The 72,089-nt window shown below is 31.3% G+C and overlaps 5 protein-coding genes and 1 pseudogene across 8 annotated transcripts in view; 2 read left to right on the top strand and 4 right to left on the bottom strand.

Moving 5' to 3' along the window:
* The window catches only part of LOC114419374, a 2,901-nt gene extending 1,513 nt beyond the window's left edge, over positions 1–1,388 (bottom strand). Inside the window, exons 1-4 of the mRNA XM_028385026.1 lie at positions 1,104–1,388; positions 793–1,005; positions 435–701; positions 1–336 (exon numbers count right to left, since the gene is read on the bottom strand). The exon at positions 1–336 is cut by the window's left edge and continues 360 nt beyond it. Coding sequence (XP_028240827.1) covers positions 1–336; positions 435–701; positions 793–1,005; positions 1,104–1,388 — 1,101 coding nt within the window. The remainder of the gene's footprint in view (positions 337–434; positions 702–792; positions 1,006–1,103) is intronic.
* A 141-nt stretch (positions 1,389–1,529) lies between these two features.
* On the bottom strand, positions 1,530–4,151 carry LOC114419373. The gene is made up of 2 exons (XM_028385025.1): positions 3,146–4,151; positions 1,530–3,070 (listed from the first exon to the last, which is right to left on the bottom strand). The coding sequence occupies exons 1-2, from the start codon at positions 4,149–4,151 to the stop codon at positions 1,530–1,532; spliced, it is 2,547 nt and encodes an 848-aa protein (XP_028240826.1).
* Positions 4,152–17,905: 13,754 nt separating this feature from the next.
* LOC114418334 (formin-like protein 1) lies at positions 17,906–22,864 on the top strand. Its single transcript, XM_028383629.1, has 4 exons — positions 17,906–19,954; positions 20,131–20,330; positions 21,147–21,391; positions 21,589–22,864. Exons 1-4 carry the CDS (start codon positions 17,970–17,972, stop codon positions 22,396–22,398), a joined length of 3,240 nt encoding a protein of 1,079 aa, XP_028239430.1. The 5' UTR covers positions 17,906–17,969; the 3' UTR covers positions 22,399–22,864.
* A 5,732-nt stretch (positions 22,865–28,596) lies between these two features.
* LOC114419367 lies at positions 28,597–31,645 on the top strand (annotated as a pseudogene).
* A 4,405-nt stretch (positions 31,646–36,050) lies between these two features.
* On the bottom strand, positions 36,051–43,267 carry LOC114418333 (protein SUPPRESSOR OF PHYA-105 1-like). Of its 3 annotated transcripts, none has more exons than XM_028383625.1 (8): positions 43,164–43,267; positions 41,282–42,728; positions 40,703–40,860; positions 38,867–39,710; positions 38,213–38,359; positions 37,665–37,982; positions 37,507–37,566; positions 36,051–36,839 (listed from the first exon to the last, which is right to left on the bottom strand). In XM_028383625.1, exons 2-8 carry the CDS (start codon positions 42,665–42,667, stop codon positions 36,645–36,647), a joined length of 3,108 nt encoding a protein of 1,035 aa, XP_028239426.1. In that variant the 5' UTR covers positions 42,668–42,728; positions 43,164–43,267; the 3' UTR covers positions 36,051–36,644. The 3 variants fall into 3 exon arrangements, with proteins under 3 accessions (XP_028239426.1, XP_028239428.1, XP_028239429.1); XM_028383627.1 differs by lacking the exon at positions 43,164–43,267 and adding an exon at positions 43,071–43,150; XM_028383628.1 differs by lacking the exons at positions 36,051–36,839; positions 37,507–37,566 and having other exon boundaries at positions 37,754–37,982; positions 38,218–38,359.
* Positions 43,268–48,239: 4,972 nt separating this feature from the next.
* LOC114418332 (mitochondrial adenine nucleotide transporter ADNT1-like) lies at positions 48,240–53,998 on the bottom strand. Of its 2 annotated transcripts, XR_003668005.1 has the most exons (9): positions 53,618–53,998; positions 52,994–53,042; positions 52,402–52,565; positions 52,089–52,126; positions 51,679–51,791; positions 51,191–51,304; positions 50,080–50,424; positions 49,235–49,399; positions 48,240–48,579 (listed from the first exon to the last, which is right to left on the bottom strand). XR_003668005.1 is itself a non-coding variant. In XM_028383624.1 (8 exons), the coding sequence occupies exons 1-8, from the start codon at positions 53,776–53,778 to the stop codon at positions 49,316–49,318; spliced, it is 1,068 nt and encodes a 355-aa protein (XP_028239425.1). In that variant the 5' UTR covers positions 53,779–53,998; the 3' UTR covers positions 49,016–49,315. The 2 variants fall into 2 exon arrangements, 1 of the variants encoding a protein (XP_028239425.1); XM_028383624.1 differs by lacking the exon at positions 48,240–48,579 and having other exon boundaries at positions 49,016–49,399.
* Positions 53,999–72,089: the final 18,091 nt, after the last annotated feature.

Raw genomic sequence — 72,089 nt, 5'->3', positions numbered from 1 at the left:
AGAGTATTGTGATCCCATCTGACTCAATTGAATGAAGATCTGACTGGACAACTCCTTCTTAAATTCCTCCAGACTCCTCTTGTGTTGTTCTTCATATTCATTCCTTACTTGTTCCTTTATGTTTCCAATAATGTCAGCCCACTGTTGTTGCATTAGTGTTGCTGAGGAACTACTCGACGTACGTGTTGCCCTACCATAAAATTGAGTAAGGGTCATACCAGATCCCGCTGCACGAACTCGACCTGGATGTTCCGGTTTGCCAATGGCCGTATTCAAGATGTCATCCCGACCATGGGGAACAAAACTACCCTGTGTCGTCTGCTCTTCTAACGAGTCCTAAAACAAGCACAACATATTGAAAGAGTTAATGAGGTAGTAATTATAAAGCAAACAAAAATTAGTTCCAAATTGATTATAATCATGCTGCAACTCACAATTCTATCCGAAATTTCTTTTGCTGCCTTTGATGTCATCTGGCCATATCGTTTGGTTCTAGCCATTTTCCACTTCACGTGCCTTTTAATGGGAGATGGCGGCTCCTCCAGATCAGACAATGGATTCTCAGTCAAAAGTGCCTGCTGTTGTCTTTGCTTTGTTTTCTCATCTAACATTTTTTTCTCAAGCAAGTCATAACCCCCACGAGACAGTACGTGGGGGCAGTCATTGTATTTTTGACTCTCCTTTGCCTTTTTCCGAATTTCCTGTCATTGACAATATATTATTTGCATTTATTTAATTGTTAAAAATGTACATTTCTAAAGAAATTTAAACTAAATTGAACAAACATGTTACCTGCCAATCCGGGGTCTTGCGACTTGCAACAAATTCGTCCCAAGTTTGTTTATCCATACCATATTTTGCTGAAGGATTTTCTTCCTGTCCGGCTTGTGTGTCAGCATAGACAAATTTAGTGGTTAGCGAAGACTTAAATTGCCTCCATCTAGTGCCCACCGTGGACATTACTTTTTTCTTGGCCTTTTCAGCTTCTGGGATATCAAATTTAGCCTGCATTACATATTCATCATGTCAATTTTAGTGCATGTAAACATTTTTTTGAAAATAAACTCAATGTTTGAATACATCAAATTGTTAATGTGACTTACCAAAATGTCCCCCCATACCATGTCCTTAAGAGTTTCTGGCACATTTTTCCAATTGCTGTGGACAATGGGGATCTTTTCTCGAGCTACAACCCCTAAAAAACTGTGGAACTTTTGCTTCTCTGGGCCTGATGCTCTTCCAGTTGCAGGATCCACATTAACTATTGGTCTAGGCTGATCTAAACTTCTTAAAGTCAACCTTCTAAGACGTGTGCTTTGTCGTGTCTTCTTAGGTTGTGGCTCCGAATTACCATCTGACTGCGGAGGGGACCTTGGCGGTGTCACCATGACGCTGTCCAAATGAAACAAATTTAGATTAATTTGGTAGGATTAAAAATAGCATGTATGCGGCACAAAATAAATATGAACGTTACATATAAGTCAATAACAAATAAAATAATATTGTAACATTACATTGATACAAGGCGGTTAAGGAGCAATGTTCTCCCATAAACCTTCAGCATGATCATTACGAATCGCATGTACGTCATCCACCTCTGCTTGTTCACATATTGAAGGCATTTTTGTGCAAAAATGAGGAGTCTCACAAATGTCAAGGGATGCATCATGAATTTGTTCCCTAACACCAATTGGCCTTCCTTGTAGAACCACTGATAATGTACGATTATTTGGATCTTGGATGTAAAACACTTGTCTAGCTTGTTCTGCCATTATGAATGGTTCCTCCTTGTAACCTACCTTGTTAAGGTCTACTAAAGTGAATCCCATTTCATCTCTATGAACACCGGTATTTCCATTAACCCAGTTACATTTAAATACTGGCACTCTAAATTGATTATAATCAAGCTCCCAGATTTGTTCAATAACTCCGAAATAAGGCATTGAGGCTTCAATTGGGTTGTTATCAGATGCTCTAGAAAAGTGCTCAGAATGAGCCTCCACAAGCACCCCACTATTCTGCACACTACTTTTATCATCTTGTGACTTTGTATAGAACGAATAATTGTTTATGTCATACCCCTGCCAAGTAGGGACATTTAGATTCGGACCAATAGCCAACAATCTTAATGTTTTGGAAGCATTGTCATCAGTCATTATTGTTTCTTTAAACCAGTTCATGAAAGTTCTATTATGCTCTTGTAACAATTTCATCATGTTCAATTTTGGGTTAATAGATGTCAGATATTGTTTGTGAGTTTGTATGTATGGAACGACCTCCTGTGTGTTATTCAAGATATACAAATGCGCCTGTGACACATCTTGTCGACTCATGGTAACAACATTGAAGCCTCGTGTCCCTTGACCTCCTCGTGTCCGGTCATGACGAATTTTCGGTACCCCCACAGCTTCAACTGTTTCCATGTATTGTGAACAAAACTCAATAGCTTCTTCAGCAACATACCTTTCTACAATGGAAGCTTCTGGTCGGTATTGATTTTTGGTATATCCCTTCAACACTTTCATGTAGCGTTCAATTGGATACATCCACCGCAAAAAAACCGGACCACACAACCGAATTTCCCTCACAAGATGAACAATGAGGTGAACCATGATGTCAAAAAATGATGGTGGGAAATACATCTCTAACTGACAAATGACAATGGCAGCCTCATTCTCCAAGTCATCCAATTGATGAGGATTAATGACTTTACTACATATGGCATTAAAAAGAAAGCACAAACGGGTTATGGCAACTCTAACTTTGTCAGGCAAGATGCCGCGAATCGCAACAGGCAATAATTGTTGCATTAAGACATGGCAATCATGAGACTTCAAGCCAACCAACTTAAGATCATTGAGGGCGACAAGGCTCTTGATATTTGAAGAGTATCCTTGTGGAACTTTGACATTCCGCAGACATTGACAAAAGCTTTTCTTCTCTGCTGTTGACAGTGTGTGGCATGCTGGGGGTAAATATGTTCGTCGACCTTGTGATATGGGATGCAACTGCTCTCGTATTCCCATGTCAACCAAGTCTTGACGACATTTCAAACCATCCTTTGTCTTCCCTTTAATGTTAAGAAGAGTACCAATTAAACTATCACATACATTTTTCTCCACATGCATAACATCTAGACAATGACGCACATATAGATCAGACCAGTATGGAAGATCAAAGAATATTGAGCGTTTCTTCCACATGTTGTTGGGAGATGATGTCTTCTTCTGGGACTTGCCAAACACGGTTACAATGTCCTTTACACGATCATGAACTTGGTTTCCAGTTAATGCTTCTGGGGGGCCTTCATTCTCCTGACTTCCATTAAAAGCTTTTTTCAATCGTCGATAAGGGTGAAAAGCTTTTAGAAATCTTCGGTGTCTGGTATATACTGTCTTCTTTCCATGCTTGAGTTGGATGAAGCTTGTGTTTTTCTCACAGATAGGACATGCATGATGCCCTTTCACACTGTATCCACTTAAATTTCCATATGCTGGAAAATCATTAATAGTACAAAACACCATTGTGCGTAACCTGAACGTCTGCTGCACATTTGCATCCCACACATCTACCCCTTCTTCCCACAATTGTTTCAAGTCTTCGATTAATGGTGTAAGATACACATCAATATCATTCCCTGGCTGCCTTGGACCCGCGATCATCATACACAGGATAATGTATTTACGCAAAATGCACAACCATGGGGGAAGGTTGTAAATCATCAGTAAAACAGGCCAGGAACTGTGGTTGCTACTTAAGCTACCATAAGGATTCATTCCATCAGAAGCAAGAGCAAGCCTTAGGTTCCTTGGCTCATCCCCAAACTCTGGATACAAACGATCAATTGTCTTCCACTGTGGCGAATCGGCAGGATGTCGCAGTAATCCATCAGATTTTCGGTCATCCGAATGCCATGAAAGGTTTTTTGCATCATGTGCATTAGCAAACAATCGCTTAAACCTTGGTATTATTGGAAGATACCAGCACACCTTGGCAGGACGACAATTTTTGGTTCCTGCATCATCAGTTAATTCATCGTGTTGCACTTTGTATCGTGATACCCCACACGTGGGGCATTGCCGTAGTTCAGCATACTCATTTCTATACAATATGCAATCATTAGGGCATGCATGGATCTTCTTGTACTCCATTCCCACTGGACACAAAATCTTTTTGGCCTCGTAGTGATTTTTCGGCAAAGTGTTTTGTTCAGGAAGCATGTTCTTCAATAAGACCAGCAATTCAGTGAAGCTTTTATCACTCCACCCAAATCTTGCCTTCAAGTTTACCAAAGCTAACACAGCTGACAACCGCGTGAAAGATGTGCACCCCTGATACAATGGCGTGTTGGAATCACGTTCTATTGTATCATACAGAGGTGCATGCGCTTGCTCAAAAGTATGAAAGAGAAGAAAATTAACCTTTTTGGGTATGTGGGAAATGGGTTGTCCCTATCTCCCTTCATGAATGAGTTTTCTTCAAAGTAATTCCAGCTTGGTAATGGGGGACCAATTGCTGAACAGTAATAGGTGGATGTAAGATTTCTAATTCAGGAGAAAAGAATAATTGTATTGACAATAAGAAAAGAACCAAAGGACTTCAAAGCAGAAAAAGATTTGAGATATATACTTTTCAGATTATTATTCTGTGAACATATTCTGTTTGTATTGACTTCCGAATTCATGAAATCAATTTGCATATCTAGTAAAGCAAGATACACCTAATGCCCAACATCATTTTAGTATATTCTTTTAGACTCTATGTTTTGATTGCACTAGCAGGTTCCACTCTATTATGTTCAACCCCATATATATCATTTACAGCTTCGGAATCTAGTACTTTTGGTCTAGCCAACAAGAAAATAAGAAAAAAGAAAAAGTTGAGGCCACCCTTTGGGCCAATGGGGCATGATCAGGTTTGCTAAGAGCCCTGCACGTGTTTTTTAGTTTTATCTATTTGTATGAACTTAAGAAGAAAAAAGAAAAATCACTCAGATACCTAAGTTCCACTATCTCACAACACAAGCATGATTGTGGAAGTGCATAAGGGATAGATAGTGTAACTGAATGTGAATGGATACGTATATCCAACCTTTCTTCCTTTAGAAAAAACTCAGCTCAGTGTATCCACCAGAATATGGCAGAAGTTCCTCCACCTCAATTCTGGAACGAGAACAACTCATAGTTTTCTTCAATCTGCCATGAGTTGACTCAACCTCAGCACAAAATATGCCATAAACAGGTCTGTGGTCTGAAAACTTTGATTCTCCACGGACATATGATAACTGATGGAGACCTTCTCCGTACCACAAAATTCGGTCACACCTATGAAAGAAAAAATTCATATCAGCATAAGTAGCACAACTTGACAAAAATAAATCATAAACTATGAATGGTGCTTTATGCTTCGTTTTAGATCATCTAATTTTTTATCTTCATATCATTTTACTTCCTCTTTTAGCATTTATACTGAGTTTCTTCTAAATTCCTAGTAGGTGATGTGATAAATGATAATTTTAACCGGACTTCTAGTCGTGGTGGAGCAGTGCACACTACAGGACGCAAGTATCACCTTGACATTGCAGTAGGCCTAGTAAGTATCATTCATGAGTTATGTAAATTCTCCCATATATTATGCCATTATCAAATGGAAAGTATTTAGGGGTGTCCAAAAAATTATTTTGATCTGTGAACTACTTTAATACCAAAATGAATTAAACTATTAAAAACTGAATTATTTTATAAAAAACTAAACCTAAACTGTTTTAAGTTTTATTAATCAAACTGCTATTAAACATAGTTCAGTGCACTAGAACTAAACTGTTAATAATAGAAGCTTAGCTTTCAATTAAGCAGTGCCTGTTACCAACAACACTATATAATTTATGGTGGCTCTTAATAAGATCTGTGAATCTTTCATAAATTTCATCATAGAAGCTCTTGGCAATTTATTACTTAGACTTAAACATTAAATAACCGAAATTGATACTTGAATAATAATTTATGGTGGGGTTTGATGCAAATAATTTAAAGCCAAGATGGGAGATGACAAAATAACAGAAAATAGTTGCAGAACCCAAATTGGAATGTGTTGCAGGAACCTTCAGCAATGCCGTCAACAGAAAATTTGCAGCAGAGATCAGTTTAGCAAAAAAAATAAAAAATTCTTAAACATGTATCAGTTTTTTTAATAAAGAACCAATTCACTGAACTTGCAATAGTTCAGTTCTGTTCAGAATGAAAAATAAATGGTTCACTTTGGTTCTTAATAACCATGTTTTAATTCAGTTGAGTTCAGTTCAGTTTTAACTCTTGAACCAAACTATTAACCATCCTCTCTATTCTGTTTCCTTCTCTCTTCCCCTCTTTCTTTCTGTCTTTCTCTTTCCCACCTAAATTCTATATCATAATGCTTATAACTGTATAATTTTTGTAAGGAGCGTAAATATGGCAAACCTGTGGATCCAGACGTGTTGTTTCCTACTAACACCTCCTCCCACTTTGAGTAAAGTGTGCTTTCAGGTACTATGAATTGGACCTAATACACCTTGCTACCAGTGGTCACCCCTGAAACAGTGTAGAAGAAGAGAGAAAAGAAGAATGAGGGGAAAGAAGGTCACCAACATGAGACTTTTTATGAAAATCTTCTCTTCTCTCACGGTTTGACAAGAGTCATCACTGCTATGGGAGCAATATTCAGAAAAAGCAAAAGAATAAATGTTTGTTTGTGATTTTCCTAACGAAAAGTATTTTTTTTCTGAAATCATTTGATTTTCTCAAATGAGCAATATCAAAATGGGAAAGCGGGTGTTAACATGGATTGATTATTGTAAAAACTCAGCAAATATACATCCAATTAGTTTCGCTCAATTAATTTCATACCAACAAAAATCTAGCAACATAGCTATGATGTAGACCTCACCCAATATTTTTAACCCAATCGCAATCAACATCAACAAAGGAAGAGGTAAAAAAATGTGAGTAAAGGTAAAAAAAAAAAACTTAGCCAAAGCACAGGCTTCAAATTCCTGAAATGAGAAATTTAGAGTACTTACCTCGTAAGTTATGGTGGGTAGCGACGAAAGCCCTCCAACGACGTCCAAAGTTGCGGGTTTTGATTCGTAAGAGTAAGGAAAACCAAAAAAGGGGTAGAGAAGAGATGAAGAGAGAGGGAGAAGGTGAGAAATGGAAAGGAGAAAAGGAAGTGAGAAATCTGAGGGAAAGGGAGGGAGAGGGGCTAGGGTTCAGTAACGAAGAGGGGAAGGCCTTAGAATGCCACCGCGTCATTACCTAGGTTTTAACGGGCTTTGTTTTTTTTTTTAACCCAACTACGACGGTTTTACACTAAAACCCGGCGTAAATTTTATATAATATAACATTCTAAGGCGGTTTTTAATAACCGCCTTAGAATGTATGTCGTAAAATGTAATTTTTTTCAAAATAATTGCAAAAATGCCACCGCGTCACTATTTAAATCGGTTATCTAAATAACCGTCGTAGCACAGGTGATGTAAAAGGCAATATTTGTAGTAGTGTTTCTTATTACGTAGCAGTAACATAATTTGTAAATTATTTTAAAACGTTTTTATTATTAATAAAATTCACTAAGAATTTATTTAATGGGAAGTGAGAGTTATATATTTTTGAATTAATATATTTTACTGATAATAAAAAATATATTTAAAAGCTTGTTAGAAAAAAAAATGTGACTAACATTCTTCTTATAACTTGTATGCATTAATGACATAAAATCAACATAAAAAATAAAACAAATAAACCATATCATTTCGATAATAACATAAAGAAAAAATAGGATGAATTACATTCTCATTTCTCGAGAGACTAAAATCACACTTCCCTCTCCTCTTATTTAAAACTATACATTTTACTCCCTTTAAAAATCAATGTGCTATATTTAAATTAATTTTAATGTACATGAACATTTTAAAGATTTTTTTTCTTGCATCCTGATTCTCAACATGATTATTAGCTAATTTTGAATATTTATTGTCAGTTCTATGAGTTTAGAAGACAAAATAAAATTTTTAGATAAAAACTCAAAACTAATAATAAAAATATTTAAAACTTCATTTTACATTCTAAAATATTAAAATCACTAACAATAATAATACAAAATTATTTATATGAAACACTAAAAATTATAGAAAAAGCTAAAATATCATTAAGAGACATTTTCCTAATTATTCATTATCCTTAAGAATTTTGTTTATGTATAAAGTATTGAAATATAAAATATATATTTATTTCTTAAAAGAGAGGAGTACGTATTATAAAATAAATAAAATAAAATTTAAATAATTCTCAAAGGAAGAGAATAGAATTAACTAAAAAAATAATATGCACCTTAAAATAAAAGAGGTGTGCGTTAAGAAGTCACTATATTGATATATAAATAAATAAAACGATAAAATCATTAGGGCACAGAAGAGCACGCCTGCAAAAGCAACTTTTCTACCACTGGTTTTGTATATTAATTTTAGTACTAATGATTTCACGTAACATTGATATGATGTTCCATTGTCACAATGAAATCTCAAATTACAGCTTAATTTATTCAGCATAGAATCATAATTACCAAGGAAGATCGTTGTCCTTGTAATCATTATAATTTCAATAATTAGGCTGTATTGTGTACACAATTTCTCAATAATGGATGTTATCATTTTTCTTCGTGGATACTCTCGTACTAATAATTATTTTGCCTTTCGTTGCTTATATAATGATAATACCATTATATATAGTCCATACTATTATTATTAAGGATAGAAGATGAGAAACAGAGACATTGTCTTAAAAGTACTTGATAATAAATTCTATATATTTGAATCTTGAATTTTTTAGTAATATACATAATTAATTATATATTTAATAAGCTAATAAAAATTAATTTAAATTATTATATATATATATATATATATATATATATATATATTGTGTTTTATTTGGATTAGTCTGTGAAAAATGTCCATGAAGTACAAAATAATAAATACTTTAATTGAAATGTTTAAAAATAACTCTACAAATTTTTTGAATGAAACATCAAATTAGCCTGTAGAATTTCAAATCTTAAATCTGTAAAGAATGTCGCAAAGAAAAATTGTAAAGAAGAATTTTGGTTATTGAAATTGCCAATCGTTGGCGATTTTAATTCTTAATATTAGGATCATTAATTTGCATCCTAACTTCATTAATTATTAATTATTTGAGTCTTTGACTTAGATACGTATCAATCAATTTAAATTAGAAACCAAACTGATTACTAATTAGCGATAATGAGCCAACTGAAGAACAGAATTAATATAATTCATTTGATGATGTTAGAAATAAAACTAACGGTAATAATAATTTTAGGAACTAAATTTATTATCAATTATTGGAGACCAAGTTTACCCTTTTTTTTCAATAGGACCGAATTAATTGATAATATTGACAATTTTAAGAACTAAATATTTTTGTATACAATTTGTTTTTTTTATCAGCGTTTTTATACAATTAGTGCATGCTATTTTATTTCAATCATTACATATTATATTTTGTTATTTTATGGTAGAAATGACAACCTACTTTTTTCGTTTTAGTTTACAGTGATTGAAAATTGCTTTATTAACTTGTTATATAAAAGTTAATTTGTTTTGATAATTTTTAATTTTTTAATATTTTAAAAAAGATAGTGACCTATGTGCCAACTTCTTTGACTCGAGATCTACAAAGGGTTCAGCTATAACAAACTTTAAGCTTACAATTAATAGTGTGTTTGGATCTATGTCCAGCATCCATGTTTTCCTGCACATTAACCATGTTCAAATCTTCAAATATAATTGACAAAGGAATTGAATAAGCATTTTTAGCGATAGTTTAATGCACCAACCAAACATGTAATAAATCAACTTAACTTGAGTTAATCCGAAATAATTTGACATGTTATAAGTTAACCCAAACGAATCGTGCTAACTTGAAATGACACTTCTAAAATTGCATATAAGAATGGGCGAAAGAAGAAATATAAAAAAGATTATAAATGTAATACGTGATGTGCCTAGCAACCAATAATCTCTAATAGATTACACTAACCACTCCTAAGAGTTAATACAGGAGAAAAAAATTAAATAATTTTAGAAAATTTCATGATAGTTAATATAGTTTATCCTAATATTTATTGGTAAATACTAATTAATGTTCTAAGGACATTAATTAAGAAATTTAAAATAAAAATATTTTTATTGAAAGATAAAAAAATTATATTGTTTATGATCTATTTTACCCTCATAATTTACACAATAAATATTTTATTTTTTAACTTCTTAATCAATATCCTAATTAATTAATAACATTTCGTAACAAGATCCATAATTTTAAGCATGAAGCATCAAGCCAATGTGCATCATTCAGCTTAGCCTTTTAGTTGAAGTAGCTACGAAGCTGACTTGGAGATGATGCTAAAGTGTACTTGACAACTTTTGGAATATGTCAAGTGACCAATGTTAACCTTTCTCGTGGGCTAAGTGGGGGAGCATTCAATATTCAATTATTCATGATCCGTGTGTACGTATGATCGTGTGTTTTCAGTTTCAACTTTTGGTCAAATTTGTGGAGCCCAATTTCGCACTCATATAAACGAGTTTTCTATAGAAAATTAAATCTCTTTGTTTTATAATCTCTTACACAAACACTAGGATAACTTAAATTCAATTTTGATGTCTATTTTATTTGGTTAAACGTATTCCACTCCCGCCGATACGTTATTGGTATATTGGATAATTTTTTTAATAGAAAAACTGACTTAGTATGATTCTAACAAAACTAAATGTGACTTTAGGCATAAATAAGTACGTCTTTTTTTTCACTTTTCCTCAAAATTGACCTAAATTTTATCATGCTTATTCGAGAAACATTTTATCAAGCTCAATATATGTATATGGCCCGTTCAGTTTATTCTAAAATATTAATAAATTTTTGTATTACTTTTGAGAAAATAAAAAATGTAGGCAATTATTCACGTAGTACAAATAAATTTTATTAAACACAGGTTGGGGTTAATTTATGAATGCCGACCACCCTCTTGTTCACAAATTTGTTAGTGTGCATGCCAAACTCGTACCTCTCTCTGCACATTTCTGAATCCGGGGCTCTAGGCAATGAAATTACATACATTGCCTTCACGTGTTTTATTTTTTGGGTTTTGAAATGAAATGTATGTTTCATTATATAGAAAAAACAAAAGATGGGGTTAGAAAGCAGAATAATAATTTCTGTCAGGGTAAATGACCATACACATTACACGTAGACGAGAAACTTTGTGTGTTGATGGATTCTAAGATTGTATTTTACTGCCATTATTACGCAAGCACCATGCAGTAGGTAATTGTAGTGTACTCGTTATACCCCGTTTCAGGCACCTACGTAATGCACACATTTATTGCATGCCACCTTTTTAGTTTACGTCATAAAATATCTATTCTACAGTGACTTTATTTGATTCAGAAGTTTTTTTTTATTTTTGTAAATAAAGGTTAATTATTTTTGTATGATTGAAATACTATTATTACATACTGTCAGATATTGTTGTGATTTTCAATATATATTTTTACTACTAACTTTTAATAATATTCTTGACAAGTCATATATATAATATCATAAAGTTGTGTTTGAACAAATTTTTCAATAAGTTATTATTGAAGAAGAAAATAAAAAATAGTGTAGTATGTGCCATTTTTTTAGTGTAGTACTGTATATGAGTCTTTTTTTTTCCTCTTCGTCCTCTCTCGTTTACTTTTTTTCTCTCTCCCTCTCTTGCATTTTTTCTCTACCGTGCAATGCACGAGTTACTCTTCAAGAATGTCTTTTTTTTAATGTATAGGATGTCTTAAAATTGACATAAATGAAAATAATTTTTTTATATAAAGATAAATTTGTTCTTATTTTTGTTCATATTTATTTATCTTTTTATAGATATTTAATTATTTTTTCATACATATTTTCTTATTGTTTTTACAAAATTAAATTAGAGAGAGAAAAACTTTCTTTATTTTTGTTCTTTCTTTTCTTTCAATTTTTGCTTTTATTTTTTCACTAAAGTAAATATACCCTAATAACTTTTCCACAAAAGTATATTTTTCTTGTTACCCAAAACTCGGAATCTCAGATCGTGTTTAACTGAAACCAGACACATACGAAAGTATATATCCACTAGCCATTGATGAATTGCATTGCATGTCACCTAGATCTGCTCTTTTTTTTCGATCTTTCTTTTTTTTCCCTTTGTAGACAGATGCAATGAATTAAAACGGTAATTTTAACCGTTACCTTAACGTACGTTGATAAAGTTCAGAGTTATTCTAGTTGTTATAATTTCTTCGTACCAAATAAAAAGTAGTTTTCTTAATCTAATCTCAAGCTATTAACTACAATTTTTTTTTATAAGTAAAAGAATTTCATTAATAACTTGACTTAACTACAGAAATTAATTATACTTTAATCAAGCCACGCGCTTGAGAGGAAAAATATTCTTGGATGAGGAAAGATCATCCGAAAATGTAATTTGATGTAGAACAAAAGGAACACATTGACGTCAAGAATTTTGTAAGGTTGTAATGATCTAAGGAATCATTTATTCACACTCCTAATTTGTTTTATAGTTAAGCTTTTTTATTGTCACTTACATATATATTAAATTTTAATTAACAATTCCAATAATTGATTTTAATTATAAAAAGTTCAAGTCCTAATTGTGGTGCTAGCTTCTTTTTTTATTTATTTGGATTCCATATTTATCTAAGTCTAGAAAAAAGCACTATGATGGTAACAAAAAATTCAAACTAAAGCTGTGCGACCTAATCGAAAAATTAATCACAAAAACTGTCCTTACCATCACAGTATATATGCAATAATAGTATATAATGACATTTTAAATATTTGATTTTTTTCTTTATTTGAGGGTTAATTTTCAATTTTAATAGAGACTTGTAAAAAAAAGTACTCAATGGCACAACAAATTTCCAAAGAATGCATAGGAGCTACGATACCATTTAAAAAATCAACAATAAAAAGTTGATTGTATTTTACAACATACCGCAACAGAGTAGTTGTAATTTTATTTACTATCATAAGCTAGCCAACTAACAGATAACTAAGTCTAAAGAGATCCTTCTTATGTCAATCAAATTATAATATTTTTATGGAATTAAAGTAAGGAATGCTGATTATCTAAGCTAATGCATATGAGAATATGTATTATACCATGAAACAATTATTTCCTATAAAGTCTAATATCTACGGAAAATGTATAAATTAAGCTATACCTACCTTCTAAATTTACATATAAAATGATTTTTCCAAATATTTTTAATTAAAATTAGGTTTTCTTAACATTAACCTCTCATGTTAAAGAGATGAAAAATGGTTTTTTTATTAAGAAAAAAAAGGAAAGAAATATGATTTATATTTATGATGTAATAAAACTTTTTTTTTATATGTATCCTTTTTTAACATAAGTCATTAAAATTGATGTTAACAAAACTCTTTTATATTTTTGTGATGATGATTAGTTAAAATTTTAAATTATGCTTTACCTTCATACAACTTATAAAAATATTCAAAATAAATGGTACTATGATAAATATTAATTAATATAAGAGTTTTAAAAGTAATTTTTTATTATCAAAATATCGACTAAAACTATTAAACTAGTTTATTACAGTAGAAGTATTTAATGAAATTAACTGCAAAACTATTCAATACATATAAAATAAAATTAAAATATGTAAATTTTATAGAAATTTTATTTTTCTTTTTTGGATAAAAGTATATTTTCAATTTTATAATTATTTAAAAATTGTTGTCTTTTTTAAAATACATTTTTTATTAATTAAATATAGTAAATTAAAAAGGAAAATTTTAAAATATTATAGGCAAACGAAAAAATATAACAAGTTGATGTAATAAAATAATTTATGAAATACTTCTATTTTAATTTAGTAATTTCCTAGATTAATCAAATAAATTATAATATAATTGAACTGACTAACTTAATACTTTGAATGACTGCGAGTCATAATGGGGGAAATGAAATTTATGCCAAAGGAGAAATGAGGTTTGAGTGTAAAAATATTAGGTTATTTAACGTTATTCTTTTATGGAAATGGAGATGGAGGTTATATTGGTCATAATTGCCTTTGGCAACAAGTGTTATGTTCTAAATAAAGCCAAGGTAATTCGTTGCTTGTTAAGAGGAAATCTAGGAATGATTCTTTGTGGTGGAGGGACTTTGTAGGGGCATGCGAGGAAGAGAAACATGACCAATGGTTTGACAAAAATGTATGTTGGAGGGTGAGAGATGGAAGGTTAATCCAATTTTAGGAGCAACCATGGATGGGAAATTACAAGCTTGAGGATAGGTATGGGAGATGTTTATGAACTCGAATCAAAAGGATGAGATGATAGGGGGTGAAATTTTTATTGGAGGAGACAATGGTTCTAATGAAAATTACCCATGTTTACTAGTTTCATGAACGAATTGGAAGGGGCGAGTTTGGTGGCGGATGGGCAAGATTCATTGGTGTCAAAGTTGATCTTAACAGGGTGTTACTCCGTTACAAACACATATTTGTTTCTAATTGAAAATACAAATTTATTGATGTCCTTTTCTACAGGTCATTTTGGAAGCTTGCCATCCCCCACAATGTTGCTATCTTCGTGTGGAAACTATAAAAAACGAGTTACTCACTGGGAAAAATCTGTAATGTAGGAACATCTTGGAAGAACAACACCAACTTTGTCTGTTCTGCTCAGGGGAAAAGGAGGATAGCAACCATTTAATATTCACATCACATGTCCGTTTTTATATTGAATCTGGCAAAACTGTTATAAATGGATTGAGGTTCAGATTGCTAACCAGGGGGATCCCAAAAAATATTTCTTTATGCATGACTGTTTTTGGTTTGGAAGGAATAAAACTATTGTGTGGAGTGTTGTTTGGTGTGCAGTGGCTTGATCCATTTAGTGTCACATAAATAAAATTGTCTTTGAAGGGGAACAAATGGATTTTGATGCAATAGTGAAATTAATACGGTTCAGAGAATGGTCATGGCTTTATGGGAAAGTAAAGAACTTTTCCTACTCTTTTTATGATTGGTACGTGAATCCTAGTTATTGTATCCAAACTCTGGTTTTTTGATGTTGGCTTGGCAATTGCTACAGCATGCAGGATAAACATCATGTATGTTGTATAACTTGTATGTAATTTCGGGTTAGTACTGAGTAGTTGACTTGAGGGTTTGGGTTCGAGTGTGCGAATTAATATAAATTTTCTAATAATTGAGTTTGATTTTCCGAATAAAAAAAATACTATGTATTGTTAAAACTTAGATAATTAAAGATATAATTATATAGTATTTCATTCGAGTCGAGTTTTATTAAATTTTATTTTTACTTTCATTAATTTCTGGTATTATGTTTTTCAATATTATTTTATATTTTTTAATAATACCAATTTAGTCATGATAGTATTCAATTATTAAATCTTTTGAATTAGTGTCTTGATTTGTTTAACAGTTAATATGATTTTAAAAATATTGTTTAATATGGCAACAATAATAAAATATTAATATAAAGACGTCGACATGAACACAAGTGCTTTGCAACATGTGCAATTGTGCAAAGTATTCTCGTAAGACTAGTCTGACCAGGATCTTGGATGCTTTGAAGAAGCTGTATTGGGGCGCGTGCTGGCTCACGGAACGCACCGTTTTCGGTGACCGACATCCGCATATAAGGGTCCGTAGATACCAATTTGTCCATAACTCATTTTCTTTAATCAAAATTTTTAAAATTTAAGTTTTGGATAAACAAATACAGTATTCAGATGAAGAATTTGTCACTTACAATGATATTATTTAATTTAGATAGAATTAATTCTCATAATTAAGAGAATCTTAACTTGGTTGATAATTAAATAAGGTATATGTGAGTTATTATAAATTTTTAATCTTTACATATAGATTTTTTATTCTTATGAATAAAAAATAAATTAGTTCTCAATCATGAAATAAAAATACTATTCATAAATAATGGGAAATGCGTCTTAAAAGACAAGCTTGCTTGTTTTCTTTTGCATCTCTTCTTTATTCTTTATGGTAATTTCCTTTGTTGAATCTTTTTCCCCAAACTTTAAGGCATTAAAATGTTTTTTTTTGTTGTTGTCAATTGTCCAACTAAAGTGCTACATAATTGTAGGATATTTGGTATTGGTATTACAAGTTACAACCGACAGTTTTTGTTTTTTCAGCAAAGTAAAAGTCTATCACAGGCTACACAGTGGGACTTCAACATTTAGGATATTTAATTTTAAAAATAATTTTGTAATTATAATTATAAAAATGTCACATTTTATTATAAAGCATTAAAATAATACAATTTATTTTCATAATTAAATTAAAATATTTTTCAAATTAAATGACATTATTATATTGTTTTAAGGTAAGAAGAGCATGCTATAACAATATAAAATGTTTTTATAGTGTTCGAAGATGAAGTCTGGATGGAGTGGTATATTCTTAACCAGGTTACAAACCTCATAATAACCTTCAAGGATTTCCTTACCAAACAGATTGTGTTGTGAACAAACTTTTCTTGTTGCTTGGATCTGTCACCAACAAATTACATGAAGATTAATGTTGATTGAAGTTCTCTATAGGAAATTCAGGAAGATCTGGCTTCGGGGCTCTTATTAAGGACTCACAGGAAAATTGGTTACTAGGTTTCTTAGGAACCCTAATGTTAAACTCATTGCGCTGTTTCATGGTCTTCACTATGCTTGGAGCAAGGATACCATTAATTTGATCATTTGTTATTCAGATTCTCTATATGCTATTCAACTTGTCAAGGGAGCATTGAATCAATAACACCCTTATGCTGCAATCATAGTAGCTAGGATTCGTCAACTCTTATCCTCGTATTGGGAGGTCCAACTTAATTTATCATAACCAGGAAGGAAAATGTTTGTGCTGACTGGTTGGCCAAGCATGGATCTTCATTGGACGATGTGTTTCTTGTTTGGAATTCTTCTCAGATGCTATGGGCATTTATTACTACAAGCTATGGTTTCTTTTGGGATTTTTGTTTCCTCCTAATAAAAAGATATTGTTATTTGAAAAACCAAAGAGTTGTGATAAACTCAAATAGATGTACATTGCATGCATATATAATCAATTTTTAAATTACTTTTAGATTTAATTCTAGTGAGAGGAATGTAACATAGACGATGAACTATATTAATATCCGTTGATTAAAATTCAACTATTAAAATTGTAACTAACTTAAAATTTTTTCACATATATATATAACTTTATTACAGTTCTCAACTATTAATATTTTAATTAATGGTGGTGAGGATATTTTCTACTTTAAAACATACATCTTCAGTTAGAGAAATTGAATCCTTAATTTCCTAACATCGTCCTGATTGAAGAATACTCATTTTCCCACATTGTTCAGTTGGGATTGTGAACGAGAGTGATCATGTCAAATACTAACAAATATTTAAAATTGACATATTATAAAAATTTGATTGTATTGATTGTTAATCTATTTATAATAGAATGGACAAGTGGAACATTGTGCATAATTAAAAAAAAAATCTGAATGTGTTAATGTAACTTGCTTCAAATTTACCATAACAATTAATAAAAAAAGAATTAAAAAGTGGAGGAAGAAGAGTAGAACAGAACACAGAAGGTCAGAAGAAGCAGAAGAGGGGAGTGGAAATAGCAAAACATCAGCAAAATCAGAATCTTAGCTGGATCCACCACCACCTAAATTTTACCATCTACTTTCTCCCCTTTTGTCGATCTGATTCAACCTTTTTCCCACTCTCACTCTAACAAATCTTCTTCTCCCTTCCCTCCCCCCCCCCCCCTCTCTCTCTCTCTCCCACATTTAGCAAGAGAGAGAAACATGAGAGATAGCAAGCAGCACAGCAGAATGTGCAGCAGCAGCACCACCCTCGCATTCTTCCTTCTCATTGCACCACTCCTTTCCACTTCCACACCCACCATCAGCAGCAACAACAGAAGAATCCTCCACCAACCCCTTCTCCCCCAAAATGGATCCCCTCCTCCCTCACAACCCCCAAGCCCTCCTCCATCATCACCTCCAAACCCAAAGTACCCATTTTCAACCACACCCAATACCAATGCTTCTTCTTCCACACCCTTTTTCCCAACATACCCTTCTCCTCCTCCTCCTCCTTCTCCTTCTGCCTTTGCTTCCTTCCCTGCTAACATCTCCTCTCTCATCCTCCCCCAAACCCAAAAGTTCAAATCTTCCTCCAAAAAACTCCTCGCCGTCGCCATCGCCGCCGTCGCCTGCGCCGCCGCGGTCGTCGCCCTTTCCGCCTTCGTCTACTGCCGCCGCCGCCGCAAAAACTACTCCGCCGACGATAAAACCCTCAGATCCGACAGCAGCATCCGTCTCTTCCCTCGCGAAGCCTCCACCACATCCGGCGCCGCTTCCCGGAAAGCCAGAAACACGTCTTCTACAAGCTCTGAGTTTCTCTACCTTGGCACCATTGTGAACTCCCGCGGCGGCGTTGATGAGCTCTCTGACCCACGCGCCGCCGCGTTGAATCCTCGGAAAATGGACTCGCCAGAGCTCCAGCCGCTGCCGCCGCTGGCGCGGCAGGCTTCGAGGCTTCGGGAGGAATCGACGGCGACGGTGGAGGACGATGAAGAAGAGTTCTACTCGCCGAGAGGGTCGCTGAATAATGGAAGAGAAGGCTCCGCCGGAGCTGGATCGGGTTCCCGGCGAGTTTTCAACGCCATTGCCGGGGAAAACTTGGTTGGTCGTAGCAGCAGTGAGTCATCCACTTCTTCTTACTCTTCTTCCTCTTCTGCTTCCCCGGATCGCTCTCATTCCATTAGTCTTTCTCCTCCGGTGAGCATAAGCCCCAGAAAATCACTACCTAAGTCGCCGGAAAATACCATAACCCACCATTCGCCACCGCAGGAGGCGACGGCGATTAGAAGCTCGGCGTCCTCGTCCATACTGTCGTCTCCGTCGCCGGTTTTTGGGCAGCACGTGCCGTCGTCGTCAATATCGTCGACGCCGGAGCGGAGGGAGTGTCAGTCGCCGTCGCTGTCGCCGCTCTCTCTGTCTCCAAAGAAAAAACAAACCCCAGATGGAGAATCTGTTCCGGGACTTGTTGTGCTTGAAAAGACGCAATCTTTTGGTTCATCTAAGTCGAAAAACGAAAGTGGGTCACCGAGATTGTCCAACGCTTCTTCCAATGGGAAGTCCTCGGCGTTTTCTCTGCCGTCGCCGGTTATAGGGATGAACTTGCATCATGAGTTGGATCAGTCTCCGACAATATCCGACGTTTCAGATCGGTATCGACATTCTCCCCTTTCATCGTTGCATTTGTCACCGACGCTCCTTTCTTCGCCGGAGAGAGAGTTGAACTCTCAGCCTCAGCCACCACCTTCTCGGAAACACTGGGAGATTCCTGACTTGTTGACACCAATTGGCGAAGCACCAAATTTTTCAGTTCCACAGAGGAAACAATGGGAAATTCCGGTTCTTTCAGTACCAATTGCTCCATCTAGTAGTGTTTTAGCTCCGCCTCCACCTCCACCACCGCCACCGCCACCTCTGGCGGTTCCCCGGCAGCGTAAGCAGTGGGAGGTGCCGTCTCCAGTGACGCCGGTGGATCAACAGATTTCGAGGCCGGCGCCGCCGCTGACGCCACCTTCTAGGCCTTTTGTGTTGCAAACACCAAATACGAAGGTTTCCCCAGTTGAGTTGCCACCGGCTAGTTCTCAGAATTTTGAGGAGGGTTCTGAGGAGACATCTAAGCCTAAGTTGAAGCCTTTGCATTGGGACAAAGTGAGGGCCAGCTCTGATCGTGAGATGGTGTGGGATCAGTTGAGGTCCAGTTCTTTCAAGTAAGATCTTTAACTGTCACTCACTATGTTACTATCTTGTTATTTTGCTGTTGCATTTTGCTTTTTGAATTCCTGTTACGCTTAGGGAATGACACTTTTAGTAGTTGATGATTCACGTGTGACTTGTTGTGGTTGTTGTTCATGGATTAAGTGCTTTGAATTGGGTTTTGCTGCAGGTTGAATGAGGAGATGATCGAAACTTTGTTTGTAGTGAACACGCCAAACCCAAAACCCAAGGATACTACTCCACGCTCAGTTCTTGCGCCACAAAATCAGGAGGATAGGGTATTGGATCCTAAAAAGTCCCAAAACATCGCTATCTTATTAAGGGCACTTAATGTGACTATTGAAGAAGTGTGTGAAGCACTCTTAGAAGGTCATAACTTCAAACTTTTTTAGTTTTGTTGTAATTATTGATTTGTTCCTTGCATAGAACAACTTCTATTTGAAGTGTTGGCAGTTGTGGTAATATTGGCACCCGCTTAAATTCTTGCTGATCTTGGCCTTTTAATAATAATCATTTGGAATAAATTCTTTACCCACTCCCGACACATCAATTTTAGTTGCATGTGCAGTTGATGCTTGGGTATTTTATACAGTTGCTGGATAAAGTGGGAAGTTTTCAAAGGAAAAAGAAGATAGATATGTCGACACTAATTTGGCAACAACTTTTGCTTTGGTATAGTAGAAATTAGGTGAATAGGTGTAGGTCTTCATTCAGAGGAAGATGTGTTTATTGCCCACATATAGTTATAAATAGTACATGTTAGTTGAATGAAGCTGCTGGTCTGTTTTGTTAGGCTATCGTATTGGTTTATTTCTGGAGAATTTCTTTTAGCTAAGTTATTTCTCTCCTCAAGACTCCGGTAGTCTGGTTACTGAAACAAAATACTTCTGCATTCTAAATCTATCTTTGGCAAGTCTGTTGATTTGTCTATTTGTGACTCACAAGTTTCATGAAGTGCTAAATGAAGAGGTTTCATCTTGTCTCTTGTTTGTGGTGTTCTCTCTCTATATTCTCTATTTGTTAAACAAAAATCAACTTTTAGTTTAAACTTTGTTTTGTAAAAGTTTGCTTGTAGCCCTTGTTCATAAGAATGTGCTTTCAATAACTAAATCTGTCCACCACTATCCAATTTTTACTACTAATTGTGTTCCGATTATGTAGCTAAATCAATTTACCTTTTGACAGGCATTACTGATACACTTGGAACCGAACTACTCGAAAGCTTGTTAAAAATGGCACCAAGCAAGGAGGAAGAACGCAAATTGAAGGAACATAAAGATGATTCTCCAACCAAACTTGGTCCTGCTGAGAAATTTTTGAAGGCAGTGCTTGATGTACCTTTCGCATTTAAAAGGGTGGAAGCAATGCTTTACATAGCCAATTTTGAGTCCGAAGTGGAGTATCTTAGGAAATCCTTTCAAACTTTGGAGGTAATAACCAATCATCATTCTTTTCCATTGAATTGTTTATATCCTCTCCCATTATTTTTCTCCATCTCTCTGCCCATTTTCCCAAATACATTCTCTTGTAGTGGAGGCCAAGCAGAATCTGGTAATGATGTCCATACATGATTCTCAAGAGGTTTCTCTTTGTACATGTCATGACTTACAGTGTCTTGCACTTGCAGGCTGCCTGTGAAGAGCTGCGAAACAGTAGAATGTTCTTGAAGCTTCTAGAGGCTGTGCTCAAAACTGGGAACCGTATGAATGTGGGGACCAACCGCGGCGATGCACACGCATTCAAGCTTGATACGCTTCTCAAGCTGGTTGACGTCAAAGGTGCGGACGGCAAAACCACTCTACTGCACTTCGTCGTACAAGAAATCATCAGAACTGAAGGCGCACGTCCCTCAAGTACTAATCAAACACCGAGCACGAACTTGAACGACGATGCCAAGTGTAGACGCCTCGGCCTGCAAGTCGTGTCTAGTCTGAGTTCTGACCTAGCGAGTGTGAAGAAGGCCGCTGCTATGGACTCTGAAGTCCTCAGCAGCGAGGTATCCAAACTCTCCAAAGGGATTGCACACATTGCAGAGGCTGTGCAGTTGGATGAAGCAGCAGGGTCAGATGAAAGCAGCCAGAAGTTCAGAGAGTCGATGAACAAGTTCATGAGAATGGCTGAGGAGGAGATTCTAAAAGTCCAAGCACAAGAAAGTGTTGCCTTATCCCTTGTGAAGGAGATCACAGAGTATTTCCATGGGAACTTGTCAAAGGAAGAAGCTCATCCATTTAGAATCTTCATGGTAGTAAGAGACTTCTTAACAGTTCTTGATAGGGTGTGCAAAGAAGTTGGAATGATAAATGAGAGAACCATGGTTAGTTCAGCACATAGATTCCCTGTCCCAGTGAACCCTATGCTTCCACAACCCCTTCCAGGACTTGTTGGAAAGAGACAATACAATTCCTCAGATGATGATGATCATAGTCCATCTCCTTAGCTGTGTATCACTCATGTCAGTGTGACATCTTTTGGCTGCATCTTCTGTTAGGAAACAACCTGGAACCAGGCGATTTTGACGGGTCTGGGGGTGCATGTATGGTCTGGCCCATTTTTTTTTTCTCTTGTCAAATTGTAAAAATCCTTGTAAAAGATTTGAGTTATAAATATATTATAGATTATATATAGAGTAGAAGATTTTCTTTGGGGAAATAAGCTTCGCCTTATATGAATTGGAGATGATGTATTTTAAGGTTTGTTATGTACAAAGCTATTCAATTGGAGATGGCGCCTGGTTGCAAATGCTTTTATAGAAGACTATAATTTGGGGAACCACGATGTAATTCATGAGCCAGATTAGAATTTATGTGCATGGTAGGATTTTAGCTTGAGGGACTTTCCTTTTCTAAAGTATTGTAGACCCATATTCCTCTTACTAAATTATATATTCTTGAGCATTGTTAGTATCATATTTTTTTATTATTGGGTAGAATTTATTCCTGAAAGTTGATTATATAAAGAGTGAGATTTATATACTTTTCTATTTTAATTAATAATACAATAATGAATTAAAATGTGTTAAAAGTATTTTTTTTAATATTCTCTATAACGAGTTTATAATTCATTGATGTGAGACATGTTATCCAAGACTAATTTCAGAGCTCATTTAACTTTTTAAAAATAGGGTAACGTCACTTGAGCTGCATTATAATTGTCAGATTAGCATAGGACAATATGTCACATTAATAGAATATTAGAAATTGGAGAAAAAAGATTATGTAATATATAGTATGGTTGGAAATTAATTATATTTTTAATTTAAGCATACATTTATGAGTTTGGCTATTATATTTGTGTGTATGAAAAGATATCTCTTAAAGAGATTGAAATCTCTTGAATAAATTTTTCTATATTTAGTTTTCAGAGTTATCTGTAAGTATGAGAGGATGTACAGTTATGATTTATTAAATCAAATACACTCGTTGTGATATTAATGAAAACCTATAAATTGAAGGTATCTTTTATTTTTTTTCTCCATATAACTAGGGGGTATAAAAGGATATGTACCGTCCAATTGTATTGTTTTATGAAATCGTTGATAAAACTGATCATATAAATAATTTCATACGCTGGAAGTATATGAAATAGTTTTTAATTTAACTTGCCGGTGTTTTATTTTATAATAGGGAAGCTAAATTTACTAAAATTGTGAGACCAACCAAGCACGTTATGAAAGGGGAAAGGATTTGTATTTTTCCGCCAGTTCTGTCACTTATGCAATTGAAGGCATGTTCCATGCACAATTGCCAGCACGTGATGCCCTAGCCTTAGAAAAAAAAAAGTGTAGTTTAGTTGACAGATTAGAGAAGTAAACGGCAAAATAGAACAACATCTCTTATTCTCTCTCTATGATATGAGCATATGTGTCTACAGAAAACATGTGAATAACACCAAAGCAACTGAGGCAGATAAAATTCAAGCCAGACATTGGTCTTAATCCGTGTCTACACCTGAGCTGGTTCCAATTGAAAACAGGACCATGTTCAAGTTATCTAGGCACTACTTGTGCCTGTTATTTGTTGGAAATATTGACACGGAAGCATTCAAGTCAAACCAGTAGGATAAAAATATAAATGTTCTACCAAATATGTAAATGTTCAGCCAATCAAGTAGCAAATGAAAATTTAGTTATTGAAAAATCATAAATAGGTTTAAGAATTACTGAACCAACTAAACTTAATTAATTATATGTGAAATTACTCATTTGATCGATTTAATTTCGTGATTTGTATTTTTTAGTTTTTATAATTTAAAAATGATTTCTTTAATTTTTATAATTTACATTTTAATTTTCTTTTAATTTCTATAGTTTAAAAGTGATCTTTTTAGTTCTTATAATTTATATTTTAATTCTCTTTTAGTCCCTATAGTTTGAAATAAATCTTTTTAGTCTCTATAATTTATATTTTAATTATATTTATTATAAAAAATATATAAAAATAATTAGTTATAAATTATCAACTTTTTTTTACAAATTATTTTACGATAAATTAATTAAGAATTACTTATTAATATTTTTATAATTAATTGTAATTGATAATATTACTCATATTTTGATGGTAATGACTAAAACAGAATTAAAATATAAAATATAAAGACTAAAAAAAAATTAAAATATAAATTATAAGAACTAAAAAAATCATTTTTAAATTAGATAGACTAAAAGATATAAACCATGTGTCTTTTTCTGTTGACATATAAACAATTAACCGATATCATGTGTAACAATAGAGATCAAAAGTATTGATTTTAGAGAGAGAAAAAAAAACTTAACAAAATCTGAAACCAAAATTTATTGTTCTTAGAAGAATTAAAAACATAATTACTAACAGCTTGTTTGGACACGTGCTCACGTCCTTTGTTATTTTTACATCAAATCCTAAAAATAAAGCCCTAGAAGCAATTGAGATCAATGCTTCTGACTAGTTGCATATTGATTACTGTATTTTATAACGTAGATCCAAACATGCATGATACATCAATAAGTTATTTATTGAGGGTAATTTTGCAATGCTCATCGGAAGTGTTGGGGGGAGACAAGTATAATCTCTGTTCTAAATTATTACAGATTTTTTTTCATCCCTATCTTTGTGCATGGGAGTTTTTTTTCTTTCCAAAATCCAACCCAAACAAAGTTGTCCTCACGTGATCCTCGAACGATGAGAAAAATTGTCATCTCTAGTCTCATGTCGATTCTTAATACTGTAATTCTGTTTCATAATTAAAAATGTTCTCTTCAAATGAGTTAATTTGTTTCTTTTTTGTCTAAAAACAATTATGTTCTTTTTTTTTAAAATTAAGTAAAAGTGTCACTGAATTTGAACGTATTAAAGATTATTATGTACTGAAGGTTTAGTTGAGTTGGTTGAATGATGAATTGTTGTGATCTCTCTTAATATCAGAGATTAACTTAAAAAAAAGAATATTATTGTGTGCACTTTAAATTAACCAAAGATGAAAATAACCTTCCCCTTTGTTTAAAATATTTTGTGCAGTAGTTTTGCATTTCTCATTATCACCATATGCAAGTATACTGTATGAAAAAGAAAACAGATAATAACCAAAGAGTGTGGCACTAGCCAGTCCAGTGATGATGAATATCATGTTAATTATTAGTCATGGAATATGTTTGAAATAGAAGGCAATAATACGTCCCAAACAAGGATGGTAAAATTATTATTATTATTTTACATTCCTTAACTTCGGCTTATATAATATCTTTGTGGCAGACACATGTTCCTACATCTGAATCACTGCATATTGATGCCTATATCTTATAATACAGCAGCACAGACAAAGCTTATTAATTCTTGATCACTTGGAAGTTGTTCATGTGAAATAGCAATTGACTAGATGACATCTTAATTAGTAACACCAAGTGCTTTAATTGATTATTGTCTCATGTACGTGGATTGTGAAGTTGATTGATCACTGTACAAACAAAACCACAGGACTTAAAATCCATTCCACACGTTAGTCATCCGATACATGATTCCTGATCTTTAAGACATGTTACATCTAATTGGCGTAAATGGTATGGAATTTGGTTTTCTTTGAATAAGTATTAACTTTGTCTCTTCTGATCAATAGTAAAACTTCTTTCCTTAAGTGAGTCCATCAAACTTAATTCCAATTAGTTAAGTTTTTTTGTAAGGAGTATTTCTAGTAGTTTATTGAGACTAAAGAGATATGAAAACACTTAAGGTGAATTATTCATTTTTTTTATATAAGACTCGAGATTCAAATATCTAACAAATTGTTTAAAGAATCTAAATTCATCACCATTCGAACCAACCACCTCTTGATAATATAGTTTTCCATATTTTCACAGACAACTATTTGATTTCATCATTAGTATGCTCTAAATAAATAAATACAATTAAAACAAGTGCATAAAACCCTACTCACTATCAAAAGCCACAGTGTGGGCCACAACCACAAAACTCAATACTATGCGCAATGAGGCAGGTGTAAAATTCATGGCTTGCAGGGAGTGACACCTTCAATATTCGTCAGAACAGAACAGGGGAAGAGTACCGAGACAAAGAGAAAATAGAGAAGTTAAAAAATTAACAGCCATATTCATATAGTTGCAAAGTATCTTTATTTTCTTTCTATCTCTTTACCTATCACGGTATAGTATCATTTATCACGTCTTTTGTTTCTCTCTCTTTTCTTTTTGTCTGTGTGTAAAAATATCATTTCTTAAAAATAAAATAAAAAATTGCTGTCATTTATGTCTGTCCACCTTTCCTCTGTGAGGGACAATGAAACTCTGACACTGATACATGCATGCAGGCCATCTAGAAAAGACATCTTAAAGTGCGGGGTTTTCCTTTGAATTTTGCAAGGATATACTATACTAGTACCACTTAGTGATTACGGATTCTCATTCATTTCACCATCTTTTCAAATTTTAGTTATGTTGCTTTGTCTTGTGGCCTCGCTAGGGAATCTTAATTTGTAGTAAGACATGCATGCAAGATTGAAATGGAATATTGTTGCCTCTGACTGTGCCTAATTCTGGTCAAGTAAATCGGAATATACTACATTATCAGAATTTTTTATACAATAACATAACATATTAATTGTTATTCATTCTTAAATGGATAAACCATCTCTATCACTTCTCTTTTTTTGGTTTAAACTACATCTACAGAAGATCATATTCAAATCATATAGGACGAATATAAATGACAACTCTCCATTCTGAGTATGTAACACAATTATATATTTAAGATTTAGATTTAAGACTCTGTTAAAATAATTTCATACCAATAATAATCATATATGTCACTTTAACTAACATAAGAATCACCTGATATTTTTTATTTTTTTAAGGTTTAGGCCACTAAGCACGAGCTAATTTAGGACTTATATATTATTATACTAATTGAATGTTATATTATTTTGAAAATGTTTTTAAACTGTAAACGTGCATTTTATATATAAATTTAAACTTACTCATCGTAATGGACAATAGAATTGAAAAGTATTTTATATACTTCCTCACTTTCTTAACTCAATATTTAATCAAGTCCTGGCCAAAAAAAGTCTAATATTCTGATTAAGCTCTTTTGTTATTTTCTTTATATGTTTTTCACAATTAGTTAAATATTACTTAATATCACTGGGAACAATTCTCAAATGTAACACTTATTTTCTGAATTGAATTGCTCTAGTTTGTTTGTTAAAATCAAAATGTAAGATGATAATCTTGCATTATTTATTTATTTTAGATGCCACCAAATATGTCCGTAGAGCCACCCTAAACAGTTCTACAACTTGCATGGCTAAGACTTAAGATCCAAGCTTTAGACAAAATTTTCATTTGGATGCTATTAGAAAAATTTCAAGTTCCACTTCGGTTATAAAAATAAAATTAAGTTAGAGTATATAAGTAAAAGACAATCCTCACTCCTTGAATCAACTTTTAGGATTGAGTTAGACCAAACTCATATCTTAAGAATTTAAGAGATATTGTCATGGCCAGAAGGAGGGAATTAAAGGATTAATTATTAATGGACATGTATTAATTGAGAAGTAGGCAGAAAGAATTGGTCATTTCAAACAAACCAGACAGACTATTAAAACTCGCGGGAATATTGTCTCCCCACATAACCGTTCTCAATGAATGTTTGGGTGGTCAAGCTCAAGCTCACCAACATTCTAATCTTGTAACAAAACTCACACACTACTCCCCGTAACAAATGTTATTGGTCTTTGTTAATATTACAAAGTTAAACATTTTGCCAAATTTTTATTCTTCTTCATTTTTCATTTCTATTATTTGGTTTGCTACATTTTTCATTCCTATGCCAAGATTGTTTTATTCTCTTGGAAAGTCGGTGGCATCAAATTAACACATTTTTGTCCCTATTTTTTTTAATCACATCTTGGAAGAAAGGAATTCTGAGTTAGTTTTGCACCATATTGAAAGTCTTTAATCTGCATCAGCTTTACACAAGAAGGAGCTTGATCTCAATCTACTTCTTTGCTTTCATTTTATGATTACTTACCACCATTCGTACCTGGTCAGCATCTAAACTCATCGATGAATTATATTGGTTTCCATTCTGAATGAATAACATTCATTCTTATTCATCTCTATTCTTTCTTTACAGGGTTTACTTTAGATCAAAACAAGAGTTATGGAACAATTTAGACAAATTGGGGAAGCACTAGGGGGTTTGAAATTTGTGATGGTATTCCGGGAGAACATTCAAATCAATCATGGGCAATGTTGTCTGCTTCTAGATGTGTTCAGTTTTGCATGAGTGTATTGCTGATGAGATTACACAGAACCTGAAATTTGAAGAGAAGAATGGGAAGTGGAAGGTTCTAGAACATCCCTTTAGAGAGATCCATAAAATTTTCGGAGAAGAAGAAGCTTACATTAGGCATTGCATGGAAACAAAGGACTGGTGGGCTAAAGCCATTGCCTTGTGGCACAACACGATTGTGTTATATACACAACTTGCTTTGCTGCATGCATGTTGCAATTGAAGCCATTGAGTATGCAGGAGAAACATCAGGGTGGGATCAAGAGGAGATGCAAAGGAAGAGACTTATCAACTCCAACAAGTACAGGAAGGAATATGGAGACATGAATCTTTTCCATTGGAAATTTGGGAAGCAGTACCTCATCACTCATGATCTGCCACCGATATGATACGGTTCGGAAGGAAGATAGGTTCCTTTACAACAAAATCCATGAAAAGAAAGTGGAAGGTATAACAATGTATGAGAAGAAATTGATAGATTTGCTTTTGAGGAATTTGGAAAGGTCAGAATCACTGGTAGGGAGGCTCTTGCCAAGTTCAACATTGGTTGGATCTAAGAACTATCAGGTGAGGAGAAAAAAGGGGAATGCGAGTCGGTACAAGGAGATTACATGGTTAGGTGAAAGCTTTGTCATAAGACATTTTTCTTGTGACATTGAAGCTTTGGAACCTGAGATCATAGAACTTTTATCGCTTTCCCATCCTAATATAATGGACAGCCTTTTTGGTTTTACTGATGAGGAGAAGAAGGAATGTTTTTTGGTAATGGAACTGATGAGCAAAACCCTTTCCATCCACATTGATAACTGCTAAATAATTATAAATTAATAATAAAAATTCAGGTAAATTTTGGCTTAAAATTAATTATTTAGTAGTTATTTATAATTAAAAATTAAAGAATTGATAAAGTTTAGATTTTGGCTGCAGAATTGAAGGTTGAAGGTGTAACAAGCAAAAAGCAAGAGAAAAATCGAAGAAAAGAAGAAAATTGAAAGCAGACCCAGTCCAGCATGCGCGCTTAGCGAGCGTCATGCGCTAAGACAGCACAGGCGCTAAACGAGACGTTAAGCACGAAGACGCAGGATCCGTTACGCGCGCTAAGCGCGAAGAACGCGTCAAGCGCGCGATCCAACAAAAGCACACGCTAAGCCTGCAGCACGCGCTAAGCGCACGATCTGAACGCGCTAAGCGTGGGTGTCGCGCTAAGCGCGCCTACAAAAGCCTGAATCTCATTTCAGCAGCTATAAATAAAAAGTCAATCCAAGGGGAATGAGACACCTCGCCTTAGAGCACTTCTCTTCAGCATTCCAAGCCTGAGCTCTCCATTCCGCTCTATACTCTTTATTTTCCTATCAATTCTTTCTTTCACCCCTCAGTTGTAAGTCCTCAATGGCCATGAGTGGCTAATCCCCTAGTTAGGGCCTGACAGGCCTAAAAAGCTAACGATGTATGATGTACTTCAAGAGTTATCAATGCAAAGAGAATTCCTTTTAGGTTTTATGTTCTAATTCTTTTCTTTTTATCTTGCATTTATGTCTTAAATTTATTTTGGGTTTTATTTCCTCGGGAGAGTGTATTTCCTAATAAGAGTTTAAGAGGCAATGCAAGCATCAGTTTTTAGGGGTTACACACTTGGGAAAGGATAACACCTAATAGAACAAATCAAGAAAAGAATCATTGGGTTAGCATTGCTAGGCATAGAATGATGACCCAATGCCCATGCATTTAGCAACATCTAGAATTCAACCTTAATGCATTTTAATTATTGAGTTTTCACAAAGGCATTTGGGAGATAGGTAGTTAAAATAGGCTTGTCATCGTGAGGCATCAGGGGCAAGTAAAACTGACAGATGTGGGTAGAACTAGTTCAATTGCATTGGTAATGAACATCATAATTTCATGCATCTAGGCCAATTGGGTTTGTCCAGTCTTAGCATCTTCATCTTAATTATCTTTTTAAATTGTTTGATCTAGTAGTAGCAATTTACTCTTGCATTTATTCCTGCTTTTTTCTATTTATTTCTCACTTACAAATTGAAGAGTATTCAATAAAGTGCAAGAAAATCCATGTGGAAACGATACTCGGACTTCCGAGAATTACTACTTAGAGCAATTTGGTACACTTGCCAAACACCGCAACACACATCAAAGAGATTCATGGTCCACGGAAGCGAATACCGTTCTTGCTTCATGTGGCAATTGATCTCATGCTTCAGATTGCCAGGGGAATGGAGTATTTGCATTCAAAGAAAGTATATCATGGAGAACTGAACCCTTCAAGCATTCTTGTCAAGCCTAGAGGTACATCCCCAGAAGGTTACTTGCACGCCAAGGTAACAGGGTTTGGACTAACTTCTGTCAAGGACTTGAACCAGAAAGGGAACACAAATCAGAATGGAACTCCCCCATTCATCTGGTACTCTCCAGAAGTACTTGAAGAGCAAGATCATTCAGGGGGTGCAGCAAACTCCAAGTACACAGAAATCTGATGTGTACAGTTTTGGAATGGTTTTCTTTGAGCTTCTAACTGGCAAAGTCCCTTTTGAAGATAGTCATATCCAAGGGAAGAAAATGAGCAGAAACATAAGGGAAGGAGAGAGGCCACTTTTCCCACTTAATTCACCAAAATATGTCATTAACTTGACATAGAGATGTTGGCATATTGATCCACATCAACGTCCAAGCTTCTCTACCATATGTAGAGTTCTTCGTTATATCAAAAGGTTTCTTGTATTGAATCCTGGTTACAGCAGTCAGCCAGAACCACCAGTGCCTCCAGTAGTAGATTACTGTCATATAGAGTCAGTGCTTCCGAGGAAATTTCCTTCTTGGGTGACTGAAAATGGAAATAAGCAAACATTGATTAATGAAAAAAGCAAACAACTATTATGTCTCATTAACTGAAAATGGATCATGATTCATGATAGACTATTATTTCTAACAGCATGTGGATATTGTTTGAGAGAATTTTCAAGTCAGAACAAGTACGACATGTGGTATCTGAAATGGCATATAGCGATTTTCAAGTCAGTACAAGTACAAGGAACTTAGCAAGCCCAAAAAATCAACTTTCACGAACTGCCGTTACTTGACTATACACTATGTCCTCATTTTACCAATTCTTTATATATCAACTCTATCGAACAAATGTCCTCTCGTGCAAGAAGTCTGAGGATTACTTCAGAGAACCACATAATATCAAGTCCAAGGACAATAAGAAGAGTATCTTCTGGTCATGTCTCAGAGTCTGAGCTTACTTAACACCCTCACCAGATTTTAAAGATAAAACCTGGCTTTTTAGTCTGACTTCAGACTCCAAGCAGATAGCTTATAAACTCAAGACTCTTCTCATTTGCAAGGATACATTCACACAATTAACTTTAATTAGTTTAAATTAAGGTATTCTTGACATGAGTAGTTTGTGAAAAAGGATAGGAACAGCAAAACGTTCTGTGACTGATTCCTTGTATTCATGCCACAGTGAAAAGTCTCATTAATGCATGAAAACTTTTATTCCACCATTTCCTTATCCTTAGTAACTGGGAGGAAATAGAACCTGGAGTATCAAATCCAACACAATGGTCTGGAAAAAACTTTCAAACATAAGAGAAAACAATAAAAAACCGAAAAGGTTTCAGTTTTTCTACTAAAGATTGCATAACAAAGCTCTGTGACATAGGGAGAGTGTTGAGACAATGCAACTTCTGTAGAATTTTAAATGAAGGTCTAAATTAATATTTGAACCATTATAACAACTACAGTTAATATTGCATAACAAAGCTCTGTGACATAGGGAGAGCGTTGAGACAATGCAACTTCTGCAGAATTTTAAATGAAGGTCTAAATTAATATTTGAACCATTATAACAACTACAATTAATATTTGCAAGTGCAACACATAGATCATATCCTGTACTTTTCTGATAAACTAAAGTGATTTGGAATGTAATTAGTATGTATCTCTGTGCTGCATCCAGATATGCTTTAGTAATGTGTCCCTCACTTACTTAACAGACTGCAGTCTCAGGGTCATGGCTAACGTGTAGGAGCAAGAAGTTATGCTGAAAGCGTAAAACAACAAACTTGTCTTAGTTTCAAGTTCAATCAAACTCTCAAGTTCCCATTTCTGTTTGGTTCCCTGAGCTTGTTGGTTCGTGAATTGTGTTATACATCGCATAGCACTACGGAGGGTGTTCTATATACAGAAGTAATGGATCAGAGGAAACCTCTAGTCACGTGTGATACTGATATATTTGAAAGAGACTTGCATGCTCCAGCTTCACCAGTGCTTCAATTCAAAAGCCTACATTTGTACATGCTATATACATTTCTTGTTTAGCTTATTTTGATTCAGAATTTAAGAAAAAAGTAACTTGTCTGAGTTCTTCTCAAATAAAATGCATGATTAGTCTTCTGACAGGGATACTGATACTATATCAAAATATTATCGAGTCAGGAACTGAACTGCTTTTAAGGCTTCAGTGTTAACCCAATATTTTCTCTTTTCTGTCAGACCATCTGCAATATTTTCACAATTCCAACTGAGTTGGCAGCGACAAGCATGCTAGATTTCTTTCTCCAGCAAACATTAGAAACAAACTGTCCATTACTATCATCACTATTTGGATGACCAGAAATGGGATCAATTGCCTCAAATTTAATTAAGTAGAAATTGGCACTGGTAGTGATTTGTGAAGACAGTATACCTGAAAGGTTGAAATGTTTAAAATTAATTAGAATTTGTATCTTGTTAACATTTGCGGGCAAATTCAATTAAGAGAAGCAAACTCCCATAAATATCATTAGCATGGTATAAATATGAATCACCTCACCTTTTTATCTTTCTTAATTGTGAGAATGGATGATACTTATTGTACACATTCAATTAATTAGGTATAGGACTATACATGAACTCCACGCATCTTCCATGTCTTGTAAAGTATAAACTTGATTTTCCATAACAGATAAAATCTGCTATATCCAAATATGCATAACCTTGGCTTGAATTAAACCTATGAACTACTTATTAGACATAAAATTTAAAATTTTTTTTTGAGTATGCTAAAAAGTGTTCCTAACATTTCTTATTAATTTATACAGAGATACAGTGAGTTGAATTTATGAAAATGATTGAAAGAAGAAAAAATGTGAGCTGAAAAATGAAAATAAAGAAAATTATATTCCTTCACTTGTTTAGTTACATATAAAGTGAAACAAAAGAATGTTTATTATAAAATAATAATATAAATTTTCTAAATAAAAAATGTATGCCAAATGAAGAAGAATATTTGTATCTTTTATATTGTTATTAGGGGTAGACTTTAAAAGGTCTGAGCCTAACCTACTAATTTTTTAGGTCTGAGTCTGGTCTGTAGCCTATTAAAGGCTTTTATCTTGACTCGATCTGACCTTTTAAAAGAAAATGAAACATTAACCCAAATAGGAAAGTCAATAAAAATAATAAAGGAACACATGATTCACACAATTAAAGTCTTATTTGATTATAGAAATGAAAGTTATAGAACAATAATATGTAATCAAAGTCTGCTAGTTTCAAAAAAATAATTAATTGTACCCAAAAAATAATATAAGTATATATTGATAATATATATATATATGTCAACCTATCAGGCTTATAAGACATTTTAATAAGCCTAAGCCTAATCTATTTAATTTAATAAGCTTTTTTGTTTGAGCCTAACCTTTTAATTAAGTAGGTCACTCCAGGTCAGATTATATATAAGCCAGATCGTAGACCTATGTAGGCTAGTGTGTCTATTTCCACCCCTAACTGTGATTAATTAATATAATTAATATAAAATTGTTTTAGCTTAAACAATAATTTTAAATTCAAATTCATGTAAATAAATAAATTCCATATTTAAATAAATAATTTATTGCCTATAATAATCCTATGGATTCGATCGCCTATACAAGATATATGTGTTCACATCAAATAAATATATTTGTCTATTAACAACCGAGAATTGGAGGAAACACTTTTTACTAGGAAGTGAATTAACCAGTTCGTACTTTAAGGACATACGAATCGCAGAAAGATTTCTAAGCGTCGTGTATTCCTTCTGACCACAATTCTTCAATCAAAACATTTAAAATAAAGGATATTTATATTATTTTATCTAGAGGCACTCTCTCTCTCTCTCTCCAATCAATCTGTTCATCACTCAGACATGATAGGAATATGTATGAATCAAGTTGCACCATTAGGGTCATATTCCACCATGCATTGCATGTAGAATGACTAAAGATTTACTGTTTGGTGAGTGGAGTCACAAATAAAATACTCTACCTGATATAAGAGGAGATGATATAAAAGGTGAGAGTGTTCTCAAGTTTAACTCCTGTAAATAAAAAAAATATGATTAAGAGAAAAGTCTAATACTAAAGATGATCTAATAGATTTTTTAAAGAAAATTAATTATCAATAAAGTTAGAGATACTTTCTAACTATTGCTTTTTTTTTATAAAGAAAAAGAAAGAAAGAAAAATAGTATATGCTTATCACGCTAATCCCAATATTTAATCAGCTTTAGAATGGGTAGAAATTGAAGAGGAGGTTGTATGAGGTAAACACGGTGGATGAATGGCTGATCTCTCTCTACGTGTGTCTTGTATTTGGTCAAAGCTACTTTGGTGGGTGGGTTGTGAGCTGGAAATGAATGTATGATTGACTATAAATAAAGCTAAATTCATTTCCCGTTAAATGCAAGCATAATCAAAATCAAGTGCTTCAAAGTGATAGAAAAATATTAGAAAGTTTTTTAGAACATTTATGAGTGAAGTGTGTGCATACATTGGTTTTCTGTTTAGGTATACTCTCTAGTCTTCGTAATACCTCTAGTATAGTAAAAGACTGTTGTATTCTGTTTCTTCCCTTGTTTTTAAAGAGGTTTTCTACGTAAATTTAAGTAAACAATTTATTTATTTATCTCTATTGGTTCAAAATTGTGATAAGTGCATCCCGTTGTACAAGTACTATTTGCATGCTCTAGTTTTTTTTATTCTTCTTCACATTATTTTGTGTACGTTTCCTCTTGCATCTCTGATTTCCTAACAGGAAGATCTATCATGGTTTGTTGGCTATTTCAAAACTTCTATTTCACCATTTCCTTATCCTTAGTAACCTGGTTGGAGAATAAAATCCAATACTATGGTACTGGAAAAATCTTTCAAACATAACAGAAAACTAAAACGAAAAATAGAAAAAGGCTTCAGCAGTTCTACCTAAGATCGGACTCTATACCAATCTTCAACAAGATATTAAACATGCAGATGCAACTTTTGCACAATTTTAAATGAAAGTGTAAAATTAATATTTGAACCATCATATTAGCGACAGTTTATATGTCAAAGTAAATGCAAAGCATAGATCATCTCCTGTACTTTTCTGAGAAACTAAAAGTGATTTGAAAGTAAAGGTAATTAGCATGTATCTCTGCTTAGGTGTGCTATATACAGAAGTAATGGATCAGACATCAGAGAAAACCACTAGTCACTTGGAATACGATATTTGAAAGAGACTTGCATGCTCCAGCTTCACCAGTGCTTCAGTTCAAAAGCCTACATTTGTACATGCTATATACATTTCTTGTTCAGCTTTCTTTGGTTCACATTTTAAGAAAACCAGCACCTGAAAGTATTACCTAAGCATGGAAAATAGGAGACATTGATGCTTGCCACAGAAGAAATGTCAAATGGTGATCCCATTTAAGCTTTATACCCCATTAATCATTGAAGCCTGAATAAAGAACTGGTCTGCGAGTTTGTCTCAAATAAAATGCACGCTTAGTCTTCTGAGAGGTATACTAAATCAAAATATTATCAAGTCAGGAAATAAATAGCTTTTCAGGCTTCAATGTTAACCAAATATTTTCTCATTTCTGTCAGACCATCTGCAACAGTTTCACAATTCCAACTGAGTTGGCAGCAACAAGCATGTTAGATTTCTTTCTCCAGCAAACACTGGAAACAAACTGTCCATTATTATCACCACTATTTAGATGGCCAGAAATAGGATCAACTGACTCAAATTTATGAGTAGCAATTGGCACCGGCAGTGATTTGTGATAACAGTACACCTGAAAGGTAGAAATGTTTAAAATGAATTAGAATTTGTATCTTGTTATCCCACATTTTCTAGCAAATACAATTAAGAGCAGCAAGCTCCCATAAATATCATCAGCATGCTGTAAATATGAATCACCTCATCTTATGTATTAATTGTAAGAACGGGTGATACTGGTATTCTCTAATTGTACACATTAAATTAGATACAGGACCTATATATGAACTCCAAGCATCTTCCATTTGTATAAATGATAAACTTGGTGTTCCAAAACAGATAAAGTGGTAGCTGCTACATTCAATATGCATAACCTTGGCTTGAAGTTAAACCAATGAACTACTTACCAGTCAAAATTTTAAGCTGTTTCCATCACGATTGCAATATTAGCTTGATGTTATGTGAGATTAGCAAGATCATTTATTGATGAACAATGAATGATGAAAGCATTGACAATGCTAAGTGAGATTAGCCTATACGTAACAGCATTTTATGATCAGGCTACTAAATAATCAAGTAACCCAAAAGAGAATAATCCCAAAAAATTAAAGAACTAGTTTCCTTGCCCACATGTAGTGCAGGATTTGAAATATTTTGCAAGTCTCATGACAATCAGCATTCAAGGGAGGCAGAAATCAGACTAATATTTCAAAGTCAATGTTATGATAAAACAAAAGCTATACCTCATTAGATTCTGAACCACATGCAATGTATCCATCCAAAACTGATAATCCCACGAAATTCTGGAGAAGAAGAAAAAGATAATCAGGATCATGAACTAAAAACAAATTAGAACAAACAAAAGACAAGAAAGTGAGGTTAAATGTGTATAGAAACCAACCTTTTCATTACTATGACCTTTAAAGGTCACGGCACAAGCATCAGATGACAAACCAGAAGAGCTGATTTTCTTCAGGTCCCAAAGCTTCAAAGAGTTGTCAGTGGAAGCAGAGACAACTGCTTCAGCATCTATAAATTTTACATAGCTAACAGTTTTGCCATGACCAGTTAATGTGCACCAAGGGATTCTAGTGTGACGAAGATCATAGCCATAAACCTTGTAATCAGCAGATCCAAAAAATAGATGATTTGTTGAGTAAGCAGAGAACTGAACACAGCATATATTGGCAGGGTTCCAGATGGTTCCCAGAGAATTTCTCTGCAAAAACAACATCATTTGAGACAATTGTTACATGCTCTGAAGCAAAGGCATTCAACTGTGCCTTCTCTAATGATACTTATGTTTCTTTTCATATTATTCTTTATTATTTTCCGGCGAAGAGACAAAAGAACATGAAGGATATTCTACTATATAACTTCAAATCATATAAATACCAATATATTGTGTTAGTAATCATTTGCTATTTGAATGCATTAAAAAAAGCATGCCTCACTGATATTCCACAGTTTGACAGAGCAGTCATCACTTCCACTAGCAAACATTTTTGGGTCTGACAAAGAAAAGTGAACAGACCAAGCTCTCTTTTGGTGCTCCATGTATTGAGACAATGGCTGACCAGTGTCTGCATCCCACATCTGAATTCATCCATACAAGTTATGTTATTAATGTCAATGAAACCTAAGAAATAGTCAATAGCAAAAGCAATGAAAGCTTGGTTGGTATGAATGAAAGGACAAGACTAAAATTAGTTTTCATCAAGGTTTAATATATATATTGAGGAGAAGGCTTAATATGTTTGCTAGTGCTTGCAAATATGATAAATTTTAGTTTTAATACCTGCAAAAGAAATTGTTAGTTTTAGTTTTTATAAACTATAAAAAAATTTAAAGTAGTCCCTATAATCAACGTGGTATGCATCATATTTGCTTGACATGTCACGTCATAAACCATCTCTTACTGATCGCCAACATATACTATGTCATCATTAAATGATGATAAGGATTATTTTAAAAGAAAATTGCAAGGACTAAAACCAACAGAAAAAATTTAAGGACAAACAAAAATTTTCTATATTTGCTTGAACTAAAAACATATTTAGACTTTCATCAACTATAGTTCTAATGTTGCAAAGGATTACACACCTGAACCACACCATCATAGTCAGTAGATGCCAGATGATTTTTTATGTAAGGGTTCCAGCACACACAACTAAGCTTTGATTTATTTGACATCTCAACTACTGGGTACTGGATGTCAACAGAATTGCTTGAAATAGCATTGAGGTCGAAAATCTTGATTTTCTTTGAAACTCCTCCTGCTGCAATGTGATCCTCATCACGGTCAAAACTTAAAGCACACATTACATTGGCAGAACTAAGCAAATCTCTATTCCTTAATCTGCCACACTCTTCAAACTTGCTGTAACGAGCAAACTTGCATAAACCTTCAAAGAAGGATCCTAGACAACCAACAGAACTCTGAATTCTTCTAGACTCCTTATTAACATTCTCTACTTGAGGCAACCTCCATCTACTTTCCATCACATTTTTATCATTGATTGAAACAGATGAAGCTTCTTTTGGCAGGACTCGAAATCTCGAGGAAAAGTAAGAATTCTCTAGCTGATTTATGTTACTCATATATCTTTCTTCATCACCAAACAACCTTCGAATGGATCTACTAATGTCTGAACCGGAAGAATCTTGAAAATGTAAACTGTCTCCTCTCAATTCAGGATTGTTTATTTGCACCAAAGGAAATACTGAATCTGTCACAAATGAATAACTTCTTTCTACCTCCTTCATATCTTCATTCAATAAATTTAGCTCTTCTTTCAACTTCGCTTCCCGTTTTTTCTTTTCTTCTTTGAATAAAATTAGAAAATCTAGTAATTGCTCTGTTTCAGCCTCATCATCAGATATTCCAACATCATCTACAGAATTTGATTCCTTTGATTCACGAATAACTTCAGAGTCTAAAATCATTCTGTTATACATAAACACAGAATTACTAGACTAAAAAAGAAACAGGATCCCCATCAAGATCTATATCAATATTCTTTTAGCCAATGATTATTTAAACATATTAAGGAAATAGAAGAAATGAAGTCATTTTTCTGACAGGTATTTTCAATTACAAAGAGCCAAGAAGTCCAAGATGCCAATGGCCAAAAATAGTTAGCACAAGGATCTAGAATGGAATCTGAAAAATAAAGAAATGCCAAAAACTAAAAAGTGATTAGCACCTGTATAGCATGCTCTCAACAAAAAAGAAAAAAAGAAAAAGAATCATGCTCTTAACAAAGGAAACTAAAAACGAAATGCAGTAATCAGCAACAGTTTCCTAGTCACATTTACACAAATGGATACTTGATCCAGTTTTTTGGAGCTTAAAGCCATTCTAGAACTTTTCTCCGTTTTAGTTCTCTGGTTTGTCAAACATTGAGTAATAAGAATAATAGCAATCTGGCTATCAAATCAAGTCAATAACGAGCTTCTGTTTATCGTCTATAAGCTGTGTTGTACAATAAGAACATCACGCAACATTATCATATTAAGGAGTTTCACACAGAATTTAGAAAGTACTTGAGAAGTTGTGACTACTGATAAAAGTTAATAACTAGAGCTGTACATAAGTGATGCAACCAAATGGAATAATGCTAGTTACACAACTATAGCAATCAAAACTTTGCACTACTACATACATTGCTCCTTGGACTAAGATAGCGACAGGCTTGTGCAGTTGTGTAGTTACACCACTCAATCATATGCATGGCCAGACAAAAGCATGGTAAAAATTTAAATTTTCACATGGTACCCTAAATTCCCCTCAATATCAGTGTATTACTACTATCATCATCCATTGTGAAGCCATTGAAGATGACACTGTGAGAACACACTTGAGTAAGAAAAACTTTAGAGATTCAAATGAGACAGAAAGATATCAGCAAATATAAGAAAAGCACCATATTTCGTCACCTGGCATTGGGGCGAGAAGAAGGTTCAGGATGCAAAAGCCAAAGACAAAAACCAGCTTCCTTTGGATTTTCTGCTAGAAATTTAGGTGGTAAGATTCTATGACACAAATCCAACATCGCAGTTGAATGTGTCTCCCATGACTCAATATTGCACAGCAACTGAGAGAATCATCCACTTAAATGTTAAAAAGATTAACATATTTAAATAGTTCATCTTTGAGTATGATTAGAAGAAACTGAAATACTTAAAAAAAATAACATGTTTAACAACTCTGATCCAGAAAATTTAAAACTCCTTAAGTCGTGTTTCAATGTCATTTCCAAAGGTTTGGTACGATATGTCAAACAGATATGTCCCGCTTGGAAGTAATTTCTTGCTAGGTTGCAGCAACCAAAATCTCATATCATTTCATTAACATACTGGGAAAAAATGAATAATGATGTATATTAAAACTCCATGGGTAGTTTGGTTAATGCAGTCCAACAAAATAATTTGGCTGGCTATCAAGAAAAAATAATACTAATACTGGATAAAAGCTTTATGAAAAGTAACAATGTGTGAGACACATTGTTTGCTTACCTCAAAAAGGAGAACTCCAAGGCTATAAATATTTGATGAAAATGTGCAAACTCCATCGTTGAGCACTTCAGGACTACAATACCACTTCTCTTCTAACTTATTAAGCACAGACATAAACTGCTTTTCTTCAGTACAAGTAGAATTATTTTGGCATAGACTTTCTTTACTCCTTGATTCCACAGGTCTGTTTGTGTCGGAGTCAGTTTGATTTACTGTCGTCTGGCAGCCATGAATACTGGTACAGTGATGCTGCTGCCTAGAAGATCCTGTCTCCTCACAGAGCTTTTTCTGCTTTGTACTCAAACTCTGGCAAGCACAGGTATTCTGTTCCAAAGGCCTTTTCCTAGTCACATTACATGTCATGACTTCATAATCTAACTCTTGTTGGCCAAATGAACCAATATACTTAATTTTACTTGAAGGCAATAAAGTGAAACAAGATGGTCGAAAGTCTAGCAAGACGAGTCCTTGAGAGTGTTCAAAATCAACCAATTCCAATACTTGCTTAAATATATGAATCCTTCCTGATTTATTCATTTTATGTCCTTTGAACTTCAGCCAGTCTCTTAAGTTGAGTCCATTGCAACCAGACATGAAAGTTCCTTCCAATAAAGGCTTATTATTCTCATCAACATTTGATCTCACCAGTGTCTCGGATTGAAACTTAGCGGCAAAACCAAGTTTCTCATCCTCTTGACTCTTAAGTGCTCCTCCAATACTGAAGCTTTTGTTTAAATCTTCACAAATAACCCCTTTTCCCTTCCTTGTTTGCTTTACAATCAATTGAGGATAATTATATGCAGATGAAGTACTCTGAGTTATACTGCTAATAAGATGTGCATTGTTCGAGATGATAGCCTTGCCCATACTGCTTATATCTTCTGAGACTTTCAGTGAGTCATGATTTACACTTTTGCCAGCCAGAGACTTCAGGCCCCAAAATTCAGAATCAATTCCCTTAAGTCCTTTGCTTAACCTGAGTGGCATCTGTTCCTCAACCTTGGGTACAACTTCTCTACTCAAGATATTATACTTAGACTCAATAGTCAATTGATTCCTTGCCTGTCTTGAATTATGTGGATGGTTAACTAAGTTTATATTCTGGTTCTCATAATTCCTAACAGGCAACTCTTCAACAATGTGTTCAGAATCAATTGTGGAACAAAAACTAGAACTAGGAGGTCCAGATCCAGCTAAGGAAGTAACATAGCTATTCAAACCAATCACATTGTCATTTGGCAAACTCTCCTCCGGCCATTCCTTCCGAATAGGGGTGCACAATCTAGGTGATCTTGGCATGATTTGGTGTCCCCCTTGCTTAAGAAAAAGATCATTAGATTTCCTCTTGTGCTCCTCAGTCCCAGTCCCACCATTTGCAGTAGCCATGTCTTCTAGCAAAATTCATGCAAATCCAAATGCAAAAGTTCCTACAATCAATTTGAAAGACCTGCACCAAGAAAATTTAGATCAATGAGAATACAATAAATAGTTATATACCATCAGAGAGAAAACCTCAACATAAAGTGACAAATTGTGAATATGATTGAAAGGTGAAAACCTAGAACCTACTGTTAGAAAAATACTTAATCCAGGACAATACAAATGGGGTGCCAAATTACCCTTTTCTCTCTAAAATTTTCAAAGGGTGACATAAACATACAAAGATGTATTGAAGCTATTCAATTTTTTATAACAAGAAACACAATTGGTATGTTGGATGACAAAATATGAAGTGAACCATTTTGCTAACATGAAACTATAGAGTGTGTGAAGCAACAACACATAGTACCAATGAACACAGAAAGTAGCATGAGAAAGAGAGATCAGGGAGCAATGGATAAAATGGAACTGATAAGGAGCATGGTTTGGTTTGGTTGGTTACCTCAAAGAGTTCCTTGCTTGCAGGGAAAAATATCTTGTCCAATTTCCACAACACTGACAAATGATACATAATAAAAACCAATAAATACTAAAGTTCAGAACAAAGCTTGGATTGTTTGTGTTAGATATTTATCATAATTATTATGGACACAATTTAATAATTTTTTTTTCACTAGTTAGCTTCGGAGCATATAGGAATAGGATTGTCCACGTCTGAGGCGAAAAGTACTGCCACGATATTAGTTTGCTTTTGCCGCCGCCAGCTACACAAATTTAAATATAGTATAAATTAATATTTTTTTCTTATGAATCGATTTTTTTAATGTTTTTGTTTTAATTCTCCTAAATTATTTATTGTCTAAACTCTAAATGACTACGTCATCGATTTAACCTTTCTTTAAAAAAATTAATTTGTTGAAGTTTAACAGATGTAATTAGAGGTTGGTAACCCAAATGATTGTGAGATTATATTATATTCACTGAAAATCTGAGATTAATTTCTATTTCAGTGAATTAAAAATATTTAATCTCTCATATGGGATAAAAAAAATAAAGGTTTGTATAGTCTTTTCATTAGCCTAGTGGCTTAGAATCTCATATCATCCTATTTGGAACGTTTTGTTTTTTTCTTTTTTATAGAAGAATCCTATTTGAAACGTTAATTAAGCGGAAGATAGGTAATAGATTACTCAAGACAAGAAGGTTTAATGCCATCATTTAAAGTTAACATATACTAGTGTTTTTATAGCAGTTGTAAATACTGTGGGAGTTTAGGTTTGAACTTTAATAACTCGTTCACATATATATTGTGATTTGGCTTGGTGACGGTGTTTTAATGTTTATAGAAATTTTGGTTGTTTCTCAAACATGCCTTATAAGAAATAAGTAATAAAAAAACATTTATTTAGTCTATCCAATATAAATATCATAGTTATATAGCACAAGAAAAAAGAGAATTAAGATCAATCCTCTGTTTTGGTACAAGAGAGGAAAATTAGGATAACAGAATTAGGAAAGATGGAAATAGAGTGAGTTTTAAGAGTGTTTAATTTAAAAGAAATAAGAAGGGAATAGAGAAAAGAATTAAGAAAAATGAATAAAAGATTATTGTTGACAATGAAAATTGATTTTTCTAAAACAATCAATTGTTTAACATGAAGGTTATTTCTCTTTTTCAACAAAAGCACCGACAAACTTTATCATTTGATTAAAGAAATAAAAAAGAGAGTTTTTTGTTTCACTTTTTCTCTATTTCCATGCCACCAACACAAGAAAAGAATCCAGTCTCCTCTCTATTTCTCCAACCTCCTTCATTTTCTTCCTCCCTTTTTAACACTACCAAATTGAAATAAAAGAGCTAAAGTGAACTCAACTTAAAATATATATATATATATATATATATATATATATATATATATATGAAGAGTCGAGGCTGCCACATTCTGTTTTTGACTTAACAAAATATTTTCAAGATTAAATTGTTGTTTAAAAAAAGCCGAATTGTTAATTTAGCATATAAAAAAAATTAAATGCTTATAGAGGTTATATGTGTTATTTTCTAATTAAAATTAAATTTTTACTTCGATAATATGAAGAAAAAAAGAAGATTTAGAGAGAGAAAGATAATGATTCAAACGTCAAGGGGTTGCATGTGCCTCCGGCAGCACTGGTTTGATGTAATTAATGTCAACATTAGTGTCAAAACAAAGAGACGTTTACAACAGTTTGGTGTGTCGTGGCTCCTCTTGTGGCCACATCCACCACCAGCAACCTCTCGTGTGGCGCGGTGTAAAATAAAAATAAGGTAAATAATTATTTTTATTTCTAAACATGTTGATCGCTCATAAATTTATATCAAAAAAATAAGACAATAAAAAATATGTAACAAATTTATTTATTCATTAATTTTTGTCTATTAATGTTAATGAAAAAACTTACGTACCATAGATGAATGAAAATGTCATAAAAATGATTATCGACATGGATGCTGAATAAATTAGATCAAAATGTCATTAATTTTTTTGAACCAAAATATCATTATATTTCCATTGAACCAAAATGTGAATAAGTTACCATTGGACTAAAATATTAGTAATTTTTCATTGGATCAAAATTTGAATATTTTTTTCAACCAAAATACCAGGACATTTCTATTGAACCAAAATGTTAGTAAGTTACCATTAGACTAAAATGTCAGTAATTTTTCATTGGACTAAAATGTTAATATTTTTTTTGACAAAAATGTTAGTGCGTTTTCATTAAACTAATTTGTCAGATCTTAAATTTCATTTCATTTAAAGGTAAAATATAATTTATTCTTCATCTTCTTTCATTTTTTATCGTTGTAAGCATAACATTACAATAAACACTTAAAAAATTAGGAAAACAAACACAAATTAAAACAAATAACATAATATTGATTAATAAGCATAATTACTTTAACAAACATTGTAACTCAAATGCAACCACAACAACTAGTAACATTTTTTAAAATTTGATTAATTATTTTTATTGATGCTTACAAGTTATTTTATGTTAGATGTTACATATTTGTAGGATGAGATTAACTGCTCTCAATTTTCTCCACAAGTTAAACAATATGCAGTTAATTTTGAAAACTGAAAGTGCTTCAACTCCAACTACTAGTCAAAGTGTTCCAACTCCTAATGTTGTGAGTGACTTTTACATATAAGTGATCAGTTATTGTTAAATTGTGTTATTCATAACTAATCACTATTTATAATTGTTGTAGGAAACAAACTTCATACCTCCACCATTGTCAATTGTGTTTAGAATTAGGCCTTCAACACAAATTTGAATTATATTCCTAGATGTATCATCTCATAGGATGAACCAACCGAATTACATGAGTTTCATATCCACACTAGGGCTGCCCCGCTACCAAGATTTGAAGAAGTGAAATATGAGATATGTTTATCTTTTACTTATAGTAAATTCTGACTAATTATAATTTGGAAAATTTTGTAATGATTAGTACGTTGTTATAATGATTATTTTTGTACATTGGTAAAATGTTAATTTTGAAAATTTTCTATTGTGACAATATTAGGTAGTAACAAAATTAAGTCGAGTCTTATTTTTTGTAAGAATTAACTTAATGGTTGTGTATTTTTATTTGAATCTCATATTTTGGCTAAAGTATTTTCACATTAGAAATTTCATAACAATAGACATATTATGTTTAGTAATCAATATTATGCTTATTATTATGTTTTTTCTAACTTATATTTGTTTTAATATTTTTAAGTGTTTATTGTAATGTTATGCTGACAATGATAAAAAAAAAGAGGAAGATGAAGATTAAATAATATTTTATCCTTAAATAAAACGAAATTTGGGGTATGACAAATTAATCCAATGGAAACACACTGACATCTTGATCCAAAAAAATATTGATATTTTTGTCCAATGGAAAATTAATTATATTTTGGTCCAATGGTAGCTTACTAACATTTTAGTCTAATGAAGACGTAATGACATTTTGGTTCAAAAAAATTACTCACATTTTAGTCCAATGAAAAATTACTAACATTTGGTCTAATGGTAGCTTACTGACATTTTGGTTTAATCTATCTAATAGTTATGTTGACAATCATTATTGTGACATTTTCGTCCCCGTGTGTCACATAGGCTCTTTCATTAACGATAACGAGCAGAGATTAACGGACGAGTGAATTTGTTACATCTTTTTCACTTTTGAGGACTAAAAATTGAATTTTTATCTTTCAAGAATGAATTTGTCCGCACTCTACACATTCAAAAGCAAAAATCACTATTTATCCATAAAAATATTTCATTTAAATCATGATTTATAGTAAAACAATTATTTGTTCGTTTGTACTTCATCATTATACTTAAAATTTACAATAAACCAAACCAGTTTGAACATAATTAGAGATTCTATTTAATGACTGATTTCCTAAATTTGGTTTGAAATTGAATTAAAAACTTAGTTTATTGATAAATAAGTTGAATTTAAATTATGTATAGTTTAATTGGTTTATGAAATAACTCGAATATTTATAGGATGTATATATAATAATATACTTTACATGCTATATTTGTATAATTGACTTTTTAATTAGTTTAATATTATTTTTATTTTTTGTATGAAATAAAAAATAATAATTATAATTTAAAATTGAATCAATGAAACGGGTTGAACTAAACGGATTTTATATTATAAATTCATACAATTGATTTTCTTTTAATTAATTTCAATTTTTATGAAATAAATAAATGTAAAATATAATTTTAAATTTAATCAAATTAATGAGTTGAATCGAGTTATTTGCACACTTAAATCGAGTTAAGTTCAAACTAAAAAAAATCATATTAAAGTTAAGTAAGTTAAACACAAGTAAATTTTTATTGAATTCTCGACTCAACCTAACTTATCTTTAGCCTTATAGGAAACATATATTTGTCTTTTTAAAAATATTTCTGAAATTACCATCTCAAAGATAACTATATTTATTTCTTGTACCAGTGATAGGTTGTTATCATGAATATTTATTAAATTAGGATTAGAAATGAGTTCAGTCAAATTGGACCTTGCTTAACTGACTCAATAAGACTTGATTTCACTCAAAACTTGACTTAAGTTTGATATAACTTTTTAATATATTATTTTTTCAATGTTACGAACCAAACAAAGAACCAAGGATCAACGAATAACTTCACATTTGGAGAAGGATTATTCAAACAAAGAAACATGGAATTGAGACAAATTGTATCAATGTTTGCAGGTTCTAATTAAGCCCGTGTCATTAGCTGGGAATCCTCTCCCATAGCTACTTTTACTAACTTATGAGCATGCACATATGGAAGCTCACATTAATTAATTTGTGATCCATGATGCGTTTTTTTAGTAGAGAAAGAGAATATGGCAGAAGAATAGAAATAAAGAGACATCATCAAGAGACTAAAGGTAAAGCTTAACATTTTATATCCAAAGACCTTGAGACCGCATTTTGGGTAGGGCTTCAGGAAAACAAAATATTGAAGAAAAATGTATTTATGATAATTTCTTTAAGTTTAAAGGGGATTAAAATTTGGCACATGAAATCCTGCTGCTACTTTTATTTTTTTTGTAAACGCAACAGGGGGAAGTAAATTCTCTTAAAGATTGTTGTAGCACTCAGTTATTGACATCTAATTAAGCGTTGCGTACTCATCCATTATGATCAGCCACGGAAGAAAAATGTAATATCTTTCTACCACGGAGGATTACAAATCAACATAAAGAGGAAAAAGGATGTTCCTACAAAATTTGTTTTGAAAAGTTGGTCTACATCAAGTTATCCCAATAGCATCAGAAGCTGTGGTTCATCAGAGTGAAGAGGATGGGGACAACGCCAGCACCAAAAAGTTAACTCCTGTGCCCACGGTGTCATCTGCCATCGTGCATTTCAGTTGTTATTCATCACGCAATTAAAATACCAAAGTAACCAAACAATGCACAAGTATTAGACTAGAAATGAAAGAGAGAAATTGACTACTTGTCCCTATTACCTAGTTACTAATTATAGTGTTTGTAACCCTAAATAAAGTATTATAATATATGGCTAAATAGTTTCAACTTGATGGTTCTAGCTTTGACTTGGAATGCTGAATAGTTTGGGAAACAAAATTCAGTTGAGCATAAATGGACAGAAAAGGTGTTCGCTACATTTCAATGGGCTAGCAAAACAGAAATAGAGTGTTCGTCCAACCCTGCTATTTCTAATTGACTCCCAAAAGAAGAGTAAAAAACATTGTCACAGCAGCAAACGTTAATCATTCAAAACCATATAATAATCCATGGATAGGAAGGGGGTAGAGGCGAGCAAATTTCAGTTAAATGCAAATTCCACTAAGAAAAATGATTTCTCAACTAGTGCAGAAAGCTAGGAAGATATGTCCTTGCATTGTTTTTCCACAACACTTATTATGGACAAATAGAACAAGGAAAACAAATAGAACAAGGGAATAAATTTATGGACACTATCTCTAAGAGTTTCTAAACTCATCCTTGGAGAGATGAAAAACAAGAAAATATCTGTAAGTTACCATCTCTGCATCCCCTTGCCTACAAAAAAGAAAACAAAGAAAAACCACACCAGGTGAACAGATATCTGAGGTTATCAAACTTTAGTCCGATATTCTGATCTCAACTCCTAAAATGTCCTTCACCACCTCATATGTTACGAATGCAATTGCTATCGATGGGACCACCTGTGAAACATCAAATGAGTTAAAGAATGCTATAAACAAAAACAAGGCCATTAAGCAATAAGTTCAGGTAAATTTATTTAACAAAATATACAAGTTCTTTAACATTGCAAAGACTACAGTGCAAGGGAAATGAGAAAAATTTAAACACCAAGCTTGAAAGGACCATTAGGTAGTTTCATCAAACAAATGGAATTATCTACTCAAAGATCTCTTTGCATGGTTCTTGAACACAAGTAAAGAAATTCAACAGCAATCCTAATTTTTGAGACCATGCATACAGTAAAAAATTTGTAAACAATCCTGAGTTTAGCTAGTGTGCATGTCTGCTGTTATCTTAATCTGTAACCATCAACTAGTTAATAAAATCAATAACTCAATGTGTGGCTCAACCAAAGCAATTAGTGTTGCAATCTTGGCTTTTGGTTAATCAGGCAAGCTTATTATATCAGAGGTTTATGTCAGCAGAGAATGATTGAGGGAATCCCACATAGGAGTCATCCATGTCATGTGAAACTGTCATGCAAATTTTCTGCCTTTCTAGTGACCTTAGAACAGTGATCTTACTCTAGAATCTAGATTCTAAAATGATGGTAGGAAATGCAAACCTTCTTTTTCAGACAAGAAAAAGTCTATAATACAATTTAGATAGAATAGATCATGAGCATCAGATGAAGACTAACCTTTACAGAGTTGGGCACCAGACCCTTGTATAATGCACCAAATCCCTCATGCTGAACAGTTTTTCTGAATGCATCAACCATTCCAGTGTATTCCAGTGGAACTTTGCCTCTTCCATCGCCAGTTAGAACAGAAGCAGCATGGTTCCAACCGACCATCTGCATTCTTCGACGGATAACGTCAAGAGGGTAAGCAACAGTTTGTCCAACAGTTCCAGCAGCAGCACCACAAGCCAGGCGTGTTGTCACACTCAACTCAGAATTTTCAACTAGACCAAATGGGTTGGATTTAATTAAATAATCTTTTAGAGACTCATAGACAGCAAAGTTGAGACCTACATAAGGAATCTGCGGAAAAGAGAGCACGAGAGTATTAATTCTGACAGAAGCACCCAAGAAGAGGGCTTGATTCTATGCAAAATTACAATATGACTCGGTCCAATAGTCCCTTATAGTTCTGATTTCTGAAGCATAAAGCATGCAGAGAAAGTTGCAGAACAGTAAACTTTTAGATCCCTATAAATTTAATTGCATGAATATTAGGAGTAACCTGAGTGATATAGTTTGACTCAAGTTCTGTTTGAAACTAAATTTAATGTTTCTCCTATCTATCTTCTATCTAACAGTAATGCACGACTAAATGAATAGCTGTATCTAACCTACTACAAACAGTTATGACCTAACAGAAAACCCAGATGCATACCCTTCCTAATATCCTGCACCTATAAGAAATGCCAAAAAGGATTGATAAAGCAAAGGGCCAAATATTGTTAGAAGTTCATGTCAAACAGTTTTGAAAAACTAAGTAAATTGTAAAAAAGGATCAACCCACTCAAGCCATTTATTAAGAGTTCAACAGTTAAAAATCTTTTTTTTAAAAAAAGTAAACAGGTTCAAGCGTGTGCTAACTGATTGCTCACAAAGAAAAGGTAAAGGAGGGAATACAAGATAGATGCATATAACTATACCAAGCAATCTAAGAAGAAGTTCAGTTCCCAATTTCCACGAAGATTGTAATTAAAGATGTTAGCATTTGTTATAAATCCATCTTCAGGATCATAAACATAACCATCATCTTTATAAAGAGAAGATATATTATGAAAATGTTACTCACAACTCCAATAACTGAAGGAAGCCAGCCCTTATATAAAGCACGAGGACCTTCTTCCCTAAGCACAGTAGACAAAGCATGAAACATTCCTCTGTACTGATATGGGGATGCCTCAGTCTGCAAATAAAAGGCAATGAACTTTCAGAGTTTCTGCCAACAATGAAGACCACAAAAACATGGATACACTGAAGTTTTTTTTTTCTCCATTTAATTTTACGATTATTGAGGGCGAGCCCTGGTGCAGCGGTAAAGTTGTGCCTTGGTGACTTGTTGGTCATGGGTTCGAATTCGGAAACAACCTCTTTGCATATGCAAGGGTAAGACTGCGTACAACATCCCTCCCCCATACCTTCGCATAGCGAAGAGCCTCCGGGCAATGGGGTACGAAGTTTTAATTTTACGATTATTAGAAGATGTATTTTCAGCTACCATTCTAGCTCACAACAAGAAAAGCAAGCATTCGGTAAAAATAAAAATAAAAAAGAAAATACCTGCACAGTAATCCTGCCTCGAACCATATCCATTGGATAAGTTGCAGACATAGCAATTATTCCAGCACATGCTCCAGCTCCAAGACGTAAAAGAGGAGTCAGCTGAGCATCCTCTGCAGAAAGCACAAGAGAACATAATTAGACAGACAGCCAGAAGGGTTTAAATATCAACAAAGTTTTTGTCAATTCAAAGAGAAAATGAAGTTTGTTTCAGCCAGTGTTGCCATAAGTGGATATAAGTACAAAAATAATAATAACCAAAAATGAAGAATTTTCCAGAAAGCAGAGCTTCCCTGTCCAACTCATCAATCATCAATCAAATTTGTACTTGCCCTTGCTTGCTCTACTAAAAAAAATATCTTGACTAAATGCAAATTATTTCAAGAAAAAAATGGAAAACATGAACATACCATTTCCAGTTTGCTGCTGATACAGATGCAGTATACCTCTGTCATAATAGGAAGGAATGATTAGGAAGAAAAAAATAAGCAGGAGACAGAGTTTAAAGATATGAAGTGGGATACACTGAAATATTAAGAAAAAATGTTAGCCGCTGGAGTAACCCTATTTAAATAAAACCATGTAGGAAAAGGAAAATATTAAGAGAGGATTGCATAAGATGATTGGCATTTGGTATAATAGTCCCCCGAATGAAAACCAACAAAAAAGATACTAAACAATAAGGCAGTCCTCACATTGTTTTGTATCTAAAGAAAAACTTACTTAGAAGCTTGCTCATAACTGAAGAACTTAACAGCAGAATTAGGGACAATTCTAGCACAATTAGTACCATTCCCTTTGAAAAGTCCACGGAATCCTTCAGTCCTCCATATATATTTTAGGCCTTGTACTGTTCCATTGTATTTAATGTTATGAGGATTCTGGACCTGCATATGGCAAGACCACAGACATGTCATATGTAGAAATTAAGATATATGCAAACAAGCAAGCTTCGATACAGTATACTTTGATCCCAGTATATACAATAATTTGTTAAAAGTAATGAAATTAAATAGTATGTTTGTGTATCTCGTGTTTCAATGCTTTTAATATTCATAGGCATTAGTGTCTAGGAAGTTACATCGGTAATTATTATCCTAGGGAATAGTCTCCACTAGTCTATCAAGAATCTATATATATATATATATATATATGGATGGTACGTAGAACCTATTGACTACATTTTCTCTTGAATAATAAAGCATTCTCGTTCTCTAAATTCTATCCAAAATATTTTGTTCTATCTTCCTTTAAATTCCACCCTACCTCTAAATTCAACAAATTCATGTAGATCTAAATCACTAAATAAACTAACCTGCAGCAAAATTTTCAATCGTTCCAGAGGAGCAACTGCAGTACGTGACCTGCACAGACACAAAAAGTTTGGTGTGGTTAAAACTAAACATAACATACACCAAATCAGATCCCAGAATTATTGTCAAGAAATAGTTTCCAAGAAAATTGGATTATGGGTCGTTATAATTGTAACTAAATCTCAGCTCACTGAAATGAAATTCAAAGTTAGCACATGTTAACACAACCTTAGCAAGGCAATAAGTGAATGAAGATTTTCCAGTGAATTTCATTATAAACCTCACATACAAGCACAACCTTATTCCAAAACCCCAACACTGGGTTCTTCACAAATCACAAGTGATCCAATCCAATTAAAACAAAACCACACCCATTGACTTCCAAAATCAACAGCAACGTTTATATTCAACAGATCCAATACTCAAACCACTTCACCAAACACAAAAGCCAGATTAATAAATTGATCAAATTCATTAACCACTCTGAAATTAAAAAGCCAAAAGCTTCAATCTCCACTGTTCCCTGGCGATCCAAACCGCAAACACTTCCAATCAACCAATTACATATTCATAAATAATTGTTTAATTAGAAAATATATAAATAGGAAATGAGAAACAGAACTGACACTCCTCCGGCGACGCCACCGGCGACGAGCGACTTGCAGATGCTGGCGAGGGCGTAGCTGGGAGCTTTGACGACGCCTTCTCTGGCGAGCTTGGCCTCCTCGGCGAGATTGACGATGGTGGTGACGGCGGAATCCCCGGTCTTCACATTCTCCGAAGCCATAAATAAGGAAAAACTACGTACTATTTATACCCTAACAACCTAACCGGAGGAAAATTAATAGAGGTATCTGAGTCGTCGGAGATTGAGAGATCTCGGCAGGGAAACGGCGTATTCGTTTCCGGCGATTACTGCGGCGAAGCGATCATCACTCGCTGGCTCTGAGTGGTGGCTGCGGAAACTTAGAATAGAGAGTGAGCTCACAAAAATGCCAACTTCTACTACAAACTCTACAATACAACCTGCGCCAAGTCACGCCGTTAAGACACCGTTATATTATTTATATTTTCTTTTTTCTTTTTCCTCCATTCATACTCTTGTTTTATTTTTCTACAGAAGAATTAAAACAAAAAAAAAACTACTCATTGTTTCTTTTTATTACATAATTAGTTTAAGTAGAATTAAATTTAATCATGAATCAAGATCTCAAAATCGAAAAAAAAAACTGGTTGAAAAACTCAATCAAATCCTTAGTCAAAAATTAGTAGTCAATAAAATCATTAAATATCTTACACCAAAGTCATGATTAATTAAAATGGTATAATAGTTTTTCTAAAACACTTTTTTTCTAATGCAATCTTTAAAATTAATTAAAATTACAAATATTATTGAAAAAGTTCATTAATATGAAATGCAACTTATAAAAATACGTGATTTTTAATAAGCTTTAGCTCCCAATAAATAATATATTCAAAAGAGTATATTTGACCATATATGGTTAACATTTTTCTTATTAAAAAATATATGAGTGAGAAATTTATTAAATAAGGAATGAGATATAAATATTTTTTAAATTTTTAATAAAAAAACATGTTAGAAAAAGTATAGTGTATTTTTTGCTCGGGAAAAGAGAGACATTCGGAGAGGTTAATGTACTGTTGTACTGCCTGAGAAAAGAAAAAAAAAACTTTTTTTAAATTATATTAGATGGCTGCTTGTGTGGCTTAAACATTAAATCTTGATCTAATTGTATTGTTGTTATTATTTTTTTTTTTGTATATAGGTAGTATTAAAATGATACTATTGATTAATTTGTCTTTCTATGTTCATCATGATAAATTTTTAGTAAAATAAAAGTTCATGATAAGTTTGTTTCAGTTTAATTTGAGAGGATTTTTTCCCAAAAAAAAACATTAAAGAATTATAAAATTATTTTATTGAAATAAGTTAGTTTAATCACACAATTTCACATAAATTATTGACGAATTCAATGATTTGTTATAAAATAGTTTTTAAGCATATGATTAACTGAGAACAAAACTTACAACGATTATAAGTGGTTGTATGGTTTCAAAAATAATTATAAAAGTCTTATCAATTTTGATAACTTTTTTAGCAAATTTGGGTTGGATAATCGTGTGTGCCACAAAAAATAATGGGGAAATAAGAAAAAGGTTTAAGCATGATTAGACAGGTTTGAAATTCATTAAATTTGAGACAATCTAAACTAATCGAGATAGATTAATTTCCACGCAATCTAATCTGATTTTGATGCACAGATTACTCAGGTTCACAAATGCATCCAGAGGACCATGTTCATCCCTACATTTACAGTTTTTTTTTGTACAGATATTTAACGCAGTTTAATAAATGTTTGTTATTACTTAAAAAAAGTATTCAATATTTTATATTTTTGTGGTAAAAATATATTTCTTGTTTTTATAATTATTCCTTTGCAATTTTTTTAAACAAAAACAAAAATTATATTTATGAAAACATATTATTAGAAATATAAAAAAAAGACTAAATATCACCAGTGTTTCTTGTAGCTTTTCTTTTCAAAAATAATTCTGATAATTGTAACATTTATCATCTTATTCTTTTTTTTTTTTTTGAAAGAACAATCATTTATATTCTACCTATTCTATTATATGCCTGGCAGGCTGGCTCAACTTACAAATATTTCAATGTACTTAAGAACTCCTATAATACATATAGGGTTTGTTTGTTCTAGGATCGGGTGATATTAATTTTCAACTATTGAATGCGAATATAATATATTCCCAAGTGAATATTAACCTTAGATTTTACATTAAAATTAACATGGGTCATAATAAAAAAAGTCAATTCATGTAATTTGCTAAACAAGCACTTAATCAACAAAATTAAAATAAAGTAAATCTTTTAATGAATAATAGTTAATAAAAAATCCTATAAAATAAAATATAAAATATATTTTACAAAATAAAAATCAAATGAAAATGAAGTACCAAAAGTCATTTTACTGTGAAATTGAAATACATTATCAAATAATGGATATATATTATGTCAACGCATTTTAAAATATATTTTTAGTATTGGTCAAATTTGATTGTTATATTTTAAAAATAGATTAATTTAATCCTTGTACATTGATAACTGGGGATAAATAAGGATTAAATTCGTTTGGTTTTTAAAATATAAAGATGCAATTAATTAATTTAAAATTATATAAATTGAAATTAAGTTTGACGGAAATGATATGAATAAAAACATTTTATCCTACAAAAATTTAAAAGATGAAGTTTTCCGTACTGACTAGTGAAACATGATATTGAATGCATGGCACAAAAAAAGAAAAAATGGAAGAGTGGATAATGAATTGGTGCAGTGTGGAACAAAAATGAGAAAGTGAAAAAGATGATTGGTTGGTACTATTATTCTGTGCCTCCCATGTTAGTGATGATGGAAACCTAGAAACATTTCACGCCGTTACGTTACCTTCTGTGGATCCTGGCTATCCACGTGTCGCACCCATCTTATTCTTAACAATTTTTAGTTTTTGTTGGTCCTCATTCAAAGAGAAGGGGTGTCTCCCAACTATATTGGCTTTTTTTGTTATTACTTTTAAGTTATTTGCGTGGATTTTTTTTAATGTGATTGTAAGAGTTGTGACTTAATTATGAAAATATTAATATAATTCTCAAATTATTTAAGGAGACAATGTAGAGAAGTTAAATTTGTCGTTTAACTTATTCATGAACTGATTTTAAATATAATAATATGTGATTATGATTAGTTTAAAAAAAATTTAAACTAAGTAAAAAAATCAAATATAAATTATCTTATTAAATAAATTATTCTCACTCATACAAATATATTAAGATATTATTTCATCGGCAACATCAACTCTTTTATTTTAATCATACAAACAATTTATAGTTTGATTATTTTTTAGTACTTACTTTTTTATTAGTGTTTAAATTTTATACTACAATAGTAGAGAGTTTTTATATATTAATCAATCACAAATTAAGATAGAGATGACTTTTAAGAAACATATTATAAAAGTTAACAGAACAAAATTATTATTATATATGATAACTTTTGATTTTTATATACTATAAAAACATTTTACATTATAAGTTCATATACTATTTTTTTTTGTTAGTTTAATTTTTGAATAATTTTAATCGTTTAATATTAATTACTTATACTTTGTTTTAGTATTTTCTAAATTATTAAAAAATATTTAATTTTAAAATTTATCTAATAACTAACTGAAATGTAACAAAAAATAAAGTAAATGAATCCTTATATCATTTCACTATATTATTATTATTATTATATTCCAAGGCTCTTCTTTAATCTCTCTATGCACTTTTTGTTGAATGTATATAGATAGTGGTGATCATGTTTTTTTATTAGACCATATATAAAATCTTTATTTCTCTGCAAGTTAGTATAACATAACAAATTTAAATAAATATACTCAAGTTAATTAATATGAGTTAGAGTTAACAAGTTGAGATATAATAGAATGCATAACTTTAGGTGGTTAAGTTTGAGGGTTTTATAACCTTTAATTTTTATCTTTATTTTTTAGTTTCATTGTGGATATATAGCTCATTTTAATATTTGTTAAACTGAGAAATATTCCAGATCGAATAGTAATATTCTGAAACAATATGTGATGTGTACATGAGTTAAGTCTTAAACTCTAGTCTCTATATATGTAGTGCTGGACTGTTGCACATCAAATAATTTTTTTTCGTAATTATATTAAATAAGTATTTTTTTGGTAAAATACGAGAATTAATTTCTTCCAATGTAACACCCATTTTAATTTAATATAAAAACTACCAGTGGAATTCATCTACATAAACTTTAAGGGCTCATTTATTTTAAAGTTGGATAAAAAAAAATTAACCATTAAAATTTGTAGCTGTCAAAAAACCATTAAAATTTGATGAGATATATGTTTAAATTAGGTTTTACCATTATTTTTACATTGAAAATGTGTAACACAGTAGAGAGGATTGATTTTAACATGTAACTAGAGAGGTACGAAACTGACCCTACAATTAAGACTACAAAATAGGGAATGATAACTGATAACTGATAACTGTGCACGCCCATTCTAATGCATGTGTTATTGAATCTATTAAGATAGAATTTTATGTCAATTTATTCCTTTATCAACTTGGAATGAAGGAAGCCACATTTACAATTTATGAAAGAATTTAATTTAAATATACTTACAGTATATTTAAATTGTTATTCAATAATAAATTATTATATAATTAAAAATTATTGACCTTTATATAATTAATTGTTTTTAAAATATACATCTAGAATAGCTATTTACTATTATTCAACAATTACCAAAAGTATATTACAATTTAAAGTCATACTTTTATAACCAAACAAGGCATGAACTGAGCCAAGATGGTAAGATGCAGCCCTAGTGAAAATTGTCACAGGTCCCACTCGCAATTTACAAGTTATTCATATCATGGAGCATTTCTTTTAAAATTGTGGTATTAAAATCGAGTTATAGTTTTAGTGTAAAAATAAATAAAAATCGGAATAGTTAAAAAAATAGAGCTGGGCTATAATTTACAGCCTTTTTGGTGAAATATTTTATGCTAACTAGTTACAAGAAACTAATCCAATGCAAAAGGAATCCATAGACATTCGACATTATCATTCCCACGTCTTGTTTTGCTAAGTACACTTTCATCTTTTTGATGATTTTTTGTACCAAAATACCCCTGATGAAATTGTTTTTAATTATTATGAATATTATTTTCTAATACTAAAGTCAAATACTATATTAGAGACCGACAATATGAGTTCAGTCAATATCTTCTAACACTGAACTAAACTCGAGCTTATCAAAATAGTCAGGGTATTGGTAATTTACACAAAAATCTAGATAGTTGCAGACAAATTCTCAAAAATTATTTTTAACATTACTGTTAATATATTCTAATAAAAGCAAATCTCGTATAGACTCTGCGATTATATTTTGGCTAAAAGTTAGTTAGATGATACCAGGGGTATTTTAGTGATTTTATGGGCTTTGATCCAAAATTATTTAAAAATCATATTCGTATAGTACTTTATAATCTAAAGATAATGGTGTGTGTCATAAATATCGAATTCTATATAGATTTTCAAATATAAATTTATGAATAGTTAAAAAATGAAAGTTCAGATTTTACAAAGCCTTAAAGAAAGTTAAAAAAGAAAAAAAAAACATTCTAGCCCTTGCTGATTTGGTGTGTACATGTGAGAAAAAAAAACTATATTTTAATATATTTTTTTTATCATTATCATTTTGGTGTTTATAAGTTTTCAATTTAATTAATGTGGCGGTATGGACACCACATGGAAGGTCACCTAGAGAGACAACCGTCCATCATGACACTTGAGATAAGTATTGTTCATCTATTGATGGAGTTATTAACAAAGACTAGCTAACTTATTTAATGTGATGCAAATAACATGTTTTTTGTAAATTTGAAGAATGTAGTATATCCTTTAGAGATTAGTTTGTTTGTGTGAGTGTCTCACTTTCAATATATATATATATATATATATATATATATATATATGGTGATTTAGTGTGTTATATTTTCTTTTTGTCCTCGAAGTTTAGGTTAGGGAAGACATTTTCGATCCCCATATAAGACTAAAAAAGAAATTTACATATCTCTGTCATATATGAAAAGAAAAATTTGAAAATGGATCCAAATCATAACATATGTAAGCAAAAGGTCAAGGTCAATTACATGGGTCAATCCCGTTAGGTGTTAACGTTACTATTTAACTAGATTTTTTTTATTTTTTATTTTTGCAGAAAATTTAACAGGATGTTGTGATGTACTAATTAATAAAATTGAAGAGCAATTTAGATTAAAAAGAAGAGAGAAAAAAATTGTTAGCCTCATCGTTTGCCTTTTTACGAATTAAATATTCCGTTTTCTAATAACAAAGTGAAGATTGAAGAAATAGAGACCAAGCATTGCTGCTTACCTAACTGTCCCCACGTAATAACTATTTAAGCTGCATATTCAGTAACTTGTCACAGATTACGACTTCAAAGAAAATCGTTAATCACTGTGGGTGATTGATATTTATTGGTTCGTTGTGTACTTAGTCCTTGATGGATTTTAATTAATGATCAATCAATACAAGCAAAGACAGCAGTAGTAGGAGTATTAATTAAATTAATTGTTGGCATTTGAAATTTAAAGTTGAGTCGTTTATCACGAACATTGGAATAATACTTTCATTTTAGTGCTCCTTTGAAGAAGAAAAATCACTTTTATTTTAAGGATGTGCAAAGATTTTTTCAATCATCAATCAATAACAATATTATTTTTACAACAACAATAACAAAATGTTATATCCTTAACAAGTTTTAATTTTATTTTAATTAACTAAGGCACATATTCTATATTAAAAAAACTTAAAAAGTCACATATATCACATATTATAATTAATTAGTTGATAATGTAAAAAGCTTTTCACGGATGATATAATTAGTAATACACAAAATGCATGCAATTAAGGTGCGTGTGTTTATGCTAATAAGAGTGGATATATTTCATCGAATCTTTCAATATTGGAACGGGAAATGACTTGAGTTACATTTTTTTTTTGTTGGTAGACAATCTATAAATTCCACTGTTAAATAAATGTTTGCAATGATGATAAATCCCTTACATTCTTAGAATCAATTATATATAAGTTATAAGTTGATAAATTTTGCCAGGGTTCTAGAAACAGGTCTAGAAATTTCAAGTTTTCAGCGTAAATTTAATTATAATTATGCTGGTATATATACTATTGTTTTCATGTGTGTTTTTACCTTTTTCTTGCATATATTGGTCGTATGTACGAAACCTGCAGCCACAGAAGCATTTCAATTTGGATCGAAATGCTTTAATCATGGAAGGAGAAGATTTTTATAATGAACAAGTTAGCTCATACTTCAGTGGGAAGCAATCGTGCTTGATCTGTAACTATCATCATCATATATTCCACTTTTCCACTTTCTATCCTAATTCAATAATTTTGTATTGAATAAATTTATCCTAAAACTTATAAGGTTGGATTTAAAGTTTGTATCATATAAGTTATACTTACAAAATATTAAATTAATTTGAAATGTTATTAATATATATATATATATATATATATATATATATATATATATATATATATAATATGTATATTTTAAAATATGAACTTAATAAATTATAAAGATGCATACATTGTTAATTTATAAAGAACTTAATATTTTAAAATTAAAAAGAATAAGAATAATATTAATTCGTCGCTTCTTAATTAAAGAGATCAAATTAAATTATTAAAGTTATTTTCAACACAATGTCCTCTAACTTAATACAAAGAAATGGAAAAGATGAGATGTAGGAGAAAATGGATAAATTTCAATGTAAAATTATTTTTAAAAAATTTGATAGTGTATGTAGGAAAATTTATATTTTTTAAGGAGAATAAAATAATGTAAAAAATGAAAACACTTATTTTGATAGTATAAGTAATTAAAGTTTAGGAAAAATATATAAAAACTTAAAAATAGTTATGATTGAAAAGTTTTTTAAACACATAAATAAAGAATTGGATAATAATAAAGTCACCCATATATTTTGTAAAAAAAATATAAAAAGATCTTAATTATTTTACTCTAAAGTATAAGAACTTTATTTACTATATAGATTTACATTAATTATAGCAAAAAATATTCATAGATTTACCTTCAGGGCCCATGTATGGGCGAGTTGACGATTAATTAATGATTGAATTATCACAAAGTTTCTGATAGATTTAATAAAAGATGGTATCGGAAGAGGACTGTTAATGAACTTACAAAGTCTTGTAGGTTAATAGTATTGAAAGTGATATTTTACCATGTTGTTCCCAGAAAGCGATGCATGATATGCATCGAATATTTGGAATTTTGTCCTGATAATACATATGTCAAAGGCCTATTAGTATTAGTAGGACAGCTTAGAGTTGTTACTTTCATAATCTTATCAAAGATTTAAAATTGCATGTTCTCCCACCAAATACCTTCGTTCTTTTGGTGTATTTTACACTGGATCGACTTTTTTTTATTTAATTTTGGAACAAAATGATGTTAATTATTTAATTAATTTCATGATATAAATAGATGTATAAAAATAAGTTTAAGTCAAATTAATCTTGGTTATTTAAATAATACTAAACAGTTAATATTAATTAGTAGTATACTTTATTACTTTTAATGCTTTATGTCTCCCTATATGTATATATGTGTGAATGGGATGCATGATTTATGATAAAAAAATTACTTTTATCTTTGATTCTTTAATAATAATAAAAAAATATGCATATGTGTGTTATATATGCTGGTTGTAATTAATTATTACTTCAATACTTCGTTTTTTATTACAAAATGCAAATGCATTTTACAGCCGGACAGAATTTGTAAGACAACACTCCATTTTGTACTAATTAGTAATTATCGATTGTTCCCAATTTATTAAACACTTTAGGTTAATTAAGATTGCCGATTATTCACAATAAATAGAAATATTTGTCGTACATTTATATGATGAGAGATGGTGCGCAGTCAACTTTATAATTGTGTGGACATTCATTCAATTCAACTTATTATAAGAATAATAGTAATAGCAAGGTATATTCTGAATAGCTGGAACTTTGAATAATAGCTAGAAGTGGATAACACAATTAATAAAATTTTAATATGCTCCATTCATCTTCTTGGACTTTGATGTTTCTCACTATTTCAATAATCAGTTTACGGTCGCATTTCAGGAAACTTTGATCATCATCAATTCAAAGAACAACCTATCTTCTTATTATGTTTCTATTGACTTATATATATATATATGGTTTTACTAACGTTAATAATTATTTTTTAAAAAAAAATTAAATATTAATAGAAAGATAATTTTAAAACTACAAGCAGTAAGGATTTTATAATGATTTCAGAGCCACGTACGTTTATTGAAATTATGTCGTCATTTTTTAAAGAGGAAAAATAGCATAACTTTATTGAATAGAAAGAGTGGCTAAACAAGCCAACACACCATGTATTTAATTACTAGCAGTCACTCTTCCAAAAAAAAAAATACTAACAGTCATAGAACAATAATTTTAAAACTATAGGCTGTAAGGATATTGTCAAGACTTTAGAGCCACGTTTATTGAAATTGTGTTGTGACTTTTTAAAAGAAAAAATAGCATAACTTTATTGAATAGAAAGAGTACTAAACAAAGGCAACATATGAGGTGTACTTGGAAGGAATTTCTTCAACAAATCAGTAACATTTTGTGATCTGTAACTAGGTTGCACTGCCTTTCCTTCATCAACGCCATAAAAATTTATTGCGTGACAATGGCTGTATGCTATGATCTTACTCATATCACAATTAATTTTTATAATAATAACACTTTTTTAATCCTATAAATTTTACAGTCCAAATCAAATAAATTAAATTGGTTTTGAATGATTTAATTAGTGAATTAGTTCTTTTTATTTCAATTTAAACCAAATCAATTATAATTGATCTAGTTTTTATATTTCTGTTTTTTGAATCTGAATTGAACCAACTTTGATGGCTTGATCAACTATTCTTTTTAACTTTTAAATTAATACATTTTAAGACTTTAGCGTTCAATTTTTCTTCTAATTTTGTCTTTCTTTTTCATTTATTTTGATTTTCTTAAGAATTTATCTAATGTTACCAAGTGTCTTAATTTGGTCAATTTATTATATTTTTTATAATAATTTGGATAAAAAATGAATGAAATATATAAAGTGACGACTATAAAAAAAATTAGTTAGTAAAGAACAAGGGATATTTTTATTTTATATTAATATAAAATTAAAAAAAATGTAACATAGTTAGTAAGTGGAGATGAAATCTTACAAAAAAAAACAATATTTTTTTTTATCAAATTCAAACTTAACTGTATCTTAATTAGATTGGTTTCGTTTGAATGGGATGAAAAGATTTTCAAAACCTGAATCAAACCAATTCACTTAAATATTATCAATTTATATTTGTTTTTTATCCAAAATTTAAACCAGTCCAACCATGAACAGCCTCCATGAATTCTATTGAAAAGTTATTTGCATCTTTTATTATTCACATAGAAAGAACAGCCAAATAAAACAATCAACTCTGTACTCAAATCTAATATTTAGGATCTAGTGCATTAATTCTTGCAATAAAAATAAAGTTTGAAAGTTTTTTTTACTGGATAAATTAAGTTTGAAAGACATTAACGCAAAGATATGCAATTACTAATTTACTATAAAAATAAAATAATTTGAAAGTGTTAAAATAATGCTTCATATATACACAAAGCCAGTTTTTAGAAACATAAGTAGCAGTTCAAACACACACACCTAGCTAATCCACACTCGATCGATATCCCAATTATTGCGAAAAAAATTTCTTTAGTGTACCTTTTATATCTATCTATTTATATATATATATATATCTATAACTATATATATATATATAATTTGGGGTAGAATATTATGCAGTCATTTTGGCCGGTGAGTAGTAGTGATGGTGGGTTTTGAAGATGAAGAGCCATTAATTCAAAGTCTCTTTTTGCTTCTTAGATTTTCCGGCTGAATGGACAAGGCAAATTAAAGAGAAGAAGCACATTAACGTTAAGTGCGCCTTTTTTATTTATTCATGCACATGGGTTCATTTGTATGGATGAGAGTGACGTGGCAGTGACGACGGGGGAATTTAGTTAACTTCTCCTTCTTCGACCTTCAATTCTGGCTCATCATGCACATGGGTTATATAATATATGGACGGAACGGAACACCCATATCAATTATAAAAAATCAACATAAACTTTAAATGATAGCGTAAATTTATCAAGAATGAATTTATGAGTTTAGAATACCCTCATGCTACTTATTTGTTGAAAACATAATCAAGAAAATGAGAATAACATGTGCCTTGCACAATATGTAGAAATCCTTATGAACAATTGCTACATAGGATAAATGAGATCTAATCTTATTATTTATTAACTTTAGACACATTTTATTATAGGTCTAATGGTTAAATTCATGTTATTTTTTCACACTAATCAGGATGAGGTATCTAAAATTAATAAACTTAAATATCATAAAATAAATCATAATATTAACTCATTTTTTAATAAAATAAAATATTATAATTAATTGTAACTCACAAGAATATATAAAAAATTTATAATAAATAAGACTCTTTTTCTTTCCTAATAGATATTTTTATAAAAAAAAATATTATTTAAGCACAATCAAATTCTGAATGTATCATTATATCATTAGTTGGAATGTATTGAATTACGATGTTTAAGGCATCTCATATTTAACATGATTAATAAAAATAATTTTTAGTTAGATTTCTTAACAAAAATTAATGAATACTTTAGACCAATATAATGATAATAAGAAAAAACACTAAATGTATTATTTTTTTTAGTAAGTAGAGATTTAAATCTTAATTCGTTAAAAAATAATCCTTTATTTTCCTTGGACCTAACTCCATTAAATATATAACTCTTTTTTTGTTGTATATAAAGAGTGAAGTGATAAGTTAATTTACCATATTATCCCCGTTGTGCCATCTTAATTAGCTAGATTTCACTTACCATAATATCTAATGTATATTGCATGGACGGTCATGTAAAGTAGCTTGAAGAAATCAATCACTAATTCAATTTTCGTATACTTACACAGTAAAAGAAGTCGAAATGTCTGTCTCTTGAGGGGTCTTCTACGGTCAATGCCTTATTAACTAGATTGTAGACAACTTTTGAGTATTTTGTAGAAATGATCCACATTGATCAATAATGTTGGTTTCATGCTCGTTGGGATTAAAATATTCCACTTACATCCCGTGGAGAGAAATAGAAAACAATTGTGGAGTGAGTGTGAAAAAAGATCAATACTCATTGACTCGATAGATATATAAAGCAATTTTATATATATAAGATTGTTTTGATAATTAAATTGAGAAGGAATGAAAGAGAGTTCTGGGTTTAATTTTTTTAAAAAAATTTAATAAACTAATAATTAATATTTATCAAATAAAAAATATATGACAGTATATAAAGGTTTTCTTCTGTACACAGATTGTCTCATATTGCAAATAAAAAGTGAAATTTGGATGAACTGTACACAGATTATCATACTCTCTTTTTTTTTAAAGAAATTTGTCGGTGTTTTATATCTTTATAATATTATTATTCAATATAAGGCTATTTATTGTGTGAGCTTGGTATAATTTTAATGTTATACTGTAACAGGAATGATACAAATTAATGATATCAAGATAAATTTCTAATAATACTAATATATTTTTAAAAAAATTCTGAACAATAGTATAATTTTAATAAATATACTAATATTCAATGTTTAAGTAATAAAAAATAAAAAAAAAATTAGATATTTTAATTAATTATTATTTATTGATTTTGTTAATAAAATCTTTGTCCTTATTATGCATAGGATCTAAGAAGGGCCAGAAACTACTCCGCCACTAAAAGTCAGTTGTCTCGCTAGATCTTTAAAATAAAAGGAAGTGGAATTGGAATCAAGATTCCTACTTTTGCAACTGAAACTTTTCTCTGAAAATCTGTAAGAGATTTAAATTTGACAGCTAATCTTCAAGATTCTTTACCTTTATAACTGTCTTCCATTGTTATTTTGAAATCATTGGTTAAATGATATTTTTGAAATATTCTTTTTGTGAAAGATAAAACCTAACATATAAGTATATATTAATTTGGATTTAGCCTGTGTGTGTTGAGTTATTGTATTTTATCTTCTAAACAATTTAATATCGATTTGGATAAAACCTAACATACAAGTATATATTAATTTGGCATATTAAAACATGTGTAAGACTCAACCTTTTCTTTTATCTCGTGTGTATGTATTTGATCTTTCTTCTCTCGATAATACATCATGCTTGAAAAATTGAAGCATCGCATGACATCTCCTAATAATGTCGTACTATTTTGTTTGATATATAGGAGAGCAGACACTGTTGCATTTCGTCCACAAAACATTTCATCATAAGATTGAAGCATTTTTTCATCCTAGAAGATATATATGCAAAAGGAATTTGTAATGGTTGCTTGATTTCCTATGGTCCCTCCTTGTAATAAATAGGTTATTTTTATGGTTGATTGTGATTTTGGAAACGGTCCCCGTTCGTGGTCCATATTATTTGTGGAAGAGGTCTCATGGATGGGTTAACACCTTCGTCAGTAGATTGTAGGAGAAAAACATATTATGAAGGTTCTTTACTTCTTTTTTTTCTTTCATTGCAAAATATTTTTAAAAAAGAAGGGTAAAATATGTTTTTTCTTCTATATAAAATTGTAAGTTACAAAAACAAATGATATACAATAGAGGGAAATAGCATAGCGAGGACACTTGCAGTTACAAACATGCATGCCTACGAAACTGTGAGGTTGTGGCAGTCTTATCCCTACAATTCTTCATTAGCTAGGTTATATTATGAGCCAAGGTAACCTGTTCAAATAAGCATTCAAATGGTCATTTGATAATTCATTATATAATCTTTATCGTAATCAACTTATTGAAACAAGCTAAATATAACTTATGAACATGCCATAAGTTATTTTAATATACACTCTCCTAAATACTTATACAAGTGTTTGTGTCAAAAGATAAATCTGAATAAATTATAAATAATTTGTTTCAAATGCACTCGATCTTGCTCTTTCGTGGTTGAATTGAATTGAATCAATTATTCATTTTTTTAATAGACAACACATGTTAGATTAAATATCAAACAACTAAATATTTTTAAAAAACTCGTAAAGTATTAAATATCTCATTATACGTCAACAAAGGATGTGTAAATTCTGAATCAACAGTTAAATAATCCTCATTTTTTTAAATTATCTAAAAAACATACTCATACTTCATTGGATAAATTCAATTTAACTTAATATATATTAAAAATGTTAAGAAAAATAATGAAAGAAAAACTGGTAAGACATTAAATAGTTTAAGTTCTGTTTTTTAGCATATTCAATGAGAATATTTTTCTCTCAATATAATTTATTTCACACTCAAGAAAATTAACCAAAATTTGAATAATAAATTACTTGATTACGAGAAATAAACGTTACTACTTAGAGTCAATCATTGTCCATAATTTAAGTTATAATTAATATATAAGCGAGACTTACATATGTTTTTTAAATTATTCATAACTCAATCATGTTTCAAAGTTAGTGCACACTTTGCAATATGAAAATAAATATAAGATTTTAAAAACCATTTACAATGAAATCCTATTCTAAGGTAGCAGAGAGACTAATTCATCGGCAAACTGAAACTCTAAGTGCATACATTAAGGTTAATTGGTACTGTGATGCAGAAAGTTTCCTTTATATATCTACTATAGGCGGGCCCAAAGGCCAACTTTTATGCAGAAAGTTGAGACCAACGATACAAAACGGGCGTGGATAAGCTTATATTTTAGTCGATTTAGGTAGAATATTTTTTTCCTTCAAGTTAAAGAAAGTGTTGATCAATCAATAATCAACATTTGTCATTAATTGAAATTAAGATATGATTATTAGAAAATTGTTGTAATGCAAACAAACATTTGTTTAGTTTATTATGTTCCAAAGGAGTGTCATGTCTTATTTAAAATTCCCATTTCATTTTCTTATATATATATATATATATATATATATATATATATATATATATATATATATATATAAACAATATTTTAGTCTATCTTCTTTCTCAAGCTTTTATTTTTCTCATTCATTCTCACATTCACTCTCATTGAATACTCTTCTTATTAAAAACACAATTCAAAATTTTAATTTTAAATATTTAAGATGTTGTTTAGATTTTAAGAGATATTATTTTATCTTCTGACTTTTATTTAGATTTAAAAATATTATCTGTAAACTAAGGATTTATGTCCCTTTTAATATTAATATTAAGATGTCAAGTCTAAAAATAAATGTTTATAAGATGAAAAAAACTACTCAACCTAAATCACACCCTAAATAAGTGTGGATGGTCATGTGAATAAAGAGTTTATTAAGTTTCTTCAGAAAATATATAATGAGATTATGACAGAGATAAAGATTTAAATTATGTTTAACAAAATTGTAAATATAAATATAAAGAGTCAAATCACGTTAAGAAAATAAATTATGTAAATGTAGGTTTAAAAAATCGAATTATCACGTTAAATAAATTTATGATCTTTTATATTTTTTAATAATATTGTATTTTTCTTTTGTCGTGTTCTTTTTCATACTTGTGTGTAATAAAGTGTTTTTCTCCAATACTTCTCTCAGGGTGAATTTTACTCTCGTAGCAAACATTTGTATACTATTCACCCATTAATTTATTCATATTTATCTTATGACATAAACACTTGTATAAGTATTTAGGAGAGTGTATGTAAAAATAACTTATGGTATGTTCATAAGTTATGTTTAGCTTGTTTCAATAAGTTGTTTACGATAAAGATTATATGATGAATTATCAAATGACCCTTTAATTTGACTGCTTATTTGAACATGTTACCTTGGCTCATAATATAACCTAGCTAATGAAGAATTGTAGGGATAAGACTGCCACAACCTCACAGTTTCGTAGGCATGTTTGTAACTGCAAGTGCCTCGCTATGCTATTTCCCTCTATTGTATATCATTTGTTTTTTGTAACTTACAATTTTATATAGAAGAAAAAACCTCAATTCTTGTGATGATCTCTTTGAAGATCTTAGTTATTATGTTTTATCCTTCAACTTTTCTTTTTATCGAAATGTACAATCACATGGCCAAGGCATAAAAATGGTCGCCATTTAGCCACCTGCTGACAGTCCACTTGTCTTTAGTGTCTAATTTCTTATATAAATCTATACCTAACAAATTACTACTATGATTTAATTTAAACATGGATTGTGAAGCTCTTGGCAAGTAGCATTAATTATTGATTGCTTATTAAGCGACCCCATTCCAATGATTTTTCCTTTACCGAAATAAATTATGTCTTTTTCATGAAAGTGAAACTTTCGGGGGAAAAATAATATTGTCGACATATAAAGTTAAATTTTAGTCTTGAAAGAGTCATCGGCATGGTTAGGTGAATTTTATCATTTTCTAGTCTTCTAAATACATTTGAAATCCAACTTTCATTTAAATATCAAGTTAATTATTATCAGATAATGAAAGAAGATAATTATAATATGGAAGGAACAATTTCCTATTGTAAGCAAAACAATGCAGTAGAAATGAAAAAGGAATCATACTAATTTTGTCTAGTGGTCCAATATATTCTGAAAATGAGATGTGGTGAATTGGTGTTTTTCCCCTTTGGTGAATGAGAAGTGCTATTTTATGGCCGAATGACTAAAAGGAATAATTCCTTTTGAAATTTATTAACCGAGGATAATTTTGAATTAATATTTAAATAGGGATAAGTTGTAGAGGTTTTTAGACTTTGTTTTTTTTTTAATTGAAGTCATAAGAACAACTTCAGTTTTTTAATTTTTCATATGAAGTGGTAAAATTTTATATGACTTCAAAGTTATTACATTTTTTAATTATTTATTTCAAGTCGTAAAACGTTTAACAACTTGTGCTAAATTTTGAAAAAAAAAATTTAATTTTGAAAAATTTTAAATTATTTTTAATTTATACTTTTGTACATTGTTTATTTAATATTTTCTATATTTTTGTTATTAATATTAAGCATTATTATTTGTTTTATAAATTAGAAAAAATAATATAAACAAAAAACTTAAATTTAAATTAAAAAAATGATGTGTATATAAGTTGAAAAATATTTACAAAAATTATTAGCATGAGTTTCATTTTCTTAAAAGTAAAGATAAATGACCTCAAGTTCATATTTTATATATGATCCTTCAAGCTAACGAGTCAAAGTAGGAAGACAAGTCATTAGTAGTAATTGTGATAACTCTGAATGATTAATATTGTTTTTACTTTTTAATATTATATTTGTGTTTAATTTATATTATTTATTTTATATTAATGTATTATGTTATTACTAAATTATTTTTTGTTGTTAATATTAAAATAATTTTATTAAATAAAATTAATTAATAATACCGTATGAAATTATTAGTTCACTTAATGATAAATGTAAAAACTAATTAAAAATATTTAACAATAATTTAATATTATTTGATAAATTTTAAGTTAATATAATTAAAAATATTTAAAAAGAATTAATATTAGTTGATAAATTTTAAATTAATATTATTTGTTAATATCAATAACAAAAATATTAAAAACATTGAAACAAAAATGCTAGAAATTAAAAGAACTTTTAAAGTTGTTAAAAATTAATTTAAAAATAAAAAATAAAACGACTTTTGAAGTTATAAAAGATTTTATAACTTTATATTAAAAAAAACTAAAATCCTTTATTTTTACAACTTCAATAAAAAAAAGTAAAATTATCAATTTTTTACGATTTCATACCTAGAAATCATAAAAAATCCTATGACTTATTCCTATTTAGATATTAATTCAAAAATTTCCCTTTTAATAAATTCCAAAATGTAGCCTTTTTTGGTCATTCGGGTGCTATTTTATTACAGGGAAGGGTTTGTTTTAAGAGTAAATTGTATCTAACGCATTTAACCTTTCTTTAGACATTAAATTTTATTAATTTAATCATCAGTTTGAGAGTTTTTAATAAATGAATCCGATGTTCAAAATTTCATATAATTTAAAATTATTTTATACTTAATCAAACTTTACCATAATGTATAATATATTTTTAAAATATAAGTAAATATCAATTATAAAATTATATTTTTATAATAATTCAATTTATAAAAAAGTTAATAAGAAAAATCACATTGCTTATGTTGATAAATTCGTATTCTAACAAATTTTTGTATCTCTTCATAAATTCGTATTCTGGACATCAAGATTATATCTCTTCATTTAATGATTAAGTTGATAAATTCGTATTCTAACAAAATTTATTAATTAAAGAGAGTGCCTAAGACTTA

This window comes from Glycine soja, chromosome 7 (genome assembly GCF_004193775.1).
Source record: "Glycine soja cultivar W05 chromosome 7, ASM419377v2, whole genome shotgun sequence".
NCBI lineage: Eukaryota > Viridiplantae > Streptophyta > Magnoliopsida > Fabales > Fabaceae > Glycine > Glycine soja.
The sequence above is the reverse complement of the archived record's forward strand: the minus strand, read 5'-3'. Positions and strand labels throughout refer to the sequence as shown.

Excerpts from the sequence above, each read along its gene's own strand:
- LOC114419373 (XM_028385025.1), bottom strand. The coding sequence starts at position 4,151 with ATGGAGTACAAGAAGATCCATGCATGCCCTAATGATTGCATATTGTAT. Across the intron at positions 3,071-3,145 it reads CTGGTCTGATCTATATGTGC|GGAAGACAAAGGATGGTTTG; the intron begins GTCATTGTCTAG and ends TTAACATTAAAG.
- LOC114418334 (XM_028383629.1), top strand. The coding sequence starts at position 17,970 with ATGAGAGATAGCAAGCAGCACAGCAGAATGTGCAGCAGCAGCACCACC. Across the intron at positions 19,955-20,130 it reads TTGAGGTCCAGTTCTTTCAA|GTTGAATGAGGAGATGATCG; the intron begins GTAAGATCTTTA and ends GTTTTGCTGCAG. Across the intron at positions 21,392-21,588 it reads AATCCTTTCAAACTTTGGAG|GCTGCCTGTGAAGAGCTGCG; the intron begins GTAATAACCAAT and ends TTGCACTTGCAG.
- LOC114418333 (XM_028383625.1), bottom strand. The coding sequence starts at position 42,667 with ATGGCTACTGCAAATGGTGGGACTGGGACTGAGGAGCACAAGAGGAAA. Across the intron at positions 39,711-40,702 it reads TCTTCTCGCCCCAATGCCAG|AATGATTTTAGACTCTGAAG; the intron begins GTGACGAAATAT and ends TATGTATAACAG. Across the intron at positions 37,983-38,212 it reads AACTGTGGAATATCAGTGAG|AGAAATTCTCTGGGAACCAT; the intron begins GCATGCTTTTTT and ends TTGTTTTTGCAG.
- LOC114418332 (XM_028383624.1), bottom strand. The coding sequence starts at position 53,778 with ATGGCTTCGGAGAATGTGAAGACCGGGGATTCCGCCGTCACCACCATC. Across the intron at positions 51,305-51,678 it reads GAGGCAGGATTACTGTGCAG|ACTGAGGCATCCCCATATCA; the intron begins GTATTTTCTTTT and ends TTTTATTTGCAG. Across the intron at positions 49,400-50,079 it reads TGGTGCCCAACTCTGTAAAG|GTGGTCCCATCGATAGCAAT; the intron begins GTTAGTCTTCAT and ends GATGTTTCACAG.